This window comes from Humulus lupulus, chromosome 2, assembly GCF_963169125.1.
Source record: "Humulus lupulus chromosome 2, drHumLupu1.1, whole genome shotgun sequence".
NCBI lineage: Eukaryota > Viridiplantae > Streptophyta > Magnoliopsida > Rosales > Cannabaceae > Humulus > Humulus lupulus.
Window position 1 is genome coordinate 41198430 of NC_084794.1, and position 72089 is coordinate 41270518.

Genomic DNA, 72089 nt, shown 5'->3' on the forward strand with positions numbered 1-72089 from the left:
GCAACCAGCCAAACCAGCGACCCGAGCCCTCCCGGACAGTCACGCGCATCACCCGTCCCAAGCCCTTTTGCACATGCACCTGACGTGCCCCTGCGCCCATGGCCTGCTGATTCCGCACCCTTGCGTCGTTGGTGCCTCGTACCCTTGCGTACCCAGGTTCCTTGCTCACTGCATGTGACAACAACAAACCCGAGCCCTTGAGGCTCCATGTGTCGTCGGCCTTAATGGTCTAGGGCACTAATCTTGGTACCCAACAAACTCGAGCCCTTGAGGCTCCAGCTAGCCTTAAGGGCATATTACAAGCTAGGTTGGTGCTAGGTCAGATGCAGACGCGAGGGTTGGTGAGCATGCTGATGCCTAGTTTGTAAGGTAGTGGCATTTTCGTAAATATCTTAAATATTGCCTGGAAATGGACGGGACTTGGAAGGTTCCACATTGAAGGGAATGAACGCAATGGTGCAATCATATTTGGGATATTCAGGGAATTGGCGAGCTAAGAGCCAAATATGTCTCTCAAGAAAAATTCATATATGTTCCTAGTAGAAGGCTAAAAGCTCAGAAGGCTCTTTGTAGAGGGAGCACCTGGTGTCAACTCTCCACCACCCGCTGGCGTAGGTGCATCAAGTGAGCTACTACTAGTTGGGAGCGCTAGTAAGATGGGCATATAAGGACCACAAGGGGACTCATATGTCTCCATGAGTACGAGTACTCATGGACATTACCAAGCTGCCTCGGTAGTGCAATGAAGTGTGCTTCCAGAGGTTTATGGGTACGGTTCTCTGGGCTTTCTGGTATGCCGCTTGCATGGCACGTGCTCCAAACCTCCGAGAGACATCGTGGCGCACCATGGCAATGAGTCTTGACACGAGATGGCACAGGAAGTCATTCGTGGGACTTGCTAGCATACAGGCATTGAAGAGTGTGCAATGCTTGAGAAGGACAGAGGTCTAGTGTGTGCTAGTAGTCTGGCAGCTAGTCTCGATGGCCTGCCAACCTGCGTGAAGGCATGGTGCCTTGGGGATTGGACCATGGACGTATGGGAATCGTTGGTCTGTGACATGAGCTATTTGGATAGTATCGAATGGGGCATGATGAGAGGTGTTGGCAAGTCAGCTTTGTGTTGGCTCTTGGCCACACATGCTACCTTGGCTTGCTAATATCTGGGTGAGCATCGGTGTTGGGATTTTCCTTGCCATTGTGAGAACATATGAACAGTGTGAGTGTCTTGGCTAGATAGCCTTAATGCATGGCTGCACTCATAGATACTTGAGAGCATGACTTAGCGGGAGTTGTTAGAGAGATGAAAGTGTTCAGAGGCACACGGTCGCGTGAAAAATGTGTCCATTGTTATTTGAATGGTTGGAAGGCTAACCTTGGCTCAAAGGAGTCAAGGTATCGCATAGACGTTTTCGCTGTCAAAATTTCAGCCCGTGGAAGTTGGTATCAAAGCCAGGTTCATCTCAAGTGGGGGATGAACCTGGTTTGCCCATCCTAGAAGGGATGTAGGCGTGCAGAAGGACCTGAAAGGTCTGGATGCTTGAACAGATGTCGTTGAGCCTTTTAGTCACATAGAAAGGATCAATTGGCTGAGACGGGATAAGACTTAGTTTCTCTTCTTCGTGGAAATACTGGACATCTTAGAGAGGGGACAAGCTATGGTTGCTTCAAATCAGAAAGTTCAGTGATGCTAGAAAGACAACAACCACGTGCAATTATGGAGTGGCACTACAAAAGAGTTGGAACTCATTGACATGAGACAAGGTTTGTGTAATTCCCCACGTCAATATGCCTGCTTTCTAGAATGATGACTGGCCCTGCAAACCAACATGAGTCTTTCCAGCGTGCTTTGTCCTCACTCGCACTCTTCCTGGGAAAACTTCCCAAGAGGTCACCCATCATGAGACTACTCCAGGTCAAGCACTCTTAACTTTGGAGTTCTCAAGTAATGGGCTACCAAAAAGAATATGCATCTTGTTGGCATAAGTAGTATTCATCAATCCATTTAAGCATTCTTTAACTGTGTAGTCTCATACCTACATAGTCTTAGAATCATCACACTTGACCTGTTGTCACAATCACCCCCGTAGGGGTCCGACGTCCCTGTCGGCCACACTTTCGGCTAGGTCAAGGCTCTGATACCATTTGTAATGCCCCACGTCACTATGGATGCTTCCTGGAATGACGACTGACCCTGCAAACCAACATGAGTCTTTCCAACGTGCTTTGTCCTCACTCGCACGCTTCCTTGGAAAACTTCCCAAGATGTCACCCATCATGAGGCTACTCCAGGTCAAGCACACTTAACTTTGGAGTTCTCAAGTAATGGGCTACCGAAAAGAAGATGCATCTTGTTGGCATAGGTAATACCCATCAATCCATTTAAGCCATCTTCAACTGTGTAGTCCCATACCTACATAGTTTTAAAATCAACACACTTGACCTTCCTCAGGAAATATGGGATTGCACATTTTTTACCTGGTATTTCCCCCTACGGATCACGTGATTCTAACTATCACAGTTTGATCGAGAGGTCAAGGTTGTATGCTTGGTTCACTCGTTCATGTTTGCCAGAGTGACAGAGTAAGTCGCACGGAGCACTGCTGTTGAAAAGGGAACTTATACGCAAGAGTGTGGAAGCATGATGGTGGCCGTCAGACGCTTGTTAGTCATGACAGTGTTTGAGAGTCGACAACTTTGAGGAATCAGATAAAGATGAGCACGAAATGATTCAGTTGCTACTTGTGTGCCAAAGGGCATCACTTGGAGACCAAGGTGTCAGTGGTCGCGATTGTCAGAGGATAGTCGTACTTAGAAGTGTTTGCATGTTATCTTGTTCTGACCCGGAGGGGAGGTGTCAAGACAATGGAGTGGGACGTGTTGGCTCACAGAGATGTTAGCTTGTGTGAGCGATACTAAGGCATTGTAGGAGATGCTAAGTTGTGGATCATATACATCAAAGGCCAGCAAGGCCGAGTAGACCACGCCCAGTGGTCAGAATAGTACAAGAGTTTCTTGAGTGCTGGAGGGCTACATCAAGGAAACTTAGTACTGCAATAGAGATTAAGGAAGACGAGATGGTGCTAGAGTTTAAATGCGGGCCAAATGGCCTTGATATTAGCACTTAGTGACCATAAGATCCAAGAAAACCTGAAAAGTTGCGCTAGAATTTGTATGTGGGCAGAGGGTTCCATCGAGAGAAACTTAGTGCTTCTTGGAAGCCTAGAAGGGCGAGATGCTAGTATGATGGATCAGTTGGGTGGCTATATGGACATTGCGCGCATAAGGGAATCGGGAGTGGTGCTACATGAAGTAGTTGACTTAAGTGTCACATTTTGCGAGGTGCACTTCTAGATTTGTTGTGTGCATGAGGAGTTTGGGAGGTCAGAGTTCTTGTGGATGGGCAAGTTGTCGAGAATACCAATAGTTGAAGTGAGGGAGAGACCTTCACGGTTCAAACATCCAAACAACAGACTAATGTTCCATTATAAAAGCACCAAGATGAGTTATCATGGAGATCGTTAGTTGTTTAGAATATAAAGTCTAGAAGACTCAGAGACAAAGACAGAGCCAGTTATCTAGGGTGAAAGTCATCAGGACTCAAGTATCAAGGTAGCATCAGTGCAACGTTTGCCTAAGGTGAAAGTTAGGAGGACTCAGGTACTAAGGCAACATAGAGATGTCGAGGGGCGAAGAGTCAGAATGACTGAGGCATTAGTTCAACATCGTCTTTAAAAGTGATAAATGGAACGAGGGAGTGCACGAGAGAAAGCAGTTAGCTTGCGAGCTATACCTTGAGAGGTACACCTCGAGAAGAGAAGTTATTCCCAAGTTAAAGTGGGGGAGCCCACTAATTCATATGTTTGAAGGGTCCATGGTACTTGTTGAGTTTTGGTGTGTGAATTTAGGGGGAAACACAACAAAAGACAGGTTGTACAGTGTGAAGACATGCATGACTGATGCGAGTGGGTCTGGTGACCAAGTAAAGCTGCAAATAGATAGTATGCATGGGCGTAGGCTGAGACAAAGATTGGGTAGGTTTTGCAGCATGTTATGGGACATGCTTAGTGTTTAATGGGGACACGTGTTTATGGGAACACAAGCTGAATGATTCAGAGAACGTATGCCAAAGGGAGATAGCGGATTGGGACAACTTCAAACCTCAAGAGTGGGGTAGGGTCCAGTCAAGTTGTTTAGAATTCAACAAGCCATCTAGAGGTAGGCAAAGTTGATTCAGAGGCAGAACTTGAGGCACGATGATAGGAGTTAGCATGAGCCTGAGCACAGGCCAGGAGGCATTGTAGTGGTTTTGAATTATTTCAGATCATTGGCCACATTGTATAAGCTTAGAGGAGCATTTATGATTATGGTCAAGAGTGGCCATTTTGCATCAAGTCGTGGGTATCTAGTAAGACTGGAGGGCCAAAAGTTTGAGAGACTACTTCGCGAAGTTTGTGTGCAAGGGTGCACTAGATACTGCATAAAGACTACAGTTGGCATGTGTGTCACATTTGAGAGAGGCGCATCATAATTTTGACCGACAACAAGAGTGTTAAGGTCGAGTTTTCCATAGAGTTGGCTTACGACATGTCCACAGGGACTTGTCTAAGAGAGACATACCTTAAAGTGGGAGGATGTTTCTTAAGTGTCATTGGGAAAGGTTGGTTTGTGAACCTCATTCTAAGGGGTGCACCTCAATTTCTTCCTTGTCAATAGGAGTAGGCATTGGACAGTTGGCGGGAAAGCAACATTTTGATGATGTTCTGGCTTTGGCGTCAGTGTTGCAAGGGCTTCTTGGTTGACTGGAGGGATGTCATGATGGACTCGGAGGAGTTCATGTGTGCAAGAAGTATTCGAGTGCAGAGGCATTACTTCATGAGAGAATTCTAAATAGTGACTGTGGCATAGGGTCTTTGATCGAATCCAAAGGTGGAAGTGGAAGATCATCACCAAGTGGGTGATTCTACAGTGGTAGAGGGACTAGTGCAGACTTAAGATTTGGAAGAAGAATGGAATGAGCTTAAGAGTCGAGGCAGGAAGAAGATTGGCCAGCGGCCTGTCGATGAGGGCATCGACAATTGAAGTGGGGGAGAGTGTAAGATGCTAGCCTTAAGGGCATGTTACAAGCTAGGATGGTGCTAGGTCAGATGCGCACGCGAGGCTGTAGGTTGGTGAGCATGTCGATGCCTAGTTTGTACGGCAGTGTCATTTTCGTAAATATCTTCAATATTGCTCAGAAATGGATAGGACTTGGCAGGTTCCATATTGAAGGGTCAATGAACGCAATGGTGCGATCGGATTTGGGAGATTCAGAGAATTGGCGAGCTGAGAACCAAATATGTCTCCCAATCAAAAATCATATATGTTCCTGGTAGAAGGCTAAAAGTTCAGAAGGCTCTTTGTAGGGGGAGCACCTCGTGTCAACTCTCCACCACCCCCTGGCGCAGGTGCATCGAGTGAGCTACTACTAGTTAGGAGGGCTAGTAGGACGGGCATATGAGGACCACGAGGGGACTCATATGTCTCCATGATTAAGAGTACTCATGGACATTACCGGGCCGCCCCGGTAATGCTCTGAAGTGTGTTGCTAGAGGTTTATGGTTACGGTTCTCTGGGCTTTCCGGTATGCCGCTTGCATGGAATGTGGTCCAAACCTCTGAGAGAAGTCATGGCACGCCATGGCAACAATTCTTGACATGAGATGGCACAGAAAGTCATTCGTGGGACTTGCTAGCATACAGGCATTGAAGAGTGTGAAATGCTTGAGAAGGACAGAGGTCTAGTGTGTGCTACTAGTTTGGCAGCTAGTCTCGAGGGCCTGCCAACATGCGTGAAGGATTGGACCATGGATGTATGGGATTCCTTGGTCTGTGATGTGAGCTATTCAGATAGTATCGAATGGGGAATGATGAGAGGTGTTGGCCCATCATGTAGCGTCCCAAATTTGCTAATAAGGCTTAGGGCCTTGATTAATGTGCCTGGAGGACAATAATTGATTTATTATGATAATATGTGAATTTGATGAGTATGTGATTAGAAATGAATGTTTAGGTGAATTAAATATGCATGTGGGCCCCATTTGGTTATTAGGGGCATGTTTGTAATTTTAGCCCGTTGAGGGCATAAATGAAATATTTGTGTATATTGTGGTTGACACCACATTTTAGTGGTGACATATTTGTGATGCACGATCCGAGACAGTCGTAGGGAGCGGTTTAGCTAGAAAATCACAATGGGACCCGATACCCGACTCGGGGCGAGTAAAGGGGTATTTTGGGCAATAGACATTTTGTTGGGTTACCAGGTTATGAAAATAAATAATTGGAGATATATTTGAAGTTAGAAAGTCTAGGAGGGAATGTTGGGGAAATTTACCATTTTTCCCTCGGGGACGTTTTTGGTACCGCGAGCCTTGGGATTAACTTATTCACTTAAGGGACAAAAGACAAAGTAGTAGAACACCTTGGGAGCTGCCTAAACTGACACACTTTTCTCTTAGCTCACTCTTTTCCTTTCTCAAAACTCTCTCTAGCTAAACCATTGGAAATCAAGGGGATTTTTTACTAGAAATCACAAATTGGAGTTGTAGACTTGGAGATTAGTTCAGTATTAGCTTGTGATTCAAACAAAGATTGAGGTAAGCTTTCAATTATGATTTTGGCCATTAAATTATGAGTTTCTAGGCTATTTTAAAGATGTTCTCGAACCCTTTTAGCTTATGGATTGAATTGGAGTTCTGATGAAGTTTTAAGCTAGTTTTATGTTGGGTTTTATTGCTGGGAACGTATTAGAACTATTGTGATAGCTAAGTTATGTTATTGGGATGATTTTTTGTTAAATTGGATGGGATTTGGCTGCTGAAAATGGAGGTTTTCTGGGTTCGAAGGGGGCGGACCGCGACTCTGTTCTTGGTGTGTCGCGGCCCTCAAGAACAAATGGGAGCCAAGGTAGGCTCTGCTGCACGGGTGGGCCGCCATGCCACTATGGCTAGGCCGTGGCACGTGTCTGAGGCTTGGTGAGGCTGAGCCTCTGGTTGAGGCGAGCCACGACACAAGGGCATGGGGCTACGGCTCTTAGGGGATTTTTGGACCCTGAGAAGGTTTTTGGCTCAGGAACCCAAAAGTTAAGGCTCGGGATGGATTTTATCACCTAGATTGATAGAATTCAAGGTCCTATAGACTAAAATTATATCCCAAAGTTATTTAATGGATTAGAGCTTGATGGATGGCTGTTGTTGACACGTTGTGACTAGGTTTTCAGCGAGGCTCGGACTAAGGGACTGTGCTCAGGATATTGGTGCTTGGGAAGCTTGGGACACATGTAAGAAAACTATTGTGCCCATAGAGCAGGGCATGGCCCTATAGTTTGTATTGCAGGGCACAACTCTATGTGATTGAATTCCAGGGCGTAGCCCTATTATTTATATGATGTATTTGTTTAAGTATTTGTTGATTATATGATATGTATTGCATATTTGTGAATGAACAACGAAGGCCAGGAACGGCGAAGGCCGAGAACGGCAGGAAGCCGAGTACGGCAAGGGGCTGGGAATGGCGTTAAGCACGTGGTGCAAGGTCGAGTACGACAAAGGGTTGGGAACGGCCTTGAGCACACGGAGTGCGAGCTGTTAGGGTGAGACCTTTCTCAGATGCTTGAGTCATCCTGACGATGTAGACCGCGAACCCAGGGCCTGGTAAAGCGCCTGGGACGGCATGACCGCTATGTGTTTAGCCTGTTGGCTACTTTGTTATATGCTGATTGGGGGATATGCATATGTTAATTGTTTGTGTTGAGTTTTCTTGCTGGGTGTCAGCTCACAGGTGCTCTATGGTGTAGGCAAGGGCAAGAGAAAGGTCGACCAACCATGAATATGGAGAGCTTGAAGCGACGCGTACATGTTCGGTTTGCCTGGCGGCCACGACCAAGGGTATTTTCGGGAAATGATATGTATTAACCTGAATTTTGTCATTTAGTCGACCTTGATTGTATTTTGAGTTGTTAATATTTTCTAAACAGTGTTTTGGGATCCCCATGGTAAAACTTTCTTACATTTCAATGAGTAATCAAATGTTTTATATTAAATGACTGGAATGGGTTTATTTCAACTTAGCTACACTTTTAACCTAAAACATCGATTAGCGAGTGATTGGCACATTTTAAACTCACTTAGTAACGGTTCTAAGGAAGTAAGGCGTTACACATCAGCTTAATGTTGGCTCTTGGCCACGCATGCTACCTTGGCTTGCGAATGTGTGGGTGAGCATTGGTGTTGGGATATGCCTTGCCATTGTGAGAACCTATGGACAATGTCTTGGCTAGATAGCATCGATGCATGGTTGCACTCATAGATGCTTAAGAGCATGACTCAGCGAGACTTGTTCGAGAGATGAAAGTGTGCAAAGGCATACGGTTGCGCGAGAAATGTTCCCATTGTTATTCGAATGGTTGGAAGGCTGACCTTGGCTTAGAGGAGTCAAGGTGTCACACGGGCATTTCCACTGTCAAAATGTGAGCCTGTGACACTGCGCACCCAGGTGCCTTGCTCACTGCGTTCGACAACAACAAACCCGAGCCTTTGAGGCTCCATGTGTCATCGACCCTAATGGTCTAGGGCACCAATCTTAGTGCCCAAGTTAGATCCTATTTTATTGCAATTAATATGCTATTTAATTAATTTTTAAATTATTTGAATTTAAAAGTGTAATTATCTTATTTTATTTTTATTAGAAAAATAAAATATCTTTTAGTTGGTTAATATTTTATCTTAAGTTTAAATAATTATTTGAATTTGATTAATTAATTATTTAAATTCAACTAAATTAAAAAGATGACAAAAATAGTTATTTAATTAAAATTTAGTTTTAATTAAATTAATTAATTGGAAATTTAGTTTCTAATTAATTAGTTGGGTCTAACAAATTCCTAAAGATTCGTAAGAAAGCCTGAAAAGGAGGAGAAATATTCTTAGTGTCTTGAAAACAAGTCATGGGCTATTTTTGAAATTTTATTTCTATTTTTTCAAAGGTTATAAATTTAGAAATACCAAAAAGTACCCAGTTCATCATTTATGGTTTATTTATTTATTGTATTTATTTAAATAAATGTTAAATAATATTTGATTGATAACATGATCATGCACTAGTCAATTACATGTCATTCATGAAACCCAAACAATTTTCATTAATCATGTATCTTTTAGAAACATGATTATTTAGGATTGTCCTAATTGTTTATGTGAATTGTTTTGGAGAAATCAATTGCATGTAAATTACTAAGTATTAAATTAGTTAAAAACTTGGTAACTCACACCATAATAAAGACAATAGTTTTTATAGGCATTTAAGATAATCAACTTTATTTAAAAAGTGTTTTAGTAAAGTTAGATGAATATAATGGGTAATTATCTAGATCATATTGATTGTAGAAACAGATTCTTTTATAATTCAATGTGTTTTGTAATTATTTGCATTTATAGGTTATTAATAAAATAGTAATTAATTTGGAATTAATTAATTAGTTTAATAAAACACATAATTTCTAAAATAGTAAGTGGGAGAAGGTGAATATCTCAATGAGATATGAATAGGGCCTTGAGACGGCTTTGTTTCTATCCCCTTATGGAAGTTTTCTAGACATATTAATGTTGGAAAAAACTTATACATGATCTTTATTTATTTTCATGTATATCTAATATTAAACAAATTAATACGAGATAACCTAAAACATGTTTCTAAATTTGAATTCAAGATAAACAAATAATAGAATACTTACAGTATACACAGCGGAATTAAGAGTCCTTCCTTTAGTTTCTCTAACTCTTGTATCCTTTCTGTCGCAGAGTATTATCAAGAAACTGAATCAATCTTCTATTTTCTTCACGATCTTCCAATGTATCCTTAGAACCACCTAGACTAGTGTGGGAAATTCTCAACACATGAGATAGATATAGAGAGAAGAAGAGAAAATAACAAAGTGGCTTAGAAAAGGACTTGTGTTTAGAGAGAATATAAAACTATCACAAAATCTGACTTGTGACTTATCTGTCGTCTCTAAAATCTTCTCTCTAAGCACTCCTTTTATAGACTCAATTAGGCCATTTAATTTAATTAAAAAATCAATAAAATAACAGCCATTTTGAAGCCCTAGGTCGAAATTATCATGGGCTATAGGCTCGTGAAATTTCCTATTTGATTATAAGCCCATTGGACTTAAAATCAAGGCCTATATTATTTTCTATTGATTTAATTAATTAAATAATTATTTAAATCCTTTATCAAATTAATTATTTATAATTTGAACCTTGATTTAAACTTATTTATTAATTTAGATACCAATTTATCTTAATTAATAAATCTGCCATAATTTCTCTTTTCTTCTCAAAATTACACAACTCTGTGAAACTATCCAAAATTGACCTGGTCAACTTTAATAATTCTAATTGATAATTAAATCAATTAATTGAGACTATCTAAATGATTTTATCCAAGGTACAATGGGGACCATGGGCCTATGAAATCAAGCTCCATTAAGTTATCATAAATCTAACAAATAAATTTACTAACTTATTAATTCATCGTGACTCCACTATAGACTCGAAATTGCACTCTTGAATTCATAGAACGCTCTATAACAAATATAGATACGCTATTAATTATCCATTGTTACAGCCATAATTGTCACTCAATCCTCTATAGACGGTCTACAATGAGATAGGACTAAAATGCCGTTTTACCCCTTATTGTATTTTATCCTTAAAACACTTAGTTCCTTGTAAATGATATTTCAGTAAACTAATTTAATTACTGAAATGAGATCTCTATCATTTAACACCTTGAACCAAACTAAAAGGAAACCATCGTTTCACTTCTTCATCAGAAGCTATAGAAGTTCATATCTATGATTAACACTCCCACTCAATTATACTACCGAGTTCCCAAGATGTAAGTATGGGCTAGTCCGTAGGGTAAGCTGGTAACGAACAAGTCAAAGAACTCAAATAATACAATCAGTTAGAATACTAACCACTCAGAATTGAGATTAAATTGACCTATGGTCAACTATATGATACGACTAGAATAGATAATAACGGTATGTTTACTTATCTTATCAACTGTCAATATCGGTCCTGTCCGATGTAACAAATACATCTGATCTTATCTACTTTGCTAATGTTCTGGAAAGAACATAACACTGTAATGTGTAAGTAGATCATATTGTAGATTGGCAAGTCAGTGTAAATCCGGTGCACTAACTAATCTTAGGACTAACTTATTTTTGAACATATAATCATATTTATATTCCACTGTGATTACGTCACTATAAATAAGATTAGCTATATGCTCGGGATTTAATAGAAGTTTATATTAAACAAATAATCATGAAAATAAAACATGTGAGCAAAATGATTGACCAAGTAAAAAAATGATTTCTATTCTTTTATTGATAATAAAATGAGATTACAAAGAATTTGGGTTTTAATTAGGGCATAAAACCCCAACAATTAATACCAAGATTGGCTTCTTACGAAGATAGGAAGGAGTGATGTATTTTAGGTTTGACCGACTCTAAGGCGACACTCTCTAAGTTAAGTCATGAATTCTGAAATAATGGGTTACACTTACAGATGTTATTTAGCTTTGTAGTGGATAATTGCTTCTTGACCAAACCAGTGGTAAATATGTTAATAATTAACCTCTCTTTATATATTAATCCAAACAAGATTAATATTTATTTTAACCTATAGTTTTTCAAAATAAAAACTATATAGTAAAATAATTAATTAATTCATAATTAATCAATTTCCCATAACTAACACACATTATTTCATTGCCTTGGAAAATTAATTCCTTTGTAATTAAGTCATTCTCTCTTTCTTTTAACATCCTTACCCTTGACAGTGTAGGACAGATGTGTTCTGAGGACCATGGACATATAATACGAAGCTCCAATAAACCAAATTACTGATCAAACTTTTTAATCTAATAATTTTATTTATTAATTCCATGATTACTCCACTATGAATATGAAAATGCACTCTAAGTATTTATAGAATTATATTTATAGAGTTTTCTCTTGTAGTCCATTGATATAATCAATAAATGTAGTTATGTCATCCATTTATTGGTTCGTTAATTAGAACTGGTCAAGATTACCATTTTACCCTTCTAATTACATCTTGATTCTTAAGTACGATTAATTCACTAGTGAATAATTGATCTATAATCATATTATAGATTTGAGCTCAATAACTATTCAGTTCCAGAATAAATTCTTAAGGGAACCAATACTTGATCCATTAGGAAAGTATTAATTCCATTATTGTAATTCATGTTCCCAGCCATTCATAATATTGAATCTCCAAAACAAAAGTCATTATCCTCATTGTACTAAGAAACCTTAACGAGTGAATCAAAAGATCCAATAAACGCAAACAAGAATTCATGAATACATAGGATTTAGAGTGATCTACAAATGATCATCTATTATGATAAGAATCAAATCTTTATGTCATACGCAAGTTTATAAAGATAGTTCATTCTTATCGGTCATGTCATATATATAATCTCTATTATATACATCACATTTACTAAGATGTCTATCCACGTCAGTAATGTGAATCTAGATCACTTGCATTCTGTATGCTTAGTAAACCGCACTAGTAACCATTCATTAAAGATTCTTTACTTTAATATGTTACTTACAATTTTATTCATTATATATTATCTTAATTCTCTCGTACTAATACAAGATCATATTCTCATGAATGAATAATAAGTTTTCTTGATATTATCATATAATTAATTCAAACAATAATTATAATATTCAAATATAATAAAATTATTCTTTTTATTTAATTCAATAAAATATCTTTACATACTTTTAGGGCATTAATCCTAACACTTGCTTGGTTCCTTGAGGTCCTCGGAAAACTGGAGCATTCATTCTGCTTAGTTCCTAGAGGTCCTCAAAACCTTTGAGCATTCATCTTGCTCGATTTCTAGATGTCCTCGTAACCTTTGAGCATTCATCATGCTCAACTCCTTGAGGTCCTCGGAACTTGGAGCATTCATTTTGCTTTGTTTCTAGAGGTCCTCGAAACCTTTGAGCATTCATCTTGCTTGGTTCCTTGAGGTCTTCGGAACCTGGAGCATTCATTTTGTTTGGTTCCTAGAGGTACTCGGAAACTTTGAGCATTCATCTTGCTTGGTTCCTTGAAGTCCTCGGAACTTGGAGCATTCATTTTGCTTGGTTCCTATAGATTCTAGGAACCCTTGAGCATTCATCTTGCTCAGTTCCTTGAGGTCCTCAGAACTTGGAGTATTCATTTTGCTTGGTTCCTAGAGGTCCTCAGAAACTTTGTGCATTCATTATAAATTATATATATGTTTATAAAAATAATAATGAAGAGCACACTTCTTTTAATAAATTTTATAATCACATAAACAAAAAAGGAGGATTTTTTTTTGTCTAGAAAGTTAGTATTGTTTAGTAAATACCATTTAAATATTTCATAAATATATTTATAACACTTTGTAATTAATCACACAAAAAGATGATAATATTATCAATATTCAATAAAAGATTTTGTATATATATTTTTAAAGTGATGAGTGATGACAGCGTTTTTCTTTTTTTGCTAATTATTTCTCATATATATTGGCTATAAATTTTGTTGCGTCTTAAGACAAAAACTAATATACAACTACATTAATTGATCTAAATGTATGTAATTTTTATGTATGACCTTAGTATCATTAAACCAAATAAAAATCAGTGTAGATAAATAATTACCGGCCAACCTTCATGAAAATGGCGTCTGTGCTGGGAACAGACTCGAACATGTTACCTGCCACGTGGACCACACCATCGTACGCAGCTGCGAAAAGAAGTCAATAATATAAAGTTTTTAATGAAGAAAGTGGGAAACAGAGGATAGAATTATTGATGGGCAATAATATTAGAAAATAAAAATCGTCACAATAAAAATGAAGGATCTAACTTTTGAAATATAATTGTTATAATTTTTGAAGTGTGACTTCCCCTCGGCCCATATCATGCCTAAGACCCAATCACTTGTTATTTTGTCTAACTATTAAGTCAAGCCCAATAACTTAAGTCCACTCAAATGTAATCCTAACTCGTTAATATAAATAAGAGGAGTAGGAACCAAGAGAAGAGGGAGAGGGGCAACAACTTTTTACGGAGAGAGGGGCGGTAGCTTTTTGCAGAGAGAACTATTTATCTTCAATTGAGTCAAATAGCTAAAAGTAAAATACAAATGTAATTCATAACTTGCAAGATCAATGACAATGACTAAGTGGATGTAACCATTTTTTTGAGGCTGAACTACTATAAAACTATCTCTATCCATTATTTCTAGGCACTAGAAACACCTCATATACTTTATTTAGCTCTCACAAATCTTCTCAATATTATTTTTTGAATGTTAGATAAGTTAACGAAAAAACGAGTCAACAATAATCTTCTAAATAATTTATTATCATCATATCTTATTTTATTGGCCAGCTGATAGTACGATACAATAAACTTTTTAAATGGTACTAGGTGCAAGCAACGTACAACATATTTCCTTAGTTTTGTTTAAAAAAATTATTAATTATTTTTATTAAATATTTTAAAATTATCATATAAATTTTAAATAAATAAACAATATCTCTATATATAAAAATATGTATTTAAGGCTTGTCTTGGTTTTAATAGTTTTATTTGTTAACTTTAACAAAATATACTTTTAAAATCAATTAAAGATAAATATTAATTAAATATATATGTAACGTCCTCCTAATCTAGGATCGTTACACTCTGTACTTTAAATAGTGTCAGACTTGCTAATCAAGTAATTTAGTTATTACTTAATCTAACTTATATAAATAAATATTCATCTTAAATAACATCAAACATTATAAATATATTATGTGTAAGTGTCGTATGTATACAAATAATATGTTTGTGTAACTATAAAGAAATTAGAATAAAATTGATCTTTTATCAAGAATAAGCAAGCTTATTGTCCAATTATCGAGGTGTGAATTTAATAATATCATAAATAATTTTTTACCTTAAATATGATAGTTTGTGATATAAAATGTTATATTATTATTTTTTTTATAAAAAAAATCATAAATAATATTTTAGTTAATTTTGCTTTTAATATGTTTACTTCATTCTTGTATATATAATATTGTTTATTATTAAAAATTTATACAATAATTAAAAAAACTTAAAAAAACTAAGTAAACGTGCATTGCAGCTTGCACCTAGTTATATATAAAAGAATGACATAACATATTAAAAGAAAAAATAAACCAAAACATTGTTTATTATGATTTTTTTTAAATGACATGATAATTTTTAGATCACAAACTACCTTATTTAATATAATAAAAATTAAGATTATATAATATATATTATTATAATATTTTATTTGAATTTATATTAATATATTATTAAATATCTGGTTTTGTATTATATATTATTATAGTAATGATATTTTATTAATATTTACTTATTATTTTTGTCAAGATTTTATGTTTGTGATATAAATTTTAAATAAATAAATAATATTCTATATTAAAAAATGACATAATATATTAAAAGAAAAATTAAACCAAAATATTTTTTATAGTTTTTTTAAAAAAAAATGATATAATAACTTTTTAGATCACAAATTATCTTATTTATTATGATAAAAATTAGAATTACATAATATTATAATAATAATATTTTATTTGAATTTATACTAATATATATTAAATATCTAGTCTTGTATTATATATTATTATAATAATGATATTTTATAACATTTTAATTTAAATTAATATAATTAATAAATATATATTTTTAATTAGTTTTAAATATATATTCTGTTAAAAATTTGTAATATTCTATTTAAAGTTAACAAGAAAAATCGTTAAATACACACTCTTTATATAGAAGAGATATTTGTTTTCAATAATAATGAAGAGCGATCTTGGAAAAAACTAGTAATCTTGAAAGCTAGCGAAAGAGAGAGAGAAAGGTGAATGATCAAGTCACCAATTAACTTAAATGAACTCTTTAAATAGTATAGGAACCTCATTAGTCTCAACAAATTATGGTCCTACAACACCCAGCTCGCGGGGAGTGTGTTAAAGCTCACGAAAGCCAAACTATGAAGCATAATGAAGGATCTCAAAAGACTCGGAGATTCCTTATACGCCTAATAAATAGTTATATTTTATTATGTATTTATTACTTGATACAATAAGTATATAATTAATAGGCAATAATGTATTTATGTAAATGAGAAGTTATCCAAATTTGTAAGTTGCCATATTAATGTACGGTCACTCAAAAATTGTGTCCATGATGATCTGCTATAAATACAAAGGGAATTGATAGAAAAATAGATCGACTTTCTCTGTGCCAAAACTTTGCTGAAATTGTCATAGATAATTTCATCAAAAGTCCAAAACAAATCAATAAGAGTGACTCGCGGACTAGGTGGATTTTAACCACTGAACCACGTAAAATAGTACGAGTATTTTGTGTTCTTGTTTTTTGTCATTTCTTTCTATTCGGTTTATTAAAAGCCTAGTCTCTCTATTGTCGGATTTCTAAATACTAAACCGTGTAAGCAATATAAATGTATCAATTTTTTGTTATTTTAATAAAGCTAAGTGTAAAAAGATTTTGATTTTATTTTATAAAAGGATAATGTTGTAAATAATGAAAATTAGTTAGGGTGTGAAAAGAAATTTTTTAATTTTTTTAATTATTAAATTTTATGAATGGTGTAATTTGAAAGGCGTCTAAAGAGATGAAAACAAAAATAATAGGTGACAATAGACGTTTATTAATTGAAATTTGTTTTCAACCCATAAGTAGAAAGTACAATGAGGAAAATTAATAAACAACCCCTAATAATGTTGTGGGCCGCCAACCAATAAGATCACGCATCAAATTTAGTGGATGAGGATATACTTAATAATTTCAACATAATCAGAAAATGAATATAATTATAATAACCTCGAAATTCACACGTGGATACAGAAACGAACAAAATTAACGCAACCACTAGCTAAATTGAATTAGATATAAAATACATGACCAATAATTATCACGATTTGCATGTCTAAGTGATGACACAAATGACTTTAATAGTATGCCTAATCTATCACCAGAACTTGCAGAACTTAATAAATACGACTCAAACCCCAGCTTCTGCCCCCAACGAAAAAGCTTCTTCAACATTCTTAATTTTCTGTACGTAAACATATCATCCAAGATATAGTATTGGAGAGTGAATTGAAGTAATTATGGACGACGTTTTACGAGGCCAAGCCGAGATATTTGAGCACCTGTTCAGCTTCGTGGACTCAATGGCACTAAAATGTGCCGTCGAGCTTCGTATTGCTGACATTATTCACTCCCAAGATGGTCCAATCGCCCTAACCCAGATAGTTGCCAATATTTCTGACTCCACCATCTCTTCATCTCCAGAAACGATGCTTTACCTGAAGCGCATCATGAGATCGCTGGTCCGCAAGAAGATCTTCACAGTACAATATGATGATGGTGGTCAGACTCTATATGGGGTGTCCTCTAAGTCAGGATGGCTACTACGTGACTCGAAGCCAAGCTTGGCGCCACTCATACTGATGGAGAACCATCCGTTGCAGATGGCGCCGTGGCATTACCTCAGCCACTGCATAAAGGACGATGACGGCATCACCGCTTATGAGAAGGCCCACGGCTGCGGCATCTTCAAGTTGGCGTCTGTTAATGGCGAATTGAACAAGGCGTTCAACGAGGGCTTGGCCTGCCTGGTGGAGGTGGTGATGGGAGCCATTCTACCTGCTTACAAAGATGTGTTCGGTTGTATGGGATCATTGGTGGACGTGGGAGGTGGGACCGGTGGGGACTTATATGAGATTGTGAGATCTCAACCGCACATCAAAGGTATTAATTTTGATTTGCCACATGTCATCGCTACGGCGCCTGCGTACGATGGTGTGGTCCACTTGGCAGGTAACATGTTCGAGTCTGTTCCCAGCGCAGATGCCATTTTCATCAAGGTACATCATCATTAATCTTAGCCACTAATGATTTATCTACACTGTTTTTATTTTGAATTAATGATACTAGCTAAGGTCATACATAAAAATTACATATATTTATATGAAATATTTAAATGGTATTTACTAAACAATACTTACTTTGTAGACAAAAAAAATCTTCCTTTTTCATTTTTTATTTGATTATAAAATTTATTAAAAGAACTGTGATCGCTCTTCATTATTATTTTTTAAAACATATATATAATTTAAAATGTGTATCATACTATCATGCATACGTACCATTTAAAACGTGTATCGTACTATCACCTGACCAATAGAACAAGGTATGATTTTAATAAATTATTCAGAAGACTGTATTTCAATACCTTCGGAGGACCTCACCTCAACTTCACTAATTCTATCCTCTTTTTTCACTTTTCTCATTATTAAAAACTTTATATTATTGACTTCTTTTCTCACCAACACTAATTTTTTAGAATTTAATTAATTGACTGCTTAGAAATTGAAAAATAAAAACATTGATAGACACATAAAGTACACCCCTACCTTTGGTTTGAAAGCACTCATATATTAATTCTTTTATTAGTAGTTACTATCATTGGGATTGGAGTTTTTTTTAATGTAAATATTGTAATGATTAAAAAGATTCAATTAGATGAATAATAATTTTATTGAATATATTAGTAAAAGAGTCTCTAATATCATGATATTATTAATGTGATTATTACAAAGTATACTGTTTGAAAAAAAAAACTTAAAATTAAAAGAGACAAAGTATTGCGTAATTAATACTATTTAATTATACAAAATTTTTGAAAAGTTATTGCAAAAATATATTAATTTGTTTTGTTCTTCATATTACCATACTCTTCTAAAATCTTAGAACACCAGCACTGATAATTTACTGCTTTAATTTTCTATCAGATATTTAATACTAGTAGACTTTGAGTGTAATTAATTGTATCAGTAATAGTGATCCATGCTAAGGGAATGTTTGGTAAAGAAGTTGGGTATAGTAAACATAGAATTAGAAAGGGTTTAGATTAAGAGTTAGTTTTGACATTTCCATTCCTAGAAAACTTAACCTACGTACTAAAAACCCTCTTCAGTATGACATTCATTATCTTTATTTATTAATTAAAGTAAGATATATACATAGGCACGAAACCACTCAAAAGGCTGTTTTGGCAGCTGTCCCTACTTAATTAGCTTTCAACTTTTTTTTTTTTCAAGGGAAATTTTCAATTTTATGTATGTATATTAGTATACCCCTAAATTATTTTTTTTATCTAATCAGCACCACTAATATTTTCTTTACTTAATCTGTCCCATTGTATTAAAAAACTTTTGGCTTCATCCCTATATATATATATATATATATTTGTTATTTATGTACAGTGGGTACTGCATGATTGGAGCCACGAAGAGTGCGTCAAAATTCTAAAAAATTGTCGCAAAGCAATACCAGAAAAGACTGGGAAGGTCATAATCATAGAGATTGTATTGAAAGAATCATTAGCAAAAGAAAACGACGTTGACGTATTTGACGAAACGCGAATGATATTCGACATGGTGATGATGGCACATACTTCGTGTGGAAAGGAGAGAACGGAGTTTGAGTGGAAGAAGCTGTTAGAGGAAGGAGGCTTCCCTCGTTTTAAAATCACTAAAATTCCAGCTATACCCTCTATTATTGAAGCATATCCTTTTTAATTCTATTTCTATTTTCTTGTTTATTTAAGGAACTCTGCAAGTGTTAAATAAACCCACGTCTACTGCACTTCATAACAAGTCTAGTATTGAAGTATTTTCAATTTATTTCAAGAATTCTGGTCAATTTACTGATTTTATTTTTTAATCTAACTACTAAAATTAAACACTGCGCCTAAACTAATAGACGTTCATGCAAACTAATCATATATATATTAAAACAAATAAAAAACCCCATATTACATAAACAATTAATTGAGGCTATTAATTGTAACCTAAATTTGCAGGAATTTGTGGTATTAGAAATTTACCAAGAGTACTGTTTTTAGCAACCAAAAATGAAAAAAAAAAAATTATACTATTATTTATAAAAAAAAAATTATATACGATTTTCTGATTTTTATTTCTTTTTTATGGTGTACCCACTTCTATGCTTCATCTTCTCCGGTAGCCAAGTCCCTGCTGAAATATATCTTTATTCGTTACCTTTTCAAAGCCACTCTTGAAGACTTTCTCTCTACTCCTCTTCTACTACGGTCTTTCTTCTCTTCGCCCATGCTATACGAATGGCAAGTATATTATTTATATATATATAAATTTTATAGGATCTCATCTTATAAATATATATTCAAAACAATATTCATAGGAAAAAACATAAAATCATGCAAGTATGTAAATATTATTACATAGATACGTAAATACAATAATAAAACCATTAGAGTACTTACAAGATGTGTAGCAGAACAATGACTACACCCTTTGGATTTCCTAACTTTTTGTTCCTGTTGAATGCTAAGTATTGCAAGGAATCCAAACCGCTTTGAAACAAGATCATAGTCTTCCAAATCTTTCTCTAAAACAACATAGTTATCTTTATCTAAAACAACTTAGTGTTTGTATGGGCAAGTCTCAACACATTAGAATAGAGAGTAGGTAGCTAGGTATCGAATATTATGAGTGAATTTTTACACTGTCAAATTCATTTGACCTAATGCATTCTGTAACACTAGTACATACAGGCAATGAGCTAGGACATAAAATATATTTTAATTACCTATTTTATTTTAATTATTTAAATAAATATAATTAATTAAATACTTTTCAAAATTAACCGATTATAATTTTGACCTTTTCTTTTTTGAGAAATGAGTAGAACTTTTATTGCCCAACAACCTCTTTACAACTCAAAACAACAGCAATCAAAAAGCTCCATAACTAGAGCTCAAAGCCTCATACCAATCTCTATATAATTTTGACATTTGTTTAATTCATTTTATTAATATTAATACCAATTTATCAATATTAACAAAATTATCTCAATTAGCTATAATACTATCTTTTTAAGACTTTGCAATAAAAACCTCAAATTTCTTCTATTTCTTTTATCACAAAATATCAATAAATAATTTAACATTATTTATTTTCATTGACCTAGTCAATATGATATTTTTATAATATATAATTAAATTAATTATTCAAAACTGGTGGGTTCATTTCGATAAGAGATGACATGGGGACCATGGATCCATGAACTTAAGCTCCAATAAGCTATCGTGAGTTTATTTATAATAAATCATCTCACTACCTTATTAATTTCTTATGACTCTACTATAGACTCAGAACTGAACTCTTGAATCCATAGAATATTTTACACTAAATATAAATATGTTATTCATTGTTATAACCATAACCATCATTCAATCCTCTATAGATGATCTACTAATGAGACATGTGAAAATTACTGTTTCACCCCTCATTAATATTTTATCCTTAACTCCCACAAAGTTCACTGTAAATGATATTTCTGTAAATTTAATTACAGAAATGAGTACTCTACCATTTAACACTTGAGCCAAGCTATAAGGAAATCATCGTTTCACTTTATAAACAGAAGCTATACATTTGATATATATGATAAATACTCACACTCAATTATACTACCAAACATTCAACATGTAAGTATGAGCTAGTCCGTAGGGCAAGCTGGTAATGAACAAATCAAAAGGCTTGACTAATACAATTAACAGAATATTAATCACTCAGAATTAAGATTGATTGACCTATGGTCAACGTTGTGATACGCAAGTATACACATTCGATTCAAGTAATATAGATAGTAAATAAGAAACGTTCCCACAGAGACTATCAATGAAGTACCAATAACCAATTCTACCTTTTCCTTTAGCTGTCGAAAATAGAGTGATTTTTAAACTAAAACTTAAAATTTAAATAAACTATACAATTATAAAAATTGATTCAATAATTAAAAAACTAGAGTATTAACTTCATCAACTTTTCAACCTATTAATCTTACTAATCAGCACATATAATTCTTCAATTTCTATCCTAATAGCAGGGTAGCTAAAACAATTCTAATTATTTTTCAAGATAAAAAGATCTCAACCTATATGCAAACTTTCTACATATTTGTGATAAGTTTTAACATATAGCCGACATGAAGCATAGAAACCCTAAACACTACACAAACCCTATAGGTACTATCATCCTATATTTAATTTATGTCTATATGATTATAGAATATTCAACTCTCCCCTCTTGGATCTCAAATCAAAATCATAAATCATGTAAATAGTGATCAATTATCCACACGCATTAAGCACAAATCATATAGATAAATGATAGAAGAAGAAGAAATTATATAAACTTCATAGAAAATGAACAAATATCCAAGTGACTACATTAAACCCTAGAAAAGATGTTTAGTTCATCACAAACATGACTAAAACAATCAAATAAATATTCAGAAACATAGAATAAACTACTAAAAATTGAGAGATAACTGAAGAAGAATAGATCAATAGAGTTAAACAGTTGCTAATCACGTCATCCAAGAACCTCCTTTACAAATGACCAAAAATCGTACTTAAACACATTTTTTTTCAATTTTTGGTGAGGTTGGTCGCGACTTGCCCATTCCTGAGTCGCGACCCGTGTCCTTTTTTGCCTATTCCTTCCTTCTCTAGAAGCTCAAGCACCACGACTTGATAGACCAAGTCGCGACCTGACTGTTCTTAATTCCCTTCACCGATTCGCCTCTGTCTTCATGCGCCCCGCGACTTGTAAGGGCAAGTCGTGACTCCTTGTTCCAGATATCTTGATTTCACTCCTTTTTCACTTTCGTTTAGCACCAGAGTCATCTGAATATTCCCGACTCTCCCGAATACACAAAAAATGGCCAAAAGCTTCCAAAATACCCATTTTTATCATTAAATCCTCTCCTTTCCTCTCCATTCGCAAATTCATAGCAAAAGCCTGAAAATAATACAAACACAAGCATAATATTGTACAAAACACACAATTTGACTCGAAAATAAGACTAAAACACACTCTAAAACTACCCTAAACTAGACTTATCGAATTCCCCCAAACTCAACCCTTGCTCACCCTCGAGCAAAGGATACTGATGGACCCAAAACGGGTATGATTTAAATATTTATACTCGCAAGCGCACGAATCGTATTTATAGAATAGTTTTCGTGTGAGCACGAGATCGAACCCAAAGGAGTTGTCTAAAATCGAAAAAGGAAACTATTTTAAACCAAAATTAATAAATTCTAACCTAGTTCCAATGATTGATGATAATTTGTAACAAGAAAATCAATAAAAGGTAATAATAAAGAAATTTAAGACAATAAATAAAAACAAATTAATATTAGAAATAAAGATGATAAAATGAAGATTATTAAGATAATAGAATCCACAAAATATAAGCTCAATAATATTTATAAATACATTGATTCCCAAGTTTTAGTGATAGTTAAAATAAATCAAACTATCATTTTCAAAATAGATTTATAATTTTAAGCACAAATTAATTCTAAAAAGATATGATATTTCTTCACTTTTCTAAATTATAATTTCAAAGCATTTAGTGTAAATCAATCTAATGAAATAACAAATAAATCAATGAATATTATTTATAAGGCAAAACATAATATTTTTGTTCTAAACATGAATGTGTACAATTTAATGACACATCTTACACAAAGAATATTATGTATTTGTACTAATGAAGAACAAAGTTTAAATATGTGCTAACAATCCAAAATACATGATATTTAAGATGAAAGAAGATATTTGAAGAAGAAAATTCCATAAACTTTATTGCACAAAATGGGAAATCAACATACAAAATAAATACTATCTAGTTACATAATGTTTCATCATCACCTTAATAATCTTAAAAAGATTAGAAACTCATAACTAGAATAACAAATACACACTAAAAATTACAAACATAAATAGGAAAATTTGGAGGATAAACCCCCAAATTTTTCCTCTAAAAATACATAGAAAAAAATAAAAAGAATAAGAAGATGAAGATAATAGAGAGGTTTTGAAACGTGTAGAGTTTTTGGTATGGTAACCTCTCCCTCAAAATGGACCTCAAACTCCCTTATTTATAGCCAAAAAATGGGAATTAAAATAATCAATTTAAAATAATTAAATTGATTAAATTAATTTAATTAATTATAATATGGCAAATAGGGGTAAAATATAGGGTATAATTATGATGTTTTTGGGTAAAATATGTAGAAAATGTGGTAAAAATTGGCATTTTTGTCATAGGAGACAAATGGTACAAAAGCATTTTTTTGTTAGGCTCAAGACACATTTTTTCTTTTGCTTTGGATGGGCTGGCACCAGGCTTTGGATGGGCTTGTGATGCCAGGCGTTGAGGCTAGGTGATAGCCGAATGATGGTGAGGCAGGGAGTGCTTCGGTGTGGTGAGGCTGATACGTGGAGCTGCTGGAGAGTATAAACAAATTTCCCTCAAATGCTCATGGTCACGTGGAGCTGCTGGAGGAATGAAACGCTCAATGTGGCTGATGGAGGAGTTGTTGGGCTTGGGCCCAAATGAGGCTAAATGCCAACTTTTCCTTATTTTTTATTTCTTTTCAAAACTACCATTTTTCTTGCTTTCAAGAGCAAAAAAAAACACATCATTCCTATAAAATAAATATAAATTAAGTTATGATAAAATATTTTCACTTATAAAATAAATCATATTAATTCATTGAAAATATTAATTAAAACTCAATTTAATTTAACATTTAGTTTCAATAAAACACATTTTTACCTCAAATTAAACAACAATAATTCAATTAATTAACTACAACAATTTACAACAAAATAACTATAAAAACACACAAAAATCTATAAAATTAAAATAAACCTAATAAATTCAAAATTACTCAAAAACTTAATAAATCAATTAAAAACTCAAGAATTAAGCAACAATTTGCACATAAAAAATAGTAAAATAACTCTATTTTGTAGAGTTATCAGATACAGACTCACATGACACACAAAAAAAAATGACACGACACTTTTAATGTGAACCCAATAAATAACAAATGCCGCCAAATCATGAATGTAGGTCTCATAATTCTCATAAATTTACTAAACATTATGCAGAACCCAAAATTTCAGTCAAACTACTCCTCTAAACCACTTTAGACTAATCACATCCAAGATTACCTAGTCATGCTTAACAAATAAAACACTTAACTCATTTATGCATACCAAATTTCCGTCCAATAAACCAAATTGACCAATTATTTCATATGCTCACTTACTTGTCATTCTCCACTAATATAAATCAAAACATGTTTAGAAATCAATAGGATTTTATAAGCTTGTAACATTAAGCTTAGGTAAGGGTAGATGAGAAGAAAAAATTTAAGGTAAAAAATACCATAAGCACATGACCAATATAATCCCGACTTCAATTTCGAATTATACAACCCAATAATCCGATGTTTTATACTTTATTTTAGAGATATATATTTATAATAGTAGCTACATTTCCCCAAACTCATTTCTTGTCAATATTCGAATTGGGAGTGTAGTTCTTGATTGAATTGTTTTCTTATAGTTTTTTTTATATACTCTTTCCATTCTTTTTTTTTCTTCAACCGACTAATTTGAAATCATATGCTTATAAGATACTAGGGATGGATATATTAACAAGGTTTTCATTTAGGCTTAAATAATGGCAAAGAATAAAAAGGTCTTAATTTTTTGGCTCAAAACGGGTAATTAAAGGATAAACAAATGCAAGGTCGGGTAGAAAGGCTCAAGCGATCTAATTGATGGCCTAAATCATTTTTCTAAGCAAGCATGATATATTATTTCGCTTCAAACAACAAGTAAGAAATTTATAGAATTTATAAATTTCCATCAAAATAGTCCAGAAACCTATTCAATATGCATAAACAACTCAAGTGCAATATTTAAAGATCATGAAAAAGGTATTCAAAGATGTTGACTAACTAAAGTGGAATACAAAAGGAGTCTAATCAACCACAAAGGTTTTTATGAATTCATTTTCTTTGAATTATACAACCTAACATTCATTATATCTTCTTCGGCAATCATTGTCAAAATAGATTCACGTTATACTCAAGACTTACAAACACAAAACAAAACTAAAAACCAATTAAACTAATACGACTAAATTGTACAAAATTTTAAGTCTCTCCCCCCAAACTAAAACTAAACATTGTCCCCAATGTTACAATAAAAGTGAAAGAAAAAGAAAAAAAAAATACCTAGCTATGAATGTCAAAACGAAGGCGGGTCTTGGATAGGATGCCTTGGCGGTGAGTACGGAAAATAGTGCTTGTCTACTTCTTGGTTAGACCATCGGTAAACCAACTCATTTTGATAGTCGGCTTGGGCTCGATGATAATCATGAAGTTCGCCCAAGTAGTTATGGGTGTGTTGGTTTTGTCGGATAATGTAATCCAACCTTGCCATGTGTGGATCCGGTGGTACCTCAATTTCCAGAAATTGAGGGTAAGCTTCTCTCTTTCCCTCCTCTGCTTGCCTTGGCTCTTCTTTATGAGGCTCGACTTTTGGAAAATTTGCGGGCTCATGGTCTTGATTGTCATCAACTGCCTCTCGGGCCTTACGGGGTCTTATCACATGAGGCAACAATGAGGGTGGCTGAAAATTATGTAAAGTGGCTCTAGATATAGGATTCATTGCTTTCTTATATATATCACTAGGGTAGACGGGTACTTCCCACACCTCACATAAATCAGTGATCATCAAACCATGCCCCATGCCTGCTATGGTGGTGAGTTTACACAAATCCTTGATACTCGTGCGGATCACCCGACCAATGTCTATATATGACCTTTCATAATTGCATATACTAGAAGACATCGATCGGGGCTGACCTTAGAAAGATGTGTATTAGGCATTAAGCGAGCACTCACAAATAAAGTCCAAGCCTTAGCCGTTTGGTTCATTTGATACCACTTTAAATACTTTGGCTCACCCTCGTTAAAAACAAACCGTGCTCCAAGAATACCTAAGGTCTCAACCACATCATCCCAATCCACCTCACTATAGTAAGCCAACTTATAATATTCATCATCTTCGGTTCTCAACATGGGTAACCCATATAGTTCTTCGATGTTATTAATGTCGCATTCTACCGTTACCCCTCTCACAAACACTTTCCTATCCACTTGGCCCGACAAGTTGGTATAAAATTCATATACCAAAGAATAATTGACCTTCATCATATTTCTATCTACAAAAAATTTCCAATTTCTTCGTTGAAATTCAATGTGAATGAGGTCATGTGGATATTGAGGGTACGGGGTATCCTTGTACTCCATCTCTCTCTCTTGAACCACCGACCTTAAACATAACCTCTTATAATGCTCAAAAGCATTCTTACTAATAAATTTGGTCAAGTCATATTCCTGTGGTGGAGGAGGTGGTTGTGCTTCACGTTGTGGTAGGGCACTAACTAAAGAGGGTCGTGAGGCTTTTTTTGATGAAGCCCATGACAATTAATTTTTTACTCTTCTTTTTAAGCAAAATCCGGTAGCACCACCCCTAAAATTTCTTACTTCCCACAAATGAAGAACACCCCAGAAATAGACAAGTCACAATACCAACTTAAAGAACACAATAAATACTAGTAATTTGTCCCAAAATTCCAATGAAATCTATTTTCCACCAATCACAAAACTAATTCAATCCCAGAACTTGAAAAAGATAGAAAATTAGAGACTTACTTTCCTTTGATGTTGTTGATATTGCCCACAATCTTCAAATACTCATCTTTTCTTCAGTGCCACATATGAGGCTATCTAGGGTTTTGATTAAAAGAATGAAGGGAATGGAGGATGAATCTTTGAAGGTTTTGGTTTGGATTTATGGTTGTTTTAGGGAGGATGAAGTTGGTAGAATAGGAGAAATTTTGAAAAAAAAATTGGGTTTGAAGGAGAAAATGTTCGGAGTTTCGGTTGGGGTTTAATAAAAATGGGGTTTATACTCAGTTTTCTCTTCCTGATGGAGGCGCGTCGCGACTTAGCTATAGCAAGTCACGGCCTGCCTCTTTCATTTTTGATGTCCTTGTTGCAGGCGTCGCGACTCAGCCGTAGCAAGTCGCGGCCTACCTGTTTCATCCTAGAAGAGGATTGTTCTCTGACTTCCAAGGGCGTCGAGACTTATAAGAGAAAGTCCCGACCCGCCTCTACACATTCAGAATCCTTGCTCTCTGACTTTTGCAAGGGTCGCGACTTATAAGGGCAAGTCGTGGCCCTAATTCCTTCAAAAACTCCAAAACTTTCCTACGATTATGTAACTCCTAGGAGTTTCGACTCAGCTTAAGAAAGTCGTGACTTGGCCCCCAAAGAAATTTTTTCTCAGCCATTAGTCATCTTTCACAATTTGCACGGTTCCTAAATACAACCTACTCTAAAACTAAATAAAATGAATCTTTACATCTCCAAGACAAAATTTAAATAAAATTGTTCAACTGAAAAATTAAAACAAAAGCAAAAATAAATTATAGGAATGCCCCCTACAACATTGTCATTAACGTCATTTAGCCGGACATTGCCTTCCCACTTAAATGGGACTAAGTATCACCACAGACTTGACTTGATCCACCTGACCATCTATGTAATGTTTCAACCATTGACCATTCACCTTAAAATTTCCTGTCTTTTCATTGTGAACTTGTAGTACACCATACGAGAAAACCGGGACCACTAAGAATGGTCCCGACCACCTCGACTTCAGCTTGCCCAGAAACAACTTTTGTTGGGGTTTTATGCCCAAATTAAAACCCAAATTCTTTGTAATCTCATTTTATTATCAATAAAAGAATAGAAATCATTGTTTGGCTTGGTCAATCACTTTGCTCACATGTTTTATTTTCATGATTATTTATTTAATATAAACTTCTATTAAATCCCGAGCATATAGCTAATCGTATTTATAGTGATGTAATCACAATGGAATATAAATATGATTATATGTTCGAAATAAGTTAGTCCTAAGATTAGTCAATGCACAGGATTTACACTGACTTTCCAATATACGATATGATCTATTTACACATTACAGTGTTATGTTATTTCTAGAACATTAGCAAAGTAGATAAGATCGGATGTATTTGTTACATCGGACTGGATCGATATTGACAGTTGATAAGATAAGTAAACATACCGTTATTATCTATTATAGTCATATCATATAGTTGACCATATGTCAATTCAATCTCAATTCTAAGTGGTTAGTAGTCTAACTGATTGTATTATTTGAGTTCTTTGACTTGTTCGTTACCAGCTTACCCTACGGACTAGCCCATACTTACATCTTGGGAACTCGGTAGTATAATTGAGTATGAGTGTTCATCATAGATACGAACATCTATAGCTTCTGATGAAGAAGTGAAACGATGGTTTCCTTTTAGTTTGGTTCAAGGTATTAAATGATAGAGATCTTATTTCAGTAATCAAATTAGTTTACTGAAATATCATTTACAAGGAATTAAGTGTTTTAAGGATAAAATACAATGAGGGGTAAAACGGTATTTTAGTCCTATCTCATTGTAGACTGTCTATAGAGGATTGAGTGAAAATTATGGTTGTAAAAATGGATAATTAATAGCGTATCTATATTTGTTATAGAGCATTCTATGAATTCAAGAGTACAATTCCTAGTCTATAGTGGAGTCACGAGGAATTAATAAGTTAGTAAATTTATTTGTTAGATTTATGATAACTTATTGGAGCTTGATTTCATAGGCCCATGGTCCCCATTGTACCTTGGATAAAATCATCTAGATAGTCTCAATTAATTGATTTAATCATCAATTAGAATTATCAAAGTTGACTAGGTCAATTTTGGATAGTTTCACAGAGTTGTGTAATTTTGAGAAGAAAAGAGAAATTATGGCAGATTTATTAATTAAGATAAATTGATATCTAAATTAATAAATAATTTTAAATCAAGGTTTAAATTATAAATAGTTAATATGATAAAGGATTTAAATAATTATTTAATTAATTAAATTAATAGAAAATAATACAGGCCTTGATTTTAAGTCCAATGGGCTTATAATCAAATGAGAAATTTCATGGGCCTATAGCCCATGATAATTTCGACCTAGGACTTCAAAATGGCTATTATTTTATTGTTTTTTTTAATTAAATTAAATAACCTAATTGAGTCTATAAAAGGAGTGCTTAGAGAGAAGTCAAAATATAAGTCATAAGTGAGATTTTCTGATAGTTTTAGATTCTCTCTAAACACAAGTCCTTTTCTAGCCTCTTTATTATTTTCTCTTCTTCTCTCTATATCTATCTCATGTGTTGAGAATTGCCCACACCAGTCTAGGTGATTCTAAGGATACATTGGAAGATTGTGAAGAAAATAGAAGATCAGTTCAGTTTCTTGATAATACTCTGCGACAGAGAGGATACAAGAGTTAGAGAAACTGAAGGAATGACTCTTTAATTCCGCTATGTATACTGTAAGTATTCTATTCTTTGTTTCTCTTTGAATTCAATTTTAGAAACATGTGTTTAGGCTTTCTTGTATTAATTTGTTTAATATTAGATATACATGAAAATAAATAAAGATCTAGTATAAGTTTTCCTAACAACTAGCCTCAGAGCCTTTGGTAATCTTTATTTTCATGCATGAACATGTTTAAAATTGGATTATATTGATATGTTTGAATAATTGAATGATTTTCATATGTTTTATGAAACATATTGATTTTATGTGAATTTTAGCAATTTTTAGGTTATTTTGTTGTGCTTTCTATGCTATTGATTTTTATATATGCTTTATTTTTGTGTAAAATATGTTAAAAATTAATTAGAAAATGATTTTGGTTTGAAAAATTGCTCAAATTTTTTTTTTGGAAAAATTTGGCCTGACTTCCCATGCGCGCGCACACGCCCGCATGCCTCTGCGCACCACCCGCGCGCACGCCTGCGTGCGCCACCTGCGCGCACGCTCGCGCGCGCCCACGCAAACTTGCCACCAGCACAGTGAACAGTACCCACGGGTACTATTAATCCATTTTTTTTAAATTAAAGAAAAATTAAAATTGTGGATATTTATTATTTATAATCAAATCCAAAAATATCAGATTTGTTATGTATTTAAAATTATTTTTTAAAAATAAGATATTTTTGTTAGTTGAAATTTAAATAATTAGATATTTTCTACAAACATTCAAATTCAAATTTAAAAATAGATTAACAACTTAATTTTAAATCTTTTAATAGATTAAAATATTATAATTATGATATCAGATATTTAAGATATTTTCATTTAAATTCTTGATATTTTTATTAAATTTTTATTTGAAAATATAAATATATTTTTATTCTATAGTTTTTAATATTTAAATTATTTGAAATTTGAACATTGTTAGTCAGATATTTTTATGGATATTTGAATTTGTTTAACTATTTTGAGATATTTTAGGGTTGTTATAACTATTTATATTTTATTTTTTTTCAATGGTTAAAATATTAGCTAATAGTTGTAACAACACAATATATTTTTGGAAAATAGTTTAGAAATTGATTTTAAAATTTAAAATTGGTTAAATTTTGAAAAATATCATTTTTGCAGCAATTTAATAAAATATTTTTTAATAAATGGGATTTAAATTAACTTTGGTTAATTGTTGATGAATCCTATTTAAATTAAATTAATATTTTTTTTTCAAATTAACCTAAAACCAAGTTGATTGCTGATAAATGAAAGTTAAATTAACTATTGTTAATTATTGATAAATTTCATTTAATTTGACTTATTTTTTATAAAAATTTAATTAATTTGAATTTTTTTTTTGATAAATTCTAGATAAGTAATTGTGGTATTTTTGCAAATGAAATAAATTGTGGTATTTTTGCATAAATTCATAGAATTGCTCATATAGTAACTTGATTAGGCCCATCCAATTATAACATTCTGTTTGCACTATATGTGGTATTTTTGCAATTTGGCTTAGATGCATATAGTGGCCCATATGTTTGTTAGATATATGGTATTTTGCCAAATAAAATATTCATAAAATGATAGGTTTTATTTGGGCTCATTAGAAAATGTAAAGTTTAAATTCCTCTTTTGTGGGTGATTCCACTTGTGAAGGCCCATTTGCTTTGCATGACTATAGTGAGCCTAATCAATTAATAACAATTAATAAAACGAAGGTTTAAATTCCTGTCTTTTGGACCTTGTATGGAAGATATGGGGTCTTTGTAGTGGGAACGACATACTGGACCCAACCCTCCTCCATACAAGCCTAATTGTTAAGGTCCATTTACCTAAGTTTGACTTAATTGTATAGTTTCATTATATTAGTTAAACCTAAATATTGATTAGCAACAAATTAATTCTAAATTAATTGAATTTGTTTCAATGTGACACTTTAGAATTAATAGGACTTTGGTTTTAAAAAATTTAATCTATTTAATTTTTTTTTGGAAAACCATGGTCATTAATTTTCTAAAAATAAATAATAATAATACTAATTTTAATTTTATAATGAGCTTATTTTAAGGATTTTATTCGATCTCCACCGTTGGTTTAACATAATCAATAGCTTAATGGGGCCTCGAGGCGCTTTGATTCGTCCCCCTACGGAAGGTGTTCATTAGTTATTTTGACAATGTTAGATTTCAAAAGATAGATAATTATAGGTCAAATTCTACTAGACTCACCCCTACGGTGACTACTAAGACTAATTCTACTAGCAAATATGATTTATTTCTATTTTATTGGTAATTTGTAGTTTTAAGCTAAGTAGTGTCTGTGTCTACTCCCATCCTTTCTAAACTTTCAATGGAGAAACTCACTGGAGAAAACTACCTTAATTGGAAGCAGAATATCAACATAGAGTTGATTGGTGACAACTCCGAGTTCGTCACGATTGAGGAATCCCCAAAATGAGCACCGTGTCCACACATTAGTGATGGCATCGTCAATGCTCGTGATGGTACCGTAAATGCTTGGATTGCACCATCTCTGCACGTTCGTGATGGCACCGTAAATTCTCGGATGGCACCGTGTCTGCACGTTTGTGCTCAACTCAACTATGGTCTGACGTAGCTCATGAACGAGCTTCATATTATTGAACCTGTCATGGGTGGACCTAGTAAAGGAGATGAAAATAAGACTACTAATGTTGCTGCTGATCTAGCTGAGGTTGAAGCTCATCCAGCTTCATCTTCGAAAGATGGAAACAAGAGGAAAGGTGGGCAAAACAACAACCCCAAGCCTGCAAAGGATACAAAGGCGAGTGCACAACCAAGTGCACAGACGCCTAAGGCGAAAAACAAGAAAAACAAGAAAGGCAAAGGTAAATGTTTTCACTGCAAAGAGAAGAGGCATTGGAAACAAGATTGCCCCAAGTTTTTAGCAGATAAAAACAAAGATAATGATTATAGTTCATTTATCTTGGAAACATGTGTTTTAGAGAATGATAACTCTGTTTGGATTATTGATTTAAGATCTACTAACCATGTTTGTAACTCTTTACAGCTTCTTGAATCGTGGGAGGAAGTGAACGAAGGCGGCTTAAAGCTTAGAGTTGGGAACAGAGCGTTTGTTGCGGTCCAAGCTAGAGGATGAGCTCGTCTGAAGTTCGAAAGTAAATTTTTAATTTTAAAAGATGTATTTTTTATTTCAGATTTTAGTAGAAATTTAATTTCAGTTTTCCATGTTGCAATTAGAACGATTTGTTATAACTTTCACAAGTTTTAAAATATCTATTTCTTTCAATGGATCACAATTGTGTATTGCATGTTTAGAAAACGGGCTTTATATTCTGCGACCTAACGAACCCCTCGCTCTTAATAATGATTTATTCAGCGTAGCTAAACCTAGGACCAATAAACGTAAAAATACCGATAACAATAATATGACATATTTATGGCACTTGAGACTAGGTCACATTGGCTATGATAGGATTCAAAGACTTACAAAGGACAGACCTTTGAGGGAACTCACATTAAGTGAATTACCTGTCTGTGAATCTTGTCTAGAAGGAAAACTGGCCAAGCGTCCATTCTCTGCAAATGGTGATAGGGCCAAAGAACCACTTAGTCTTGTGCATTCAGATGTTTGTGGACCTTTGAATGTACAAGCCAGGGGTGGTTTTCAGTATTTCGTCACTTTCATTGACGATTACTCTAGATACTCATGTCTTTACCTAATGCATAGGAAATCAAAAACATTTTCAAAGTTTCAGGAATTCCTAGCAATGGCTCAGAACCAATTAGGTAAAACGTTAAAGATCTTGCGATCTGATAGGGGTGGAGAACATTTTGATATGCAGTTCCAAGATCATTTAACTGAACTTGGGATTTTATCACAAATTACTGCCCCAGGTACTCCACAACAAAATGGTGTAGCGGAATGCCGAAACAGAACTTTATTGGAAATGGTTAGATGCATGCTTAGTTACTCAACTCTACCAACTTCATGCTGGGGACATGCAATTGAAACTGCGAATGACATTCTCAATGTCATGGCGTTAAAATTAATCCCCAAAACACCTTTAGAACGCTAGAATGGTCATGAATCTAGTTTACGACATTATAGAATCTGGGGGTGTCCCGCTCACGTCCTGAGGAAAAAGGAGGGAAAGCTAGAATTGCGAAATGAAGTTTGCATGTTTGTTGGCTATCCTAAAGGTACTCGAGGTGGAATTTTCTATAGTCATTCAGAAAAGAAAGTGTTTACTTTTACAAATGCTACTTTTCTGGAAAATGACTATGTCTAGAACTTTAAACCTCGCAGCAAAGTAGTTTTAGAGGAGGTGGTTGAAGAATTGACTCCAACCAATGTTCCATCGTCATCAACGCGAGTTGATGATAAAATTCCCACTCTTCACGTCCAACCGATGCAAGCCGATTTAAATGAAGAAAGTACCATTGTTCCTGAGCAAACAGTCACGGAGCCTCGTCGTAGTGGGAGGGTTTCTAGAAACCCAATTCTCTATGGTTTGGATGGTGAAACCAATATGGTTGTTGGTGACACTAGTGATGATGATCCATTGTCTTTCAAACATTTAATGGCTAGCCCTGAAAAGGAACTATGGCTCGAAGCCATGAAACAGGAAATGGAGTCTTTGTACTCAAATTATGTCTGAGATCTTGTGGAAGCACCTAGTGACTTTAGGGCCATTGGATGCAAGTGGATCTACAAGAAGAAACGAGGTGTTGATGGAAATATCGAGACCTATAAAACTCAATTAGTGGCAAAGGGTTATACCCAAAGAGAAGGCGTGGACTATGAGGAAACTTTTAGTCCGATAGCCATGCTCAAATCCATTCGCATCCTCCTATCCATAGCAGCTGCTCTTGACTATGAGATTTGGCAAATGGACATCAAGACAACTTTTATTAATGGAAAGCTTGACGAAGACATTTATATGGATCAGCCATAAGGATTTAAAGTATCTGGACAAGAAGGAAAAGTTTGCAAGTTGAATAGGTCCATCTACGGACTTAAGTAAGCTTCTCGTTCCTAGAATCTTAGGTTTGATGAGATAATCAAAACCTATGGCTTTGAACAAAAATATTGATGAGCACTGTCTTTACCAACTGAAGGCAAATCAAATAGTGGTATTCCTGGTTCTTTATGTAGATGATATCTTACTCATTGGAAACAATGCTAAGAAATTATCAGATGTGAAGAATTGGCTGAGCACTCAATTCCAGATGAAGGATTTGGGTGAAGCAAGTTATGTTCTAGGTATCTAGATCATCAGGGATAGAAAGAACAGACTCTAAGCTCTATCTCAAGTAGCTTACATAGATAAAGTGATTGAATGTTTCTCAATGACAAATTCCAAGAAAGGGCATCTACAGTCCCGCCATGGAATTCATCTTTCAAAGAAGCAGTCTCCCTAGACTCCTGAAGAGGAAGATGCAATGAGAAAAGTTCCTTATGCATATGCAGTTGGAAGTCTAATGTATGCCATGTTGTGTACTAGACCAGATATTTGCTATGCAGTGGGAGTAGTGAGCAGGTATCAATCAAACCCAGGACCAGAACATTGGATAGCAGTTAAGCATATCCTGAATTATTTGAGACGGACTAGGGATTATATGCTAGTCTACAAGGGTGATGTTCTGAACCCTGTAGGCTACATCGATTCAGATTTTCATACTGATGTCGATGACATGAAGTCTACTTCTGGAATGGTGTTTACTTTTGGGGGTGGAGCTGTGATTTAGAGAAGCGTAAAGCAGTCTGTAATCTCAGATTCCACCATGGAGGCTGAGTACATAGCCGCGTCAGAAGCAGCTAAAGAAATAGTCTGGCTAAAGAAGTTCTATTTGAATCTTGTATTGTTTTATGACAATACAGGAGCGATAGCCAACTCGAAAGAACCTCGAAGTCACAAGAGGAGTAAGCATATAGAAAGGAAGTATCACATTATTTGAGAATATGTGGCCAAGGGAGATGTGAAGGTTATGAAGATTGCAACTGAAGACAATCTTGCGGATCCATTTACAAAGACACTACCAAAAGCTACAATTGATAAGCATATAAAGGAAATGGGATTAGTAGAATTAAGGCATTAGTTTCAATAAGTGCAAGTGGGAGTTTGTTGGGGTTTTATGCCCTAATTAAAACCCAAATTCTTTGTAATCTCATTTTATTATCAATAAAAGAATAGAAATCATTTTTTGACTTGGTCAATCACTTTGCTCACATGTTTTATTTTCATGATTATTTGTTTAATATAAACTTCTATTAAATCCCGAGCATATAGCTAATCGTATTTATAGTGACATAATCATAGTGGAATATAAATATGATTATATGATCAAAATAAGCTAGTCCTAAGATTAGTCAGTGCACAGGATTTACACTGACTTGCCAATCTACGATATGATATACTTACACATTACACTGTTATGTTATTTCCAGAACATTAGAAAAGTAGATAAGATCGGATGTATTTGTTACATCGGACTGGACCGATATTGAAAGTTGATAAGATAAGTAAACATACCGTTATTATCTATTCTAGTCATATCATATAGTTGACCATAGGTCAATTCAATCTCAATTCTGAGTGGTTAGTATTCTAACTGATTGTATTATTTGAGTTCTTTGACTTGTTCATTACCAGCTTACCCTACGGACTAGCCCATACTTACATCTTGGGAACTCGGTAGTATAATTGAGTGGGAGTGTTAATCATAGATGTGAACATCTATAGCTTTTGATGAAGAAGTGAAACGATGGTTTCCTTTTAGTTTGGTTCAAGGTGTTAAATGATAGAGATCTCATTTCAGTAATTAAATTAGTTTACTGAAATATCATTTACAAGGAATTAAGTGTTTTAAGGATAAAATACAATGAGGGGTAAAACGGTATTTTAGTCCTATCTCATTGTAGACTGTCTATAGAGGATTGAGTGAAAATTATGGTTGTAAAAATGGATAATTAATAGCGTATCTATATTTGTTATAGAGCATTCTATGAATTCAAGAGTGCAATTCCTAGTTTATAGTGGAGTCACAAGGAATTAATAAGTTAGTAAATTTATTTGTTAGATTTATGATAACTTATTGGAGCTTGATTTCATAGGCCCATGATCCCCATTGTACCTTGGATAAAATCATCTAGATAGTCTCAATTAATTGATTTAATCATCAATTAGAATTATCAAAGTTGACTAGGTCAATTTTGGATAGTTTCACAGAGTTGTGTAATTTTGAGAAGAAAAGAGGAATTATGGTAGATTTATTAATTAAGATAAATTGGTATCTAAATTAATAAATAAGTTTAAATCAAGGTTCAAATTATAAATAATTAATTTGATAAGGGATTTAAATAATTATTTAATTAATTAAATCAATAGAAAATAATACAGGCCTTGATTTTAAGTCCAATGGGCTTATAATCAAATGAGAAATTCCATGGGCCTATAGCTCATGATAATTTCGACCTAGGGCTTCAAAATGGATATTATTTTATTGATTTTTTAATTAAATAAATGGCCTAATTGAGTCTATAAAAGGAGTGCCTAGAGAGAAGTCAAAACATAAGTCACAAGTCAGATTTTCTGATAGTTTTAGATTCTCTCTAAACACAAGTCATTTTCTAAGCCTCTTTTTTTATTTTCTCTTCTTCTTTCTGTATCTATCTCATGTGTTGAGAATTGCCCACACTAGTCTAGGTGGTTCTAAGGATACATTGGAAGATTGTGAAGAAAATAGAAGAACGGTTCAGTTTCTTGATAATACTCTGCGACAGAGAGGATACAAGAGTTAGAAAAACAGAAGGAATGACTCTTTAATTCCGCTGCGTATACTGTAAGTATTCTATTATTTGTTTCTCTTTGAATTCAATTTTAGAAACATGTTTTAGGCTTTCTCGTATTAATTTGTTTAATATTAGATGTACATGAAAATAAATAAAGATCCTGTATAAGTTTAATCTAACAACTTCAACCGTGAATTAAATAAAAACACATTGTATCCTGGTTGAAATTCCTTGCGAAGAATTTATTTTTCATGAAAGGCATTTGCCTTCTCCTTATATATATATATTTGCATTCTCATAAGCCTCGTGTAAAGAACGCCCGAGACTAATACTTACAAAATATTCGCATAACATAGCTTATGAAAGAATACCATCCATTATTAAAGTCTCAGGGGGACTTATTTAAAATCATGCAAGTTGGCGCCATAAGTTTAAAATAAAACATAGGTTTTTATGCAAAGTTCAAAGAAAACCAATTAAGTTAAATAACAGAGTCCCACTGATAATTTAGGAAAAAGTCCCTTAAAACAAAACATAATTTAAATGGCGTTCTACGTTGATCGTTTTATCGTCCATAGGATTGCCCCACGCCATACACCCCATGATGAAGAACTCCTCACGTCACCACGCGTGCCATAGAGAAATCCTATTTGCTACCTGGAAGGAAAGTAAGGGGGGTGAGCTAAAAGCCCAGTAAGGAAGTACAAGCAAATAAGCAAGTAAGAAAGACAACAAACAACCAAACACTAACGTTCATCTAAAAACATCATGGTACATCATAACATAATCGTAACATTTCATCATATCATAACATAAATGTGACATATCAACATATCATAACATAAATGTGACATATCAACATATCATAACATAAATGTGACATATCATCATATCACAATCATACAGCATACATGATGAGCATGGAACGCTACTTGTCCATGTCACCCTATGAGGTAAACAGGAGATCACTGGTCCTTGAATAACCTCGGCGCGTCCGCCCTAGGAGTCACGTCTCAATGTCCTTAGTAACTCGGTCGATGTATCTGACATCGAAATTTGTTTGATGTATCTAACATCGCATTCTGTTTGATGTATCTAACATCCATACACATATCACATTCAACAGATCATCATATTAAGGCATTCATAATTTCATAACAATTCATTCATATAACAGCCTTACCATTCATAGCATAAAATCATAAAAAATCTATCTAACTTCCTTACCTCAGGTCCAAGCTAAGAATTTCACAATCTTTTCAACGAGCCTATATCATAATCAAAATAACGTTTCTTAGGTTCATAAAATTACTATTTTGCCCTTCCATACAACTCATGTGTGCATGGGCCATGCACTCATGATAACAGTTACACTAAAACATGCAATTATCACCGAAAGAATAATGCCCATTCTACTCATTTTACTAACATGATTGCTTTATAAAAATTACATAGTTGAATAATAATCATGATTCTGGACGTAAAAGTTTATTTGCATGTAACATGCATACGTGGGAATGTTGCGTAATAAAGACGTTTTCAAAAATGATAGTTCTATATTTCTTGCTTTTATTGTTTGAAAATCAATAGCCATATTACATGCTTTATTTTTCTTAAAATTTCTAAGTTGATTAAATTTCTCAAAACTTTATTTTATTTTATAAATTTATTTTATTTTAGCTCAAAATAAAATATGTGACATTTTCATTAAATAAATATTAATTTACCAAGAATTAACCAACAAGCTTGGGTTTAATTAAAATACCTATTTTAACATGTTTCTTTAGAAAAATATATTTTATTATTGTGTTACAAAAATGATGTGAAAAATATATTTTAAGTGTGGAAAAATACATTTTGATTTAATTTATTTAAGACTTAATTTTTAAGTAGTAAAAACCCATATGTGACAATTTAATAACAATTGTTAACCTTTTTAAAACAAAATTTCAGCCACTATTTATTTTATTAAAAAATCTAATAAATAGAGTTTAAATATTTTTCTCAATCAAAATAAAGAAAAATCATTATTTATCAAAATATGCATTCATACCATTAAAATATCATTTTTCAATATTACCATAACTTAGGAAAAATAATTTATTGCAAAAATTAATCAAATTCATTTTTTAGTGAGACTTACTTCATATTTTATTACAAAATTCCAGCAACCATTTTTTTATCATTAAAATCACCATATTCAATTTTATAAACTCATTTTTTCTCAAAATTCAATAAAAATTCTGTAGGAAATTAATTGGGTAAAATATCATAACATGAGACTTAAAATCCTCTTTTAATTTCATAAAAATTAACACATTCATCAAGAACATTATTTATGCATGCAACTCATATTTTTATCAACTTTTACCCAATTATTTTGAAAAAAAACAGCAAGCTTAATTCTTTGTAAAACTCAACTTTTGTCTTAAAAATTACATAAAATCATTCATGCCTAAAATCTCATTATGCTCTTATAATATGCATGATTCTACTAACATAATCACATGAATCCTTTTAAAATCATTTGTTGCAATTCCATGAAAACCAACAAAACATTAACAATAAAAATATCATATAGTAAATTTATAAGCACCATATTCACATATGCCTTATATTAACCTAGCATATTTCTATCATTATTTTCATGCATCTTATAATTTAATCATTCAAAATATAACATGCATCTAACAAGATTTCATGATCAAAATATCAAGATTACCACTTTTTCTCTTACCCATATATCATAGATCCTAAAACATGGATCAAACATATTGTAAATCACACAACATATCAAGAACACCCTTGGGTGCACCTAGGCCGAAATCACCATACAAGTATTCATAGATTATTACAATTTTTTTATGCATAGCAAAATTAACATCACAACCCTTAAACACAAATCATACTCTCACAAAATCCAAATCCTATACATCAATCCTACCAAAATCAACCATTAGCACCATTAGCAAAAACCTCATATACAACCCACCAAAAACAATATAAGGCTAAGGAAAAGACCATTACCTCTCTTGATTGTAAAAATCAAGAACACAAAAGATCAATACCCCAAACTCCACACCCTTGTTCAAGCCTAGGGTTTTTTTTATGGGAAAGCCACCATGAGGAGAAAGAAGAATCCAAACACATACAAAACATAACACAAATCAATATCATATTATCAAATAAAGAGATTAAACAAAGAGAAAACAAGAAGACATACTCTAGGGGGTTCCTCTTCACTTCCTTCTTCCTTCTTCCTTTCTTTCTTTCTTCCTCTCTCTCTCTCTCTCTCTCTCTAGGTCACGGCAGCCACACACACACACACAAGAGCAATGGCTCTTCTCTCCTTTCTTAGCCCCTTTATCAAAAATCCTCTCATAAAGTCTCCCCAAACAATATTAAGGTAAGTTTCCATTTCTCTTTTATTTTCTTTGATTTCTCTTTATTTCAAAAAGATACAAAGGGATAAGATATGATCATGCCTATCCCCAAATGATCATGGTCTTCAAGTCTTGATTTTTTTTTACCATCTTAAGGAAATATTCCATTCCCACTAGGTCACACGCCCACTTCCCATTTCCCCTTTCTTTTTTTTTTTTTTATAAAATACATTAACCTAAATAAAATCTAAAATAAGGAAACATAAAATGTGTAGAAAATCTACACATGTGCACCATGCTACCATGCACTAGCACACACTAAATCACTAGGGTGCATTACTATCTATCATGCACCTTAGTGCATTCCACCATAGCTCACATAATTACCTCATTTGTCACACTTAAATAAAATGTAACACTAATAGTAAAATAACATGTTACACAATTATTCACTTATTAAATTAATTAACCAAAACATTTCTAACAATTAAATAAAATAACAAACAATCAAATAAAACAAATAAACAATTAAATAAAATAACAACACTTAAATAAAACAATTCATCACACTTAACATTTAAATCAAATAAAGCACAAAATTTAAATAATCTAAAAAAAAAAAAAAAAATTTGGTGCACTACATCTCGTTACGGAATTCGTGTAACTCATTTAATTTCATGAGTCTATTGTGTCCTGCCATAAACAAAGCTGCATTTAACTTCTTGACAGCCCAGTATGCCTAATGCTCTAATTCCACTGGCAGATGACATGCTTTCCTGAATACCAACGAATAGGGTCACATCCCGATTAGAGTTTTAAATGCTGTCCGATAAGCTTAGAGTGAATTATCGAGCCTCTTTGACAAATCTTTCCTTAAAGTATTGACAATCTTTTTAGGGATGCTTTTGATTTCTCAGTTTGATACTTCAACTTGCCCATTCGCTTAAGGATGGTAGGCCAAAGCGGTACGATGATGAACTCCATACCGAGCACAAAGAGTGGTGAAGCTCCTATTACAAAAATGACTCCCTTCATCGCTAATGATTACCCAGGGAGTTCTGAAATGGGTGAAAATATGTTTGTGAAGAAAATTTAAAACTACCTTTCTGTCATTAGTAGGAGTTGCTGCTGCCTCTGCCCATTTAGACACATAGTCCATAGCAAACAAAATGTACCTATTGTTGAAGGATGATGGGAAAGGTCCCATGAAGTCGATACCCCACACATCAAACAATTACACTTCTAGAACTCTAGTCATATGCATTTGATCCCTTCTAGATATATTTTCATTGTGTTGACAGCGATCATATCTTTTTACAAATAAATTGGCATCCTTGAACAAGGTAGGCCAATAAAACCCCGACTGCAATACTTTAGCCGCTGTTCTGGTTGCCCCAAAATGACCACCACACTGAAGAGTATGACAGTGAGTTAAAATGGAGTTCATCTCTTCTTCGGGCACGCATCTATGAATCACATAGTCTACGCAATGCCGATAAAGGATGGGCTCCTTCTCAATAATAGTGTTTAACCTCTGAATAATTTTTTCTAATTGTTGTCTTGGCATGTTTGGAGGTGCAACCTTGGCCACTAAAAAGTTTACATAATTTGCAAACCCTGGTACCACTTCATTATCACTCACAGTAAATAGTTGTTCATTCAGAAAGTTATCATCAATCATCATTTTTCTCTCACTGTTTCCTTCCGCAGTTTCTAATCTTGATAAGTGATCTGCCACTAAGTTCTCAGTCCCCTTTTTATCCCGAATCTCCATATCAAATTCTTGCAACAATAAGACCCATCGAATAAGGCATGGCTTGACATCTTTCTTGGTCATAAGATATTTAATAGCAGAATGGTCGGTGTAAACTATTACCTTATTACCAATTAGATATGGTCGAAACTTGTCAAAAGCAAGTGCAATAGCAAGAAGTTCCTTTTCTGTAGTTGCATAATTTATTTGAGCATCACTCAAGGTTCAAATATAATAAATCATGCAGAATACCTTGTCTACTCGCTGCCCAAGCACTGCCCCCACTGCATAGTCACTCGCATCACACATAAGTTTAAAAGGGAGATCCCAATTCGGTGATACCATAATTGGTGGAGTGATCAATTTCTCTTTCAAGGTGTTGAACGCTCTCAAGCAGTCATCATCAAAATTGAAGGTCACCCTATTCATAAGTAGTTTAGACAAAGGCTTGGAGATCTTAGAGAATTCGTTAATAAACCTTCTATAAAACCCAGCGTGACTCAAAAAACTTCGAACACCTTTTACAGAAACCAGTGGTGGTAGGTTCTCCATAGTGGAGATCTTTGCATGGTCTACCTCAATGCCCTTGATGGATATTTTATGGCCTAACAAAATTCCCTCACTCCCCATTAAATGACATTTCTCCTAGTTCAAGACCAAATTAGACTCTTCACTTCTCCTCAATACCATCTCCAAATTTTTTAGACATCCATCAAATGAAGAACCAAAGACTGAAAAATCATCCATAAAGATATCTATACCTTTTTCCACCATGTCAGAGAATATGGACATTATATAGCGTTGAAACATGGCTGGAGCGTTACATAATCCAAACGACATTCTTCGGAAGGTAAACATACCATAGGGACAAGTAAATGTGGTTTTCTCTTGGTCTTCGGGAGCTATCAGAATTTGGTGATAACCAGAGTACCCATCTAAAAAAAAAGTAGTAGTGATGGCCCACTAATCTATCCAGCATCTGGTCCACAAAAGGCAAAGGAAAATGATCTTTCCTGGTTACCTAATTAGGCTTTTAGTAGTCAATGCATATTCTCCACCCCATCATAGTACGAGTTGGAATGAGCTCATTGTTATCATTATTGACCACCGTCATTCCTCCCTTCTTACGAGTTGGGTATATAACTCCCGCGTCTAACCACTTAAATATTTCCTTTCTTACAACCTCCTCTGAGCATCGATACTTGGTATGCTATCATCTTCCATTAAAATACGATGCATAACAGTTGAGGGGCTTATACCCTTTATATCAGCTAGCGTCCATCCAATGGCTAACTTATGAGCCCTCAATACTCTGAGTAATTTCTCTTCTTTCACAGTAGATAAAGAAGCAGAAATAATGACAGGCAACGTCGATTTTTCACCCAAATAAGCGTAGTAGAGGTGCTGAGGTAGAGACTTCATCTCCAGAGTTGGTGGGTTCTCTATATATGGAAGTGGTCACTCAGGCCCTTGCCCCAATTCTTCATACTTTTTCTTGTAAATCTGCCTAGGTGCACTCAACCATTTCACATACTCAATGGCCTCAGTTCCATCTCATTCTTTTGGGCTTGATATCAGACTCAACTCAAGAGGATCTTTTGTAGGCTTCCCCTTTAAATATTCTTCATCTAAAGATTCACACTGCAACAATTATCACTTGCTCGAGGATAAGTCAAAGACTTGAACACATTGAAGACCACCTCCTCATCTTGAACCCGTAACTTCAACTCCCCTTTCTGTACATTTATCAAAGCTTGCTCAGTGGATAAAAATGGCCTCCCTATGTAGAGTCCAAGAACTTTACTTAGCTAATTGTTCAGTAGTATTATAGTATGTTTAGTATTATCTTTGTTACTGTGGATTTTTGGTTCAGACCGGGAATTATTTGGACACTCATAGTAGTACTTATAGATTTTCTAAGTTTAATCTATAGTTTAAGAATATTAAGTATAACCTAAGGTTTGGTTAATGTGACTGATATTAAGGATTATATTTATTATATTATAAGGTTTAGACATCAACCAATAGGATTTTAAGCACATGTTATGAATGGTGATTAAGGATTAAGTATTTTTTAGGATTAAATTTAATAAGGAGTAAAGTTTGAATGTTATAGGGTCAGTCAGCAGCTTTGAATACGTTGAGGGCTTAGTCAAGGTTGTTTACTCCATTCAAACTTAGCTAAAAATGTGTAATTTCGTGTTTAATTATTCAGCGTGTGCCGATATATCGCAGCACGTAGATACAGAAAACACAAGACGATGCACGGTCGCCTCGGGCATACTAGCCCAGGCGATATATCGCCTACAGGGGGCGATATATCGCCTCCTCCAGCATAAATTCAAATATTTTTGAATTCTTTTCCTTTCAGCCATTCAAACTTCTCCATAAGTCCAGCATCTTTTGAACGAGTCTTCAGCCTCTGTTGAACGATTATTCAAATGATCTTCACCTAAAAAAGCCATTATTTTTATTCAAGTAAAATCAAGATACTTTCATTCCCAAACTCTATAAATAGGACCTAGTACCCAGCCATTATTCACCTTTTGCTCTAAGTTCAGAAGCTGCTAGTGTTAAGTGAGTGTGAGAGTGTAAACACCTGGTTTGGAAAAATCATAAGCTTAAACATCATAAGCTTATCAAACACTTTGGGAAGTGAGGTTCTATAGTATTTCGGTTGAGGAGTAGATTGGTCTTTCAACTCTTTGAGGTAACCAAAACTCTAGTTCATTTTTGTATTATGTTATTTTCTTTCTCATAGTCTTCTACTCAATCTCTAAACCTTAATCTTCATTTTGGTTAGGGAATCTAAGTTCTTGAGCACGTAAGTTTCGGTAAGCATGTTTCTCAAATGGTTTAGTCTTTCCATCCCTTTCATTTCATCTCCTTTCTTCTTTAGCCTCACTCTTTCTTATGGTTTTAGGAGTGTTCCAAAAAGTCCCAACTCAGTCCACATATCCCGGTAACTTTGGTAAGGAAAATAGGCTAGAATCTATATGTTTATGTTTATGTTATTTTATGTGTTATGTTATGAAACATGCTATGAATATGTTATAAATGTGTGTGTTTGTAGGCTTGGGCTTATGCCCTATTTGACTAACAAGACCCCAAAAAGGTTATGGGCATATGCCCACTTAGCTAGTGGGACCCCACTAATCTCATGGGCATAAGCTTGTTTAGTCTATGGGACCCTAAGTAATAATGGCCATTATAATAAGTGTATGTATTATGTGTTATGATATGTCTTTACGTTTATTATGAAATTTATGTTTATGACTATGTGTTAGATTTTCCTTGCTGGGAATTAGGCTCATTCCTTTTTGTTTTATGTGCAGGAAAATAGCTTTAGAGGCGGTAAGATTCGTGACGCTTAGAGGATGTGTATCGATGGTGAATGGAGTCAAGGGGCCGAGCGTTATTCGATTCGAGGATGTAGTCTCATTTTACCTCTTTATGGTTTTATATGTATTTTCCGCATTTCTTATGTAATTCTTTTCATTTAAATCATGTTTTTAGCTTCTCAAGTCCCATCCTCAATTTTATGAAATTAGAAAGATTATACAAAAACAATTAGAAGAAAATAGCTAGACTTAACTTTCTTTAATAATATTTTCTCTAATTAACCCACTAGACAACTACATACAAATACATTAATCACTAACTTCTTTGGAACCTAAATTCATAACATTATTAATTCTAATTACTGTTATAAATACGCATTAGAGAATATGCATATATATACAACTTTTCAAGTCTTTCTCAATGATCTTCCAGGGAATGATTTCAACATCATCTTCCAATCCATTTCCAACTTCTATGAGAGGCTTAAGAAGCAAAAGGTTGACGATTTTGGACCCTGCTTCATCACAGCAATGCCTGGGAGTTTCTATGGGAGGCTTTTCCCTAATAATTCTATACATATTGTTCATTCTTCTTATAGTTTTCATTGGTTGTCACAGGTATATATATATATGCATATTCTCTAATGCGTATTTATAATCGTAATTAGAATTAATAATGTTATGAATTTAGGTTCCAAAGAAGTTAGTGAATAACAAAGGAAATATTTACATTTCGAAGATCAGTCCTCCTCTGGTTTTCAAAACATATTTGGACCAGTTTGGAATGGATTTCACAAATTTCTTAAGATGGCGTTTAGAGGAAATATAAGTTGGTGGTATCATGATAATAAAAATCATGGGCAGTATTAGAAGTGATTCGCATAAAAATATTTGTGAAATACTTGAAAGGGCACTAAAAGACATGGTTAAGGATGTATATACATGAGTAAATGAATAATATAGGCAGATATGTATTAAAAAATAGTTGTTCAATTAAACAAATCATCAAACAGCTGGAGTGCAATACCAAAATGAAGCAATATATAAAAATTATTTACCTCTACATGGATCCATTGAGCAATTTCGTTGGGAAATATTGTTGCAACCTGCCAATACATACCTATTAAATAGTACATAAATGGGGCATTGACCATTACTTACAGACACATGGAATATGTGTATATCTATATATATAGACAGATATAATTATGGACAGATTTTACATATAAAGGGGTGTCTATAAAGTTTCACAAATTTGGGTGTGTATATATACACAGAAACAATTTCATATATATTATGTATACATTACAGGAAGTGTTAGGTGTTGGAGCGTCCAAGAACCCCCACGTCACCGCCGCGTGCTGAGGTGTTGGAGCTGAGGAGACCGTCGCCACCTGCCATGGAGCCTGCGTCCAAGGAAACCCCCTGACGTGGAACACACGCCTGGTGTGGAGACTATCACCGCTGTCGCTTCCCAGCCGTCGTTGCTGCCCTGCCGCCGTCCCCCCTCTTCTCTCCAGCAGTCGATCTTCTTCTCTCCTCTTCTTTGTGTGTGTGCTGAAAATTTTATATGTGGAACCCTAACTCTAAAAATCTTCCATTTCAAAAATGTTAATTGTATTCTTCAAATTTTACTTAAAAGATTTTAGGACTCACTTTGAAAGTCCTTAATACTCTTTCAGGACACCCAAAGTGAGTCCTTAAAAGTCACCACTCTTAAATTTTTTATTCAGGTTCTTTAGGACTCACATATGTTTTTAGGACTCTCATTGCAAGTCCTAAAATGTGATTTTTAAGGACTGTTAATGAGAGTCCTAAATACTCCAGAGATATTTTTTAGGACTTACATTTAGGTGCGTGTCCTAAAAAGGTGTCCCGTAAAGTGTATTTTGTAGTAGTGCTTGGACAGTTTCTTTCTGAGAACATCAACTTCCTCAAGTTTTTTGTTGAGTCTATCTTCCTCGACTTGCAGTTGTTCTTGATGCTGGCTCACTTAATTGACCTGTTCCTTCGGGATTGTCCCATTGTCTTGGGATACTGCCATAGCGGCCCTGACCTTATCTCTTTGAGCTCAGATCTGGGCGATGTCGCGGATTTGAGCTAAGCAAGACTATAAAAGAAAAATACATAGTAGGATTAGCTCGCAAAAAAGAAAAAGGAATGTAGCAAGGAAGAGGATAACTCATAGTCAGATTCATTCCCAAGGCTAATTCCATAACGTCCTATGGGTAATGCTCCTCCATGTCCCTCAGGTCCTTGATGTTTACTTGGTTGGCATGACCTGCCATGTGATTCCCCATGTCGTGAAGGGGTCCACGAAGTGCTTTCGGGATCCTTGCAACCTCGAGCGGCTTGATTGGGAGCTGAGAAAATGGGGCCTCGCCCTAAATAACTTGAGAAATCAGAGTTGGTTCATGAGGACGAGGACAAGGAGCCTCATGAATGGTAACTGCAGTTACCTGAGATGGCAGTTGATTTTGTTGCTACTATTTTTGGGTGGAACTGGGACCTTTATCTTTTGCAGGGGATCCAGTAGTAGCTCCGGCTCTGAAGGTGCTTTTCTTTGATACTCTCGCCTTCTTGATGATGGGTCCAGCTCTGGCCCCACCAAATTTGAAGGCGTTCTTCAATTCCTTATCTTCGTCTGCAAAAGAGCGAGCAGAAGAGTCAGATTCAAGAAATGATTAGTCAGGATAACACAAAGCAAGGAATATAACAACAATCCTACACTCTGAGCTAGAGGAGGAACCTATTATGATCAGATCTAGATTATGAACCAGACTCTAGTATTATTACATTAAGAAACCTACATGGTTAAGACTCCTCATCTGGACTAGACTCATGCTCGACCTGCCTAATACTTGGTGTAAAAACACCATGACACAGGGAAGGCCATGACAAAAGGTTTGTATCGTATTCTTCAAAACTGGTGGACCTAAACTGAAGGGTATTATCTACCACTATGGTACATCTGGGGTAGCTATGGTCGTGGCATATGACCAAGTGATCCACACACTGACGGAGGGTCACATTCAGGTCCGGATCAATCTGGTGTTGACTCACGAGCTGCCTTGGGTTGAATCAGACTAGCTTAAAACTAACAACAACTCGATTCAATTCTCTATTTGGGTTAGCTTGGCCAGAGGTGCTGGCTACTGCCCCTGATTCAACTCGGCCTTAGCAGGATCTTGTCCATCCTCAGGAACCTTTCTTTTGCGCACCAACTACGTGACGTCCTCTTCTTCATCAACCTCTTCAGTGGCTGGCAGAAGCTCCTAGGGAGGAGGGAGCCTTGGACCCTGATGGCTAGTGTCTGATCCTTGTAGATCATCTTGCAAACCACCATGGTGGCATCATTTACCACCATCTGAAACTCTTTCTCCCTAGCAGGAATATGGGCCATAGTCGTATATTGACCTATGAGGGTCTCTGACCATTCCGTTCTCTTATATATGGCTGCAGAGGGTAACAACTCGATTAGAATATGTTTAAACTTGGCTAAGAAGGAATTGAAGTACAAAGTTCAACGAGCTGAGATCCTTACAAGGACAGTTGAAATATCGATGGGTCCAGTTCCTGAACCTGTTTGACATAAAGAATCAATCATTGTAGTCATTCGGGTGGCTCAGGAGGTCAATGATGGAGGTTGTGCTGGGGAATCTGGTGAGGTAGTAGAAGCCATTACCTCATCCCTTTGACTCTAGATTGGCCTTGAGGCAAAAGAAGTACGTAATATCGGCGGGGGTGGGGCCTCCCACTCATGATTCAAAAATAGAAATTTTAGCCCTGCCAAAAGTTGGTACAAATTTATGGGGAGCTAGAACGATGCCAGTTCGACGTAGTTTAAAAAATCTACGAAATACTGTTCCAATGGAAGAAAGGCACCAGCCTTCAGGTGCTCATAACTCTATGCCCCAAATTCATCTTGGAGCGGAGTGCAGCTCCACTCTCCCTCCCTCAGAGGGAGGGAAACAAGACCCTCAGGTCCCAACTCGGTCCCGTGACTCAGTAAAATTTTATTCATCTTGCCCTGAGTCTTTATCTAGGATTTGATATGCTCAGCCTCAAAGAAAGTGTTGGGGTCAGCCACGATCTCCCAATACACCACTGGGCCGAAGTGGGGAATAGGGGTCTCGGATGTAACCTGCTTACCCTTATTCTTATTTTGGGAAGAAGACCATGCCACTGACTTTTTCTGGTTGGCCATAATTTAGTTTGCCTAGCGACAAAGCGACCTGTTAGAGGCGACCTAAGACACAACATTAATACGATGATAAAGGTAAGGCAACCAAGGGTTTTTGGATTCGGTCTATTCGACCTAAGATATATACGAGCTTAGATTTCCCTTAGCACCAATACTTGTGCACACACGTAGTCAGTGACCACGCGCTTTAACCTCGGGAAGCCTATGATACTTCGAGATTTGCGTGTCAGACCCAGTACCTTTTTGGAAAAGCAGATTAATGCAAAACCACTCAAAAAACCGTGACCCGTAAGTTACCTAGAACCGAACTTAAAAACCCTCAAATCTTCACATTCACATATTCAGATGATCCACTTTCAAACCCAAAAAACCTAGAAAATCACCAGTTTTTGTGCTTTATTTCTAATAATATCTATACCTATTGTTTTGGCCTAACAAAAAAATATACTAAACACAAACAGAACCAAAGTAGGAAAAATATACTGAAAAATTTCATAATACTTATTGAAAATTAAGAAGATGAAATTTAAACCAACTATAAAGATACTTACAATTTGGTTTTTCGATCGAGGAAATGATAGCAGCACCGAAGGTAATAACCTGAGTTTCTGGAATATGAGGGAATGTAGAAAACTCTAAAATTATTTTGAGGAGAAAAGAGCTGAATTTTTTTGAATGGAAAGGTGGTAAGATTCAAGTCTGATACTCCTATTTAAAAGTAAACTTCGGGAACCAATCTAGGCCACACAATTAGATCAGTTCATGATCCAAGGGTGTAGATTAAATAAACCAAGCGGCGGGAAAAAGTTGACAAGACAGTTGTCACAGTACTCGAAACCCAAATAGGTGCCTATTACAGACCAACACGTGTCTCGTACTTGAGTGAGTGGGTAGGCACATTTTTGTTGGTATTAAATGATCAAATTAAAGGTACGCAACGAAATATATGGACCCATTATAATAAATATTAATACCAGCTAGGATCATATACATATATAAATATTAAATCACATACAAATAGGTCAGGGATTACCTCTTGTAGCATATCAAGTGTCCATGAGTCTTTTTCTATAAATCAATAATCTTCCTATCCAGAGTTTTGAGATCTCACACCCTGATCTTCCAGACCAATCCTCAAACACACAAGGACGTGTGTGGGCACGTAGGATTCAAAAGGTTGATGTCCATGAGTCGTTTTCTATAAATCAATAATCTTCCTATCCAGTGTTTTGAGATCTCACACCCTGATCTTCTAGACCAATCCTCAAACACACAAGGACGTGTGTGGGCACATAGGATTCAAAATGTTGATTTATGTGACTCCCTAGATGTACTCAACACATGAGATCTAAAGAGTTTTGACAGAGAGAAGATTTAGAATAGTATTCAGCTTTAGAGAAAACTATCGCTTTAGAGAGAGAGTCTTATTATCCTTCCATTTTCTGAATATGTAATGACCCAACTACTCTAGACTTTGGACCATTAACGAAAACTATACATAGACACTAATCCTTAATAATACTTACAAGTGAAAAGATCATAACTTCATTAAAAACTTGTAAAAATAAAGGTTAAACTTACATAAACTCAAAGCAGGATATGGGATCCCATTGTTTTAAAAAGGAAACACATAACTTAATTGCAATAAAAAGGAGATTACATAAATAGGTGCGGAAAAATACACATAAACCACAAAACAAAGACTTCATCCTCGAAATCGAAACTCTCGACTCCTTGAATCCATTCCGCCTCAATTCCCATTCCCCAAGAATCCACGAACCTTTCCCGCCACTATAGCTATTTTCTTGCACATATAAACATAAAAAGAATGAGCCTAATGCCCAGCAAGGAAAATCTAACATATAGCCATATACATAAAAATTCATAATGCAACATAAAATCATACCATAACACTTATGTCACATACATACTATAATGGCCATTATTACTTGGGGTCCCATAAACTAAACAAGTCATATGCCCATTAGATTAGTGGGGTCTTGCTAGCTAAGCAAGTCATATGCCCATAATCTATTTGGGGCTTGTTAGTTGTATAGGTCATATGCCCAAGTCTACAAACATACTTAACATAGCATTTTTCATAACACATATTCATAAGATAACATATAAAAATCATATAATCACATAAATCCTATCCTATTTTCCTTACCAAAATAACCGGGATATGAGAACTGATTTGGGACCTTGGAACACTCCTAAAAACCATTTAAAATATGGTGGGTATATTGAAGAAAAGGGATGAAAGTGAAGAAGGAACTATACTATCAAAATATACTTACCAAAAACCTTGTGCTTAAGAACTTAGATTTCCTAACCAAGAATAAGAATAAGTTTAGAATACTGAGTAGAAGACTATGAGAACTTTAAAGAATATAATACAAAAATGGACTAGAGTTTGGGATACCTTGAGTACTTCTATGATCAATCTAAACCTTGAACCGAAATGTGAATAGAACCTTACTTCCCAAGTGTTTGGTAAGCTTATAGTGATCAAGCTTATAATTCCCAACCCAAGTGTTTACACTCTCACACTAACCTAGCAACTTGCAGCCTTTGAACTTAGAGTAATAGATGAATAAATGGCTGGGTACTAGGTCCTATTTATAGAGTTTAGGAATGAAAAGATCATCATTTAACTTGAATAAAAATAATGGCTTTTTAAGTGAAAATAATTTGAATTATCGTTCAGCAGAGGCTAAAGACTCATTCAGAAAGGTGTTGGACTTATCAAGAGGTTAGGGATTTGAATGAGAACATTTTTGAAAACTTTCAAAAACACACTGAAGGAGGCGATATATCGCCCCCTATAGGCGATATATCGCCTGGGCCATTATGCCCGAGGCAATTGTGCAACGTTTTGTGTTTTTCGTATCTTCGTACTGCAATATATCGCCCCCTATTGCTGCGATATATCGGCATACGCTGAATATTTAAACACGAAATTACACATTTTTAGCTTAATTTGAATTGAGTAAACAGCCTTGACTAAGCCCTCTAACGTTTTCAAAGTTGCTGACTGACCTTAGGGTATTCAAATTTTTAACCTTAATAAATTTAATCCTCAAAATACTTAATCATCATTAAACCTATACATGACATGTGCTATTATCTTATTGGGTCTTATCTAAACCTTATAATATAATAAATATTACCCTCAATATCAGTCATATTAACCAAACCTTAGGTTAAAATTAATATTCTTAAACTATAGGTTAAACTTAGAAAATCTACAAGTACTACTATGAGTGTCCAAATAAATCCCGGTCTAAACCAAAAATCCACAGTCATAATAATGCTATTATTACTATTATACTACTATCTAACTTTGCTAAGTAAAGTTCTTGGACTCTACAATTCATCACGTATATCAGATTTATAAAGATATTTAATCTAATTTAAATAATCTTTTTTAATTAAAATATAATTCAAATTAAAACTGATTAGATATTTTCATTTAATTATCTATTTAAATCATATATAAAAAGAATAATTAAATAACCGATTAAACAAATTTATTTGAAATCAAAATTCAAATCCCACAGATAAAATCCTTGATGCTAGGGGCCACACACTGTACTGTACAGTGTGTGTCGCCCGGCCCTATTAGGGTTGCCCTAATTTTCTTATTTGTTTATTTAATCAACTTTTTTAAAAAAATTATCTTAAAATATCAGTTTTAAATTAACTAAATAAATATCATATTATAAATAAGATATTTACTATTTTCTCTCTTAATATTAATCCAAACAAGATTAATATTAATTTTAACCTATAGTATTTCAAAATAAAAACTATATAGTTAAATAATTAATTAATTCACAATTAATCAATTACCCACAATTATCAAATAATTATTTTCTTGCCATGGAAAATTAATTCCTCTGCAATTTAGTCATTTCTCTTAACAAATCATTCTTTTGACATCCTTGCCCTTGATAGTGTAGGACTGAGGTGATCTCGAAACCATGGACCTATAATACGAAGATCAAATAAACTAGATTATTAATAAAACTCTTTAATCTAATAATCTTATTTATTAATTCCATGATTACTCCACTATAAATATGGAATTACCAACAATTAGGCAAAATTACTGTTTTACCCTTCTAATGACCTTTTTTATCCTTAAGTACCATTAATTCACTAGCGAATAATTAATCTATAATCTAATTATAGATTTGAGCTCAATAACTATTCAGTTCCAAATCAACCCTTAAGGGAATTAATATTCGATCCATTAGGATAGCATGGATTCCAATATTGTAATTCATGTTCTCAACCATCCATGATATTGAATCTCCAAAACAAAAGTAATTAGCCTCATTATTCTAAAAGACCTTAATGAGTGAAAAAAAAGATCCAATAAACATAAATAGGAGTTCATGAATACTCAGAAATTAGACTGATCTACAAATGATCATCTATTATGACAAGAATTAAATCTTTACGTCAAAGGGTAAGTTTATAAAGATAATTAATTATCATCGGTCATGTCATATATAATCTCTATTATATAGAGCACCTATACTAAGATATATATCCACATCAGTAATCTGAATCTAGATTACTTGCATCTCGTATGCTTAGCAAACCATACTAGTATCCATTCATTAAAGATTCCTTATTGATTTAATATATTACTGACTATTTTATTCATTATATATGATTTTAATTCTCTTGTACTAATACAAGATCATATTTTCATGAATGAATAGGGCATTTTCTTGATATTATTATATAATTAATTCAAACAATAATTATAACATTCAAATATAATAAAATTGTACTTTTATTTAAAAACCAATAAAATGTCTTTACATGCTTTTAAGGCATTATTCCTAACAATCTCCCACTTTCCCTTAAAGCAAGTGAGGCATCTCCCTAATCCCATACTTTGCATGTGACCCATGAACGACTTTGCAGGAAGTGTCTTGGTTAACGGGTCAGCCAGGCTCTGTTCCGACGCTATCTTCATAACAGTCACATCACCTTGGTGTACAATCTCTCTTTCCAGATGGTATTTTCTTTCTATATGATTCCCTCTCTTGTGGCTTCTAGGTTCTTTGGAATTAGCTACTGCTCCATTGTTGTCATAGTGCAGGATTAGTGGCTTATCCATATCTGGAACAACTTCCAAATAAGTGTAGAACTTCCTCAACCAAACCACTTCCTTAGCTACTTCACAAGCCGCTATGTATTCAACTTCCATGGTTGAATCAACTATGCTGGATTACTTAATGCTTCTCTAGATCACAGATCCTCCACAATGAGTGAACACTGACCCGAATGTCAATTTCTTACTGTCTTTGTATGATTGGAAATCAGAATTAGTGTATCCAGTAGGGTTTAGCTCACCCCCTGAATATACCAGCATATAGTCTCTCGTTCTCCTAAGATACTTGAGAATGTGCTTTACTGCAATCCAGTGTTCCAAACTAGGATTTGATTGATAACAACTTACAATCCCAACTACATAACATATGTCGGGCCTAGTACATAACATAGCATACATCAGACTCCCAACTGCTAAAGCATAGGAATACTTTCTCATATCCTTTTCCTCCTGAGGTGTCTTGGGACATTGTTTCTTGGAGAGAGCAATTCCATGTCTGGTCAGTAATTGACCTTTCCTGGAATTCTCCATAGAGAATCTTTCAAGCACCTTATCTATATAATTAGTCTGAGAAAGTGCCAAGAGCTTGTTCTTCCTTTCCTTTAGGATTTGGATTCCTAGAACGTAGCTCGCCTCACCGAAATCTTTCATTTGTAACTTTTCAACTAACCATTTCTTTACGTTTGACATGGTCTCTACATTGTTCCCAATGAGCAAAATTTCATCAATGTAAAGAACTAAGAAAAACATAGCGTTTCCTTTAATGTATTTATACACACATGCTTCATCAACATTCTATTCGAAGCCATATGTTTTAATTGTTTCATCAAAAGTGATATTCCAAGATCTAGATGCTTGCTTTAATCCATAAATGGATTTCAGCAACTTGCACACCTTTTGATCTTCCCTTTTCTTTATGAACCCTTCTGACTGTACCATATAGATACTTTCATCAAGATAGCCATTCAAAAATACTATCTTGACGTCCATTTTCCATATTTCATAATCATTGGCGGTCGCTATGGATAAGAGGATACGAATGGATTTGAGCATGGCCACAGGAGAAAATGTTTCTTCATAATCAACACCTTCTCTCTGAGTGTAACCTTTGGCTACAAGCCTTGCTTTGAAAGTCTCTACTTTCCCATCTAAACCTATTTTCTTCTTGTATATCCACTTACACCCTATGGGCCTGAGATCTTCAGGTGGATCCACAAGTTCCCAGACAGAATTGGAATACATCAGTTCCATTTCTTGCTTCATGGCTTCTTGCCATTTCTCCTTTTCAGGATCATCCATTTCATGTTTAAAGTTTAATGGATCGTCCTTGTCTTTATCAGATACAACGACATGTGCCTCATGTTCATAGTGAACAGGTTGTCTCACAATCCTCCCTCTACGACTGTAACGCCCTGGACAGCCAAGACCGTTACACTGTGTGTTTATAAAAGTGCTAGACTTGCTAATCAAGTCGTTTAATTAAGAACGTGTTACTGAAACTATAAAGGAACTAGGGTTAAAATGTGTTGGTCTTAAAAGTCACATTTCTCATAAAGAAAAATTTCCTGTTTACACGGGATCCCAAAAAAATATTAAGATTAAAACCATTTACAAAAGATTCAAGAACTAAATACAGTATTAGCCATATTAAGGCAAAACAGACAATTAGGCAATCTCTGTCCTGATCCATTCCTCGGCCATGGCGACCGAACAGCTGGCTATGTTCATTCAACCCTCGCAGCTCTCCATCTTAGGATTGGTCCAACTTGCCTTTGCCTTTACCTGCACCACGTAGCACCCGTGAGCCAGGCCCAACAAGAAAACACAACAACAGAGCATAAGCAATGAACCGACAATCCAATATCTCATATTGCATAACATATTCTCAACCATATAGACATTCAGAATAATAAAGTATTCAGCATACTAAACACACCAACTCATATTTTACATCAATGAACAAATGATAAATAGGGTTAGCGCCCTCAGGCCGCACCCTCCGTTATCCCACTGACTCCGGCCCGCTTAAACCGAGCTCAGTGAATATTAAGTTGTCCTCGGCTACCAGTGGCCAAGCCGCGCCCTGTGCGCAAATATTGTGTACGGCACCCTTAGGCCGCTATCACATGTCCCATGGCATAATACCATCATTGACATTATACAGATATCGGGAGCACTTAGTCCCATCACAAACATATAACCGGGTGTAGTTTTCTTACCTTTAGACTCGCTAGCTTTGTTCACTTGATTCCTTGAGCATGATCCCTCTCGAGCCTTAGCGCTCACCTAATCACAACCATAAATCAAAGTCATCACCAAACCTCAAATCCAAAACCTAGCCTCGGGACCAATATCGAGCCCCCCGGGAAGTCCTAGTTCCACCAAACAAGGTGGTGGAATCAAACCTCGAACCCTTGGTCAAAAACCCTTGAAAATAACCCTAAACCCCCTTTCTGGTAACAGGGCAGCTCTACAACGCTCTAAGGAGGGCGCTACAGTGCTACAAGCAGAACCAAAATCCCCCAGAAAGCATGGCCTAGCGCTACAGCACCCAAAGGCTAGCGCTGTAGTGCTAGTCACAGACAGGCAACACCTCATTTTCCCTTCTTGCGATTTCCTCGAGCCAAACTTAACCAAAACTTCTCCAAATCTTCACCAAACGCAAAAACAAGCTTATTAACACACTCCACGCATCCCAAACATCCCAAATATTCAAAACCCAAGCACATGCATCCCTAATCTCAAAACTCACCATAGTTGACCCTAAACTCAGAAACTCAGCAGAAACTAGTCAAAACATCTAAGTTTAAAGCTCAGAATTTATACCTTTGATGGAAATTTGAGTTCAAGTTAGCCTCTAGACCTCCTTAGCTTGTTCTTCCTCAATTCATTGGCTTGAGTTCCCCTAAAATTCCCATCAACTTAGCTTAGATACCATAATTCAAACTAGCCAAACCAGAAACTGAAAACTCCAAAGGCTTACCTCAAGTATTGGTGTGATCCTGCTAACCCCTTGCCAACCCTTCAAGCTTAGCTTAGTATTCTTGTTACTCAGCTTAACCTAGCTCCCTTCTGAGTTTTTCTCCAAGAAGACTGAAGAGAAATGGTGAGAGAACCACAAACCGACCCTAAGAAAACTACTATGTTTTCCTCCCTTTTCTTTTTTCTTTCTTTTCCTTCTTTTCTTTCTTTCCTCAGCCTTCTACCTTTTTCTACAATTCCCACTAAGTATAAAGCCTCAGCATACCTATCCCTTGCAAGCCAAATGACCATAATGCCCTCCCTTTAATTTTAAACCTTTAAGTGCATCTAGGGCGTTTTGGTCATTTCACCCCAATTCCCGCTAGTACCTCGAGTGTCTCTAATATTTTCCGCTTACCTCCCGATACCTAATTTATCACCAATTATATTCCTCATCATCAAAATTAACCTCAATATATTCTCTAAATTCCCATTTATACCCCTAGGCTCGCCCCGAGCCGGGTATAAATCCCCACAGTGACTTTTTCGCTAATCTTCTCACTAGGATCGTCTCGAATCACAAATCACAAATATATCCACATAATAATGTGGTCTCAACAATTATCGCATATATATATACAGTTATGCCCGCAACGGGCCAAAATTACGATTATGCCCTTCTAACCTAATCAGGGCCTACATGCATACTAATACACATAGTCATGCATCTCAAGTATTCAAATAGTCATATAATGTGCTTTAAATCATTAAATCACATATATTCCAATTATGCCCTCCCGGTGCACTAATCAAGGCCCTTAAGACCTATTAGTAATTTTGGGTCGTTACAACGACGTTGCACCGGGGTTTCTTTTCCAGGAATCATGGTTTCCTCGGTTTGTCATTTATCATTTAATGATGAAGATGATTGTGATGGAATCTTATCAGCTGTGAGTTCCTCCAATACAACCTTGCTCGGAAGTTTATAGTTATTCATATAGTCATGTTGAAGGAAGGTCGCATTTGTGGAAACAAATACCTTTTGATCCTTGGGACTATTGAAATAATCACCTCTTGTTTATGGAGCTGTAATGACCCAACTATTTCTAAGACCTTGGACCATTAAAAACTACTAGTCATAGATACTACTTTTGGAGAAAGATACATAAGAAGTAATATAACTTTATTGAAAACTCAAAATATTGTATCAAATACACGATAACATAAAATATGGCATGGGTACCCATTGTTTAAAAGAAAAACATAAACTTGAATTCAATTGTTTAAAACTATATGCGGAACTACAAAAGAAACATAATTCAAAAGACTAAAATAAATTTCATCCTTGATCGACATGCAGTCCACTCATTCTATTCATCCTCAACACACAAGCCAAGCTTACACACAATCCTTCCACCTTACATATCATTTTCCTGCATCACACTAAAAATAAAGGAATGAGCCTAATGCCCAGCAAGTAAAACCTACTAAAAACATACATCATATATCATAAGCCTAAAACTACATCATAAACATAAACTATAAAACATATGACTATAAAAACATATATCATATAAGACTACAATGGCCATCATTCTTCTTGGGGCTTGCTAGCTAGGCAATCATATGCCCATAAATTTACGGGGTTTGTTATCTAAACAATTCATAAAAATTTGTGGGGCTTGTTATCTGAACAAATCATATGCCCAAGGAATATATTCTTGGGGCTTGTTATCTGAACAAGTTATATTCTTGTTATTTAAATAAATCATATACCCAAGAACTAAAAACATATCATACATATACATATCATAGCATAACATATCATAACATAAACATATTATAACATAAACATAACATAACATATAAGTACATAAAATCAATCCTATTTTCCTTACCAAAAGCCAAGATATTTGAAAACAAGAACGAGATTCGAAAAATCCTATAAACCAACAGTAGAAAAAGGTGAGAATCTCTAAGAATAGAGATGAATATGAAAACTAAACCATCAAGAAGAAACTTACCAAGAAGGACCTTAAGTTTCAAGAACTTAAATACCTAATCAAGAATCATAAACAAGAGTTAGGATCTGAATAAAAGAAACTAAAGGATTATAAAGAATTGAGCTTAAGGAATAGGAATACCTTGGTTGATCTTATAGATTGATCTAAACCTCAACACTGAAACCACACTATATCTCACTTCCCAAGTGTTTAGAAAGCTTAGAATGATAAAGCTTTTATCCCAAACCCAAGTGTATCTCTCTATGCTAACACTAGCACCTTGGAGGCTTTCATCAAGTACTTGAAGAATGAAGAAAATGGCTAAGCACTAGGTCCTATTTATAGAGTTTGAGGAGTTAAACTATCCTATAAAAAAAATACTTAAATCCTTAAATAAACATGATTATGACAAGTGTCATGCTCTTAATGGTTTTGGAAGGTTCTAGAGTTTCTAGAACTTTCTTTTATAATAAAATCCTTAAATAAACATGATTATGATAAGTGTCATGCTCTTAGTGATTATAGAAGGTTCTAGAGTTTCTAGATCTTTCTTTTATTTAAAAATACATAATTTCCTTCTAACTATAATCTAAATTTAAATTTAAATAAAATAGAATCATAACTTCTAACTTCCTAAATCTCATAACTCTAAACTCACATGTAGTAAAATCAACATATTTGGAGCTGTAGGATTCTGATTTAGACCATCTTTACACTGTTAATAAGCTAATTCAATTATCTACAACTTTCTAGAAATACTATTTTTTGAAATTCATAATATAGTTGAGTCAAAAATAGGTCGGAAGTTACAGTACCCTAAAGTTACGAAAAGTCTATTTAATTATCTAAATAACAGCCTAATCCACAAATATCTTAACTAACCATACAATAACAAACTCTAATTCCCTAGCCTGATTTTGAATTTACTAAGCCCAAAATCTTATTGGACTTTTGGGCTTCATGTAGGCTCGATCCATAACACTTTTTAATAATATCATAATTAACTTATTCTTATGCAATCACCCCCTTTTCCACATACAAGGTTACTAATATCATAAACCTATACTATACTATAATAATCATACCTACTAAAAAAAATAAACCTTATGTTATAATTAATATTCTTAAACTATAGGTTAAACTTATAAAATTCATAACTGTTGCTACGAGTTTCCAACTAAGTCCCGACTTGAACCAAAATCCACAGAATATTATGGGACTATACAGGAGCATAGCCAAAAAAAATGCACACTTTCGACCTTAATTCAAGTTTCCCTGATTTAGGTCTAAGAAAATGAGCAGGACAACCCCAAATGCAGAAATGGTGCAAACTAGGTTTGTTTCCATTCCACGGTTCCAGTGGCATTTTGCTAATGGTCTTAGATGGGACTATATTCAAAATTTACGTCATCGTTTGAAGTGCATATCCCAAGAATGAGAGAGGAAATGAAGAGTAGTTTAACATAGATCTGACCATGTCCAACAAGGTTTTTTTTCTTCTTTCAGAAACACCATTTTGTTGTGGCGTTCCTGGTGTTGTGAGTTGGGATAGAATACCATGCTCCAGCAAGAAATCTTTAAATTCTAAATCCAAATATTCTCCACCTCGATCAAATCGAAGTGTCTTTAGAGTCTTACATACTACTTCTCAACCTCAACTTTGAATTCTTGAAACTTACAAAAGGTTTTAGATTTCTTAAGCATTAGGTAAGTATGAACATATCTTGAGTAATCATCAATAAAACTGACGAAATACTCATACCCACCTCTAGCTTGTGCATTGATTGGATCACAGACATTGATGTGTACAAGCTCCAAAGGTTTCTTTGGCTCTATTGCCTTTCATTGAGAAAAGACGTTTGGTCATTTTACCTTCTAGACAAGATTCACAAACCAGAAGAGTTCCAACTCTTAGTTCTCTCAAAGGTCCATCTTTTGTTAACCAGTTTATCCTATCTAGACCTATATGACCGAGTCTAAGATGCCAAAGATATGTGTCATCCTCGTTTGAAATTTTTTTGTCTTTTGTTACCTTGCGGTTTTGCTAATTAAATCATTATGAATTATTGATCGTTTGTTAATTTGGTTTGAGCATATACAGTCCGTCATTATGTTCTGCTTGACATATTTTGAAATCATTCTTTGAAATAAAAATCGCATTATTACTAAAAGAAATATAAAAAAATTGTTCATGCAACATAGATAAAGAAACTAAGTTTCTAGAAAATCCGAGAATAAAATAAACATTGTTCAAAACTAAATAATTATTCCCAAAAATTAAACGGACTGTTCCCTTTGCTCTTGCTGAAACGAGCACTCCACTTCTAACTCGCATGGTCACCTCGCCATCTGCCAGCTCTCTTGATGACTCAAGAATCTGCATGGAATAGCAAACATGGTTAGTGGCTTCTGAATCTAAAACCTAGGATGACATTTCATCCTCCACTACACAAGCTTCAAGTACAAGTAAATCATATTTACCTTTATTTTTCAGCTCAGAGAGATACTTCTTGCAGTTTCTCTTCCAATGACCTTCAACTCCTCAGTGGAAGCATTTTCCTTTTGGTTATTTCTTCTTGGAGTTGTTGTCAATTTTTTTCTCCTTGGCTTTTGGTGCCTTCATGCCTTTATTGGACTTTTTTCCCTTTCCCTTGTCCTTATTATTGTTCTTCTTTCTCTTCTTGGATTTCTCCTCAGAGTTTGAAGATTTCTCCTCTACCATATTTTCTTCAGTCTCTTTAGTAATGAATTTGCTAAGAGACTCAAATGTCTGTAGTTCATTCAAAATCAAGATCATGTTGAATTCTAACTTATTCATAATGTACTTGGTGGTGAATGCAAAAAAGGTAGGAGTAAGCGATCCAATATGATGCTTACTTGTGTACACTAATCAATAATGGCCCCATGTATTGTTGCTTCATGCATCACATTAATCGTGTGTAAAACATGTTCACGTACAAAAACACATTTCTTCATCTTAGTAGTCATGTAGGTTCTAGTAGCCTCATGTCTACTTTGATCATATTGCTGCCCAAACATGACCTGCAGAGAATCCATTACCTCAAACGCAGTTTCCATGGTTTCATGTTTTATTCTCAGAACATCATTCATGCTCACAAGCATGTAACACTTTGCCTTACTATTGGGTTGAGTCACGGCATCATACTTGTCCCGAACATTATATGGGGCAGTGGTAGCAGGCTCTTCAGGACATTCCTTAGTTAGGACAAGTTTATGGTTCTCACAGATTAACATAAGATTTAGATTTGATTTCCATCTTATAAAATTATCACTATTAAATTTTTCAAGTGATAGTAAAGCGGTTATTGGATTGCCACCGTTCGACATTACTGAAATAAATAGATAAAAACAATAATATTATCATTTGAAAAAATGTCAATGTTTTGGAAAGTAAACATGATGCATGAATGCAACAATTAAAATACATAAATGTTCCACAATAAAACTACCCAACAAATAAAGTGTCGCCTTAGGGTCGGTCAAGTTAAATTCAGATAACTTATAAAACAATCTTATCTTTATAATTTAAAAATAAAAATAACTCTTTATTTTCTCTTTTAAATATAAAGTACCGCTGGTTTGGTCAAGATGCAATTATCCATCGTAAAAGCTTAATTACATTTTTGTAAGTGTAACCCATTATTTCCGATTTCATGACTTAACTTAGAGAGTGTCGCCTTAGGGTTGATCAAGCCTAAAATACATCACACCCTCCTATCTTCATAAGAAGCCAACCTTGGCATTGATATGTCTAGAAACATTCCCTAGGGTGATGGAAACAAAGCCGCCTCGAGGCCCTATTCATATCTCACTGTGTTGTACTAATAATGGAGACCACAGGTCACATTGAGATGTTCACCTTCTCCCACTAACTATTTAAGATTAAATGGGTTTTATTAAATTAATCAATCAATTCCAAATTAATTACTAGTTTATTGATAACCCTATGAATGTAATTAATTAAAAAATCATAATTATAAAAGAGCATGTTTCTATAATTAATGTAATCTAAATAATTACCCATTACACTCATCTAACTTTACTAAAATGCTTTTTATATAAAGTTGTTTATCTTAAAGGCCTATAAAAACTATTGCCTTTATTATGGTGTGAATTACCAAGTTTTAACTAATTTAATACACTACACCAAACACCCATTTCCATAACACATCAATATAATACTAATAGAAAAGTATTATGGTATGGTAGAGTATTATATTGGGCAACTTTTTATGTAAAAAGGGTGGTAATAAATTGCACATCCCGCCACTTAGAATTTTTTTTTAATTTATGAGACTGAGAATCCCGAGACACCCATCTCCTTCTCTTCCCCATTTTTGAGACCTGAGACATCCATTTCTGCCCATTTCCTTCAACATATCGACACAGCACACAAATTTTTTCAACATATCTGAGCTTTCCTTCAACATTCCTGCCCATTTCCTTCAACACATTGACACAAAGAAGAGACCCATTTCTTCGGCTTGGTCATACGGTCTCCAAACTCCTCACCCTCTCTCTCTCGTCTTTCTCTATCCCTCTGTCTACCTTCGATTTCCAGTCGTTGGGCTTTACAAAATTGTTCTTCTCTTCGGTGGCAAGCCAGGTAAGTAATTAGTTTAAGATGTTAGATTTATCAGCTTGAATCTCATAGAATCTATAAAATTTGTGGTTTTTGTTCGGCACCATCTTCGACATTTCCAATCACGTTTCTTATTCAAAGAAAAATGGGGCTTTCAAAATTTTCTAAGTTTCTTATTTCCCAGATTTTGTTTTGAAATTTTGCTCTGTAATGTTATGCTCTATAAACTAGAGCGCCAAAAATTTCTCATTCTCTCTCAATTCTTTCTCTCACATCAGATGAAAAAATTTCCTCATTCTCCTAATTCCCTCAGTCGCACTCTCTCACAACGCTCGTCTCTTTCTTCCTTGCTCTCACAGACCCCTTTCTCATGCAGGTGTACTGACGAAGGCTTCTGGGGACTTGGCGATGCGGAGGCTCGACATGCTCAACAACGCATGGCTGGCGATGGGGATGTGCTGTGGTCGACGATGCGAGGCTGGAAACAGGGCTGGGTTTGAAGCTTAGAGCTAGGTTGAAGTTTGAGGGTTGGTTAATTTGTAGAGAAAGGGTCGAGAAGAAAGGGAGAGAGGTAATTTTATATATGTATATATTAAATAGATTTATCTTTATTAAAATAAATGTTTAGATATGATTTTCTTCTTCTTTGAATCATATTACTGTGTTAGGATTCTCTACAATGTTATTTGCCTAAAAAGTTTGAATTTGAATTTGAGATTTGTTCCTTGAATTACTTTTAAATAAGTTGGTTTAGGTACTTTTCAATTGTCTGGGTAGAGAAAACGAATGGCTAGTTATAACCAATGAAAATGATGCTCGTATGGAAATAGCATCTTGTGATTTTTTTGGTGGTGGAGGCTCCTGTGATTTTTAAGGCCACACAAATATGGCAAACTCACACCGTAGGTATAAGTCAGTTTTATACTTTGTGTTATTGGGCTTGTTCCTTCAAAGGAAGAAACCATTATAGTTTGCTAGTCTATTGTTTCGTGAACATTCATATCATTTTAGATAAATTATTTTCCCTATTTTTGTATCAGTGGAATGTTTAAAAGATCAAGTGATGGGGCAAGAGTTGTTATTGGTACTATCATGGGAGTTGTCTTTGGATTTTTTATCGGCATGTCCTTTCCATCTGTTTCTCTAAATAAGGTAAATCATCTTCCATCATGTTGCATTTGCATTAAACTGAAAACCTTTATCTATTTGATTTATCTTACACTTCGCATATTAACTTACCTTCGAGCCTTATATCATCTCTTGATGTAGCCATCACTGATATACATGGATCCACCACAAGCAGAAGTCTTGAAGACAATGAACCAAGCAATGTTCCTAGGGTAATTTTTGTGCTTTCTTTAGAATATAAAAAGCTTTAGTGACGTTTCATCTTATTTATTGCAAAAAATTTGAAACCATAAGGACTGCTGGACTAGTACCCACTACCCACAACATCTTTTACCAGTAATAGTTGATTGGATTGATATTGGTGATAGTTTGTTTCTTCATGCTCTTCATATCTAATAGCTATGTATAAATTTATCATCAATCCAGCTTGCATTGTAATGACCAGGGATTGAGAATTTCCATTAGAAATCTTGTTTGTTGCTATTGTTGGGTTTCTTTGTTATTTTGTGTTTTCTGTTGTATCCTATCCCCTGTTTGCTATTGTTTTATACTTGCAATGAATTAGGCTGGACCTTTCTTATGTTCATAAAATATTATAGTTTCCCTCTTGAAATGAATTACCACATAGTATTATGAAAGCATCTCTTCCTGGCACAATTTTGATGAGGTTTCCTTTTTTATAATGTCATATTCCCATATATGAACTTAAAACATGACAATTGCTGGAGTTTTTGTTTGATGCTTGAATGCGTTGAGAATGATGACCGACTTATCAAACACATTTTAATTTTTTTTTTAGTTTTTTTTTTGTCTCTTTTCTGGAATACCTTATCCTTTTATAAATGTAGTCTTATTTTAATAAAATTCTCATTCCTTATTTATAATGTGTTGGGAGTTGTAACTAATTGGTTGTTTGGTAGAAAATGATTACTGGACAGAATTCCAGTTAGTTGACTTGAAAAGTCTGTCACAGTAAAGTCTTCGTGTCAACATGAATTTTTTGAAGAAGCAAGTTCTTATCTACAGTGACTTTTGGGCCTAATGTCAGCTTAGCTAGTAGAATGGGTGGGAAAACTCATATTCAAGACTCAAGGGTTGATCATGAATAGAGAGGACCAAAAATAAACTTGGAGAAGGGATAAAGAAAATATTTTGATGTTGTCATTTCCTTTATGTATGTGTGTGTGTATATAATCATTATTGATGCTTAAAGCAGTGATATTTCATGTACTATATTTGAATTCAATACTAAATATATATTTGAAGAAGTGAATTCAAACTGAATGATTGTCCAGTTCGAATTGTGTTTTTTACTTCTTGAGAAAACATAGTATTTTGCACTGATGGAATTAGTTTGTTTTATATATTTTTGCAATTTATGGGTTTTCTTAAATGGTAGTGTTTCTGTACCTGCATACCCACTCAAAATTAAGTTGTGGGAGTTTGTTACAGTCTGGAAAAAGGGTTATGTGTAACACTAGTGTGATTTTTCACAAGTGGTAGCATAAATAGTGATAATGAAGAGAAATAGAACTAATAGTGGGACCTACCATAATTTTTTTTTTTTAAAAAATGATTATAAGTTTCTAGCAGTAAGATGACAAGTGGATCATGTTGTTTGCTCTATGCCTTCTGAGTATGTGATTTTGTTTGTTTGCTCCCAGATATATGTTTCAACGAATCCTCGTGGTGCTGAATTACTTCCTCCAGGGATTACTTCCTCCAAGGATTATTCTTAATTTCTAACCATTCTCACATTGCTATTAATATTTGTGATTTCTATTAACTATGGCCGTACTACTATTAGTTTGTTTTGTTAATTTGTTTTGAGTCACATTCTGGCTATTGGAATCTTCAGTTTTTCACTTTTCATTTCAATTTTTCGATTTGTACCCAAGATTGTTGTCTAGTTTTAGTTCGGAACATTTGGATTTTTATTAATGTTATTTTTCTTGAAATGTTACTTCTTTATTTTGATTGTGTCAGCAAACTTTTGATGAATTGACCTCTTTCACCCTGCTTTTTAAGCCAGTTTAGCAAGCTTATAATAAGATTTTAAATTTTAGCAGCAATAGAAATTCTTCACGTCAAGATATACATTTGCTCAACCTTTAATTCCTAATATTATATCTTCCAATATAGTTAAAACTTTCAAGAAACTACTTTCTCTATTGTCTGACATATTGAATGAAAATGGGACTGGGTAATGAAAATAGAAATTCTTCTTAATTTCTAACCATTATCACATTCTAGGTGCATATGTAGCAAACTCAAATTTTTGGGTCAAAGCTTAGTTGGCTAGTGATGAAGGCATCAGTGGGCATATTCCAGTGAGAAGGCCAAAGTAGAGTTGAATTACAACCCTAGAAGCTTGAAAGAAGGGCTGGAAGAGGTTCTGTCGTGGCGTATGAACTTAGGCAGGTTTTTATTGACCCCTCTCCTTTCTAACAGCCAGGTTTTTGTATAATAATGCTTTATGTATAATATCATATTCTAACTTTTCATACATGAAAATCCTTTGGTGTATGCATAATATGAATAGCCTTTGGTGTAGAGTTGTATGGTACGTTCATATGCAAGACCTGATTCTGTTTTGGAAAGCCTTTCATTTTATTTTACTTTTCCATAAAACTTGTGGAAAGATTTTAAAGCAAGACTTGATTCTGTTTTTGGATTGACTCTTTTAAATTTAATGGCACATGATTGAATTGTGAAAAATGCTAAGAGACTACATGTGCTGGGCACTGTCTCTTCTGTTGAAATTTTCTGGCTCTTTTGTTTCTAAAGAGAATGTTCTTTCATTCTTAAAGAGTTTTGGGTGAGAGAATTATCTGCATTTAAATTGTTGTTCTGATTTTTCTATTGAATGAACTTTCTAAATGCGGTTTTTCTGAATGAACTTTGTGATTTTTCATATCCGAGTGAGTTTTCTATGCTCTAATGTGTTACTCAGCTTTGAGAAATGTGGTTTGTAGTTGTCCAAAATTATGTGGTTAGTGTGAAATTGGATTGAGTTGGATAACAGCTGATCGTGTTTAATGTTTATTGTGAGATATATATATATATGTACTAGCTCAACTTTTGCAGTTCTTTGAGATTCATTCTTTGAATTGTGTTCCGGTAGGAACTGTATAGATAAGCTTTTCTCTCAAATAGAAACTTCACCGCATGTGTAATATTCATTCATTTTTATAGTGATTTAAATACATTTAATAATAAATTTTAATTTCATATGAGAAAAGGAAAATAATCAATGTTTTATTTCTCCCTTCATCTTTGCTTCAGCTAGTAGCTGGAATTTCCCTTTCTTCTCTTTAGTTTTTCTATTTTTGGGTTGTGTTTTGAGTTTGGTGGAGGAGTTTTCATGTAGGGATGTAATGGGGTTCTCATAGAGGTATGCATCTGATCTGTTTACTGTTTAGTGTCTTAATAATAAGCCTAATAATAATTTAATATGCATCTGATCTGTGCTATTCAGGTGAGCCATATTGATAAGGGCATAAATCCACCCTTAGCTAATGAACTATTCCTCTAAAAATAAGTAAATGCTAGATATTAGGATAGGTGTTGTGGCTGGTATTGTAGTGCTAACAGTAAGTATATATATGATGAATATTAATTATTTGTGCCATATGCGCATATATATTATAGGCTCTATCGCTTGCTAAAATTCTTTTGCAAGTGACGAGGCCATGAACTGCAGTACTTGGAAAGCTACCAAGGACTAGTGTGTACTGGAACACCCTGCAATACCCAGAGGCAAGGCAGATTCCTGGAGTTTTGATCATCAGAGTTGACTCTGTTATTTACTTCTCCAACTCTAACTATATTAAAGAAAGGTATCTTGTCATTATTATTAATAGTTACCTTCTGATATAGTAATTAAAAGAATGTGAGTGCAAGAATAGGTGCAGAGTTGACTAAGATACATTAAGTTAACCTAGTTACAAACCATTATCATGCTAATCCATGGTTAATTGTAGAGACTTACAAAGTTATATCACAGAAGTTGAATGAAATTTTACATAATAAATCTTTACTAATTGAAAGTTTAATTTGCTTGAGATGCTTAATAAGCACTCTTAGAAAGATGCTAATAATTGCTTTTTAAATATTAGGGAGATGCATAGTGAAGCAAGCCATGAGATTAGAATGAGCAAAAAAAATAAAAATGCAGTTTTATATTAAATAAAGAAAGCTGATAATGATAGCTATGTAATGCTCACCTTGATAAAGCAGGGATGAGTTCTAATACTTTCATCTTAATACAGTTGATAATTATCTAGTTAAGGTTAAATATTATTTGCTATGATATTCTCTCTTCTACCAATGAGTTTGAATAATACAATTTGGCTTGCTAGGCAATAGAGCCATCATTACTTAGTATGTGTGGCTCATATATATATACACATAGAATTACATGGGTATGAATAGATTAGAATAATTTACAGCTTATGTAGTTGAATTAGTACATACTTATGGGAGGAAAATCTGGTGTTTCCATAGCTAGAACTGTATATTAATCTATTACAACAGATATATTTTAATTACCAAAAGTTCTCATGTTTAAGCTTAACTAAACTAGAAAATATAGGTATTTGAAAACTCTTTCTTATTAAATGAGTAGGACTTTCAAGTAGTTAATAGATCATATATATTTACACAATCACAACAGTAACTTAAAATTGCCGGGAATGGGTTTTTTTCTTTCTTATGTAAATGATTTCTAAACATGAGCTAGCTAGCTTTGGCAGAGAAACCAGTTATGATCAGATCAGACCAACAAAGAGATAATCAAATAAGGAGATGGAATCATTGTAGAAGTTACATGTATCCGAATTTTTTTCAACTCAGAAACTGACCCAATTGAAAACAATATTCAACAATTTAATACTTGAAGACATATTGAAAATTTATCCAGTAGATCAGTAGACCTACAAGTGTCTCTACTGTGTGGTGGGGTGTTGTCGCTACTACACTTATGCAGCTAGCTGCTGCTGCAGGGGTATTTATATACATATATATTTATATATAAGAATAAAAGAATATCATTAAATATGATAGTTTATATATAGCAGTATAGTATCTACTAGTAAAAATAATGATCAAAAGAAATAGACAAACAAACACATAAAGGATCTCTATTAATATATTCTCATTATATAGTATAGAGAAAAATATATATATATATATATACTACTAGT

The 72089-nt window shown here is 34.5% G+C and overlaps 1 protein-coding gene and 2 long non-coding RNA genes across 4 annotated transcripts; 2 read left to right on the forward strand and 1 right to left on the reverse strand.

Annotated features, from left to right (window-relative positions):
* The first annotated feature begins 17152 nt into the window (after positions 1-17152).
* LOC133817717 (desmethylxanthohumol 6'-O-methyltransferase-like) lies at positions 17153-19967 on the forward strand. Its single transcript, XM_062250297.1, has 2 exons — positions 17153-18074; positions 19476-19967. The coding sequence occupies exons 1-2, from the start codon at positions 17316-17318 to the stop codon at positions 19788-19790; spliced, it is 1074 nt and encodes a 357-aa protein (XP_062106281.1). The 5' UTR covers positions 17153-17315; the 3' UTR covers positions 19791-19967.
* An 18838-nt stretch (positions 19968-38805) lies between these two features.
* LOC133815985 (uncharacterized) lies at positions 38806-39654 on the reverse strand. 2 transcript variants are annotated; one of them, XR_009884933.1, is made up of 2 exons: positions 39603-39654; positions 38806-39028 (listed from the first exon to the last, which is right to left on the reverse strand). It is a non-coding gene; the product is annotated as an uncharacterized LOC133815985 (long non-coding RNA). The 2 variants fall into 2 exon arrangements; XR_009884932.1 differs by having other exon boundaries at positions 38806-39032; positions 39603-39649.
* A 27157-nt stretch (positions 39655-66811) lies between these two features.
* On the forward strand, positions 66812-68601 carry LOC133815986 (uncharacterized). The gene is made up of 3 exons (XR_009884934.1): positions 66812-66909; positions 67027-67097; positions 68550-68601. It is a non-coding gene; the product is annotated as an uncharacterized LOC133815986 (long non-coding RNA).
* The last annotated feature ends 3488 nt before the right edge of the window (positions 68602-72089 follow it).

What these genes read in the sequence shown, in the direction of transcription:
- LOC133817717 (XM_062250297.1), top strand. Translation starts at nt 17,316, where the DNA reads ATGGACGACGTTTTACGAGGCCAAGCCGAGATATTTGAGCACCTGTTC. An exon ending in CAGATGCCATTTTCATCAAG is followed by an intron (nt 18,075 to 19,475) that starts GTACATCATCAT and finishes ATTTATGTACAG; the next exon opens with TGGGTACTGCATGATTGGAG.